General features: G+C 36.5%; 4 protein-coding genes across 6 annotated transcripts in view; 1 reads left to right on the top strand and 3 right to left on the bottom strand.

The window, feature by feature from the left end:
* Window positions 1-1,485: 1,485 nt before the first annotated feature.
* LOC110460183 lies at window positions 1,486-22,770 on the bottom strand. Of its 2 annotated transcripts, none has more exons than XM_021512951.1 (8): window positions 22,731-22,770; window positions 14,198-14,262; window positions 13,821-13,859; window positions 10,790-10,925; window positions 10,419-10,574; window positions 3,915-4,220; window positions 3,049-3,085; window positions 1,486-2,632 (listed from the first exon to the last, which is right to left on the bottom strand). In XM_021512951.1, the coding sequence occupies exons 1-8, from the start codon at window positions 22,756-22,758 to the stop codon at window positions 2,581-2,583; spliced, it is 819 nt and encodes a 272-aa protein (XP_021368626.1). In that variant the 5' UTR covers window positions 22,759-22,770; the 3' UTR covers window positions 1,486-2,580. The 2 variants fall into 2 exon arrangements, with proteins under 2 accessions (XP_021368626.1, XP_021368637.1); XM_021512962.1 differs by lacking the exon at window positions 22,731-22,770 and adding an exon at window positions 15,563-16,194.
* A 23,313-nt stretch (window positions 22,771-46,083) lies between these two features.
* Window positions 46,084-59,763, bottom strand: LOC110460204 (putative E3 ubiquitin-protein ligase UBR7). Its single transcript, XM_021513001.1, has 11 exons — window positions 59,568-59,763; window positions 57,407-57,528; window positions 56,436-56,496; window positions 55,732-55,827; window positions 54,668-54,721; window positions 54,356-54,458; window positions 52,236-52,372; window positions 51,841-52,032; window positions 51,409-51,574; window positions 46,934-46,995; window positions 46,084-46,753 (listed from the first exon to the last, which is right to left on the bottom strand). Exons 1-11 carry the CDS (start codon window positions 59,718-59,720, stop codon window positions 46,658-46,660), a joined length of 1,242 nt encoding a protein of 413 aa, XP_021368676.1. The 5' UTR covers window positions 59,721-59,763; the 3' UTR covers window positions 46,084-46,657.
* Window positions 59,764-61,882: 2,119 nt separating this feature from the next.
* LOC110460213 (bifunctional protein GlmU-like) lies at window positions 61,883-68,816 on the top strand. Its single transcript, XM_021513014.1, has 3 exons — window positions 61,883-61,925; window positions 62,053-62,235; window positions 67,364-68,816. Exons 1-3 carry the CDS (start codon window positions 61,917-61,919, stop codon window positions 67,607-67,609), a joined length of 438 nt encoding a protein of 145 aa, XP_021368689.1. The 5' UTR covers window positions 61,883-61,916; the 3' UTR covers window positions 67,610-68,816.
* Window positions 68,817-70,426: 1,610 nt separating this feature from the next.
* Window positions 70,427-72,089, bottom strand: part of LOC110460219 (cofilin-like) — an 18,580-nt gene continuing 16,917 nt past the window's right edge. For both annotated transcript variants that reach the window (XM_021513030.1, XM_021513025.1), the window contains exon 4: window positions 70,427-71,621. In XM_021513030.1, coding sequence (XP_021368705.1) covers window positions 71,459-71,621 — 163 coding nt within the window. In that variant the 3' untranslated portion in view covers window positions 70,427-71,458. The remainder of the gene's footprint in view (window positions 71,622-72,089) is intronic.

Below are 72,089 nucleotides of genomic sequence, written 5' to 3' on the forward strand. Positions count from 1 at the left end.
GATCGCTTTACTATGTGTTGGACCTCGTGGTGACCAAGGTCGATTTACAGCAAGATTTGGAACTAAAACCAATCATTGTCGTCACCTCATCAATACGTATCACAGAAACACGAATATCGTCATACCTATCACAGCGCTGTAATATATAGACAAAACCAGACATAATCCCTATCGTAAAACGGGTTGAAATTATTCGGAACAGAATTTTGTTCCAGTTCATTGATTAAAACATTTCATAAACACATTAACTTGACTTTTGATTTACTACTTTTTTTCCTTTTTATTCATGTATTTATTTCGTATTGATTTATTAATTACAGTTTTGACATATTTATTACTTTTTGCGGTATACGCTCATATGGCATACTGTTGAAGGTTTGTGCATTGCAGGCGTACATTTTCGCATACAGTATCTAATGACTTATGACCATTTGAGTCTAATGATTATTGTCTATTGAGTAGTGCTAAATGACAACTGTTCGTTGATTAGTGCAAACTGACTACTATTGATTGACTAGTGTAAACTGACTACTATTGATTGACTAGTGCCAAATGACTACTGTTGAATGACTAGTGACAAATGACTACCATTGACTAGTGCCAAATGTCTGGTGTTTGTTTCTTTTCTTTACATGACCTCTGTATTCATAGAATCCATTGGAATACATTTTTAAATTGCTTGGTCTATCTTTCGTGATTCATGGGATAAAACTTTTTTACCTCGCAATACACAAACTGCCAAACGTAGTAAATAGGTCAGAACTTTAAATCATAAGTCAAATTGTCCTTAATGGCCAACGTAAAACTGTACGTAGTACACGGTTAGAACATGGCGACCATGTTCAGTAGAACGACACCACACGTAAAACATTTTAGCGGAACACAATCATTGATAAACGATATTTCTATTATTTTTCTCTTTGTTTCCTCCAATTTGAAAATTAAATTTAAACAGAATAATGCGCACATATTTACATTACAAAAAAAATATCATTAATAAGTGTATATATGATGAGGTAATACATACATATTATATTAGACATTCATATCTTTTTAATTTTCTTATTTGATTTATATTAATCTTTATCAGGATGTGAGATTATATCTACACACTACCGGTAGTATAATTTGGGCATCTTTTCGACAGCTGCTACTGATTTCAATCTAAATTCATTCATGTCTAATACATTTAATTCGTAAGTCATTAGTCCCCCAATTAAAATATGAATTAATTCGTGATCTGTCAGAGAGTGTATGTACGCACTCAGCAGTATACCAGTATCACTAATGTTTGCGATAGAGCACCACAGCTTGTCCCTTAGGTGTTCAGTATAGCTACACTTAAATATAATATGAGAAAATACATCCTGGTAAATAATACCACATCTATGACATAGCTCTTTGACTTTACCAGTACGAATATTTACTATTAATTTCGTAAAATATAATATCAAATCTTTAAACTCCGGGAATTTCATTGCCAGTTTCCATAGTATATGTGGTTGCAATATATTATGAACAATTACAAATCTGTTAAAATCACAATCATTTGACATTCGTTCTTTCCAATCATGTTCCTCTTTCAACAACACAGATTTATTAATAATTCTCAAAATATCATTTAAAAGACCAAAATGGTCACCAGATCTGTTCAGCATTGATGCGTATAGTCTTCTAAACAATATACGCGATGACAATGTATTTTCATCTAAATAACACAACCTTCCAAAAAACAACAATTTTATTATATCTATATAACTTTCTATGGATGTCCATCCAATCAATCCATAGCACATATCAGTACGTGTTCTGTTGCTAAAACTTTAAATTGATTTTAAAATAAATTTTTGCGCCCTTTCCAACAAAAGTAACTCTTTCATTGATAAAATCCATAGTTCACAACCATATAGTGCTGACGTATATACAACTTGTTTGATAAGTTTTCCGGCAGTAACTGGAATTAACGCACAAGGATGTGCACCACTCTTAATTAAACTCATTGTACACGGTTAGAACATGGCGACCATGTTCAGTAGAACGACACCACACGTAAAACATTTTAGCGGAACACAATCATTGATAAACGTTTTTGTACTATCTATGATCATTGTATCCGACGTCTGTGTCCAAGCCATACTTATTTTTATATAATTAAACAACCAGGAGTCTGAAATGATCGAATTCCAACCATTAATACTATCTTTTTAAGGAGAATAATAGAATCTTCCCCTACTTAGAGGTTGTGACAGAGAAATTTCTAACCCGAGGGGTGATGTTTTTTGGGTGTATAACCTGAGGCTTGCTGACAACTACCGGCGACACATTTTAATGACGTTACGATTAAATACGTGCTAATTGGCATTCATCCCAAATATACTTCGTTAGCTAGCCAACTGTATACTATTGTCATTAGTCCTTCATTGTAGACACACTCGCTCATATTCGCACAGAATGAAAGCAATCATGGCATAATAGTGGTTCACGTTCCTTACCACAGTCAATTAAAGACGATCACATATACTAGAAGGAAGGAAGTAATACCACACAGGCCATGCAGGCGACGAAAGACATGCAGCTCCTTCAATGAAGAAATATCACACAGGCCATGCAGATGATGAGGATCATGCAGCTCCTATAATAAAACGTAATACATTTTACATGAAATAACGCATACAATTAACAAGGAAAGGTGCGTTTATTAAAACGAAGCTGTTATTACTTTTGTAGTTTTGGTAATTTTAAAACAATGGTCCTGACAAGATAACTGCAAGGGGCTGAATTACTACTTTGTCATTTATTGTTGTCCTTATGTAAGTATACATAACGCCGACTGCCTTATTTAAGTTATTGATGCGTACGCATTGACAACTATCACTGAAGGTATTTCTGGAACTATATATTTTTCTATTTTGGCCGGGTGTTTGTGGTGTTATTTCAAGTTGAGAACGTGTAAATTGAATAGATGTTAATTAACTATATCACACATGCACGTATACTTCATGTAAAGCTAAAAAAAAATAACTGTATACACATATCTACGGTACATACCTGATACGGGGGGAGCCTGAGGTGGTTCCTTCAGTTCCTTAAATTTGATTAAGAAATTAATTATGTATCTACAACTATGATGTTGCCCCCTACTTACACTATCAATATAAAATTTGTTTTTCTTATATGAACTTGATTGACCATATGATACTAATGTTTTGGACTAACTGCTACAGCTGACCAGAACTACCTATGGTATATAACATAAGGAAGCTGGTCGGTATTGCATCATTACAAACATTCCTCATATTGACGTCAAAATGAACAATGCACTGTTATCACAGACTTTCTCAAACCTAAACATTTTCTTTCTTTCAGCTTGGAATCCTTTCATGTCACATATAATAAAAAGAACTTAAAAAGCATTCCATTTCCACGATTTTTATCAAATCCGCTAAAATCTGTTTCATATATACTATATGACATTTTTTAAGAACTTTTATATCTATTTGAAAAAAAAATATCATGATATTGATATCAAATTTTTCATATTGGCATTGTGTATTAGGAAATGTTAAAGGTTACAACACTGAAACTTTGGGCTTCGTGAAGAAATATACGAATATGATCATTCTGACTACATTTTGCATTGCTATCATATTTTCTGGTAATTTTTTATACCTGTTTTGTACTAGTACAATGATGTTTAATAACAATAAAAACAATAAGTTATAGACGTACATAATGTAATACATCGGAATCAATATGAGCAAGCGATTTGGTTTAGTGATAAATTCTCTAAGCAAGTGAACGCATATATATAATATAAAAGGTTAAAAAAAAATGAAACCTATTTTTGCGTCACTTCGATAATTTCTTAGATTTTATTGTTTGAATCCTCACAATTAAAAAACTGACCTACATACCTTTAAGAACCGTCAGGAGAGTTATACCACTCCATCCACTAGCCAGTTTGTTTGTGGCCACAAAGTAGTACCGGCCACTGTCTGATGTCGTGACGTTGCTGAACGTGAAGTGCACGGCGAATCTGTGATGGTAGTGCGGAAAGATTTCACTTTTCGGTTTAAACAGGGGGAATTGCACATTTTCGTCGAGTATAGCAACCCTGACTAGCTCTGTGGACGAGTGAACTTCAGCCAAAAGTGTGATGGACTGACCCTTTCTAATAATGAACTCCTGCTGCTTCCACATCACATGTGGAATGTCAGAATCTGTAATAAAATTATTATAAAATTATGTATTATGATTATATTATAAGGAGTTCATATGATATGTATATTGTATGGGTGAAACAACAAGATGACTTGAAAATTAGTCGTCTTGTGATTTTTCGTATATGCCATGTTTCTACCAGAGAAGAAGTTGACCTGTTATAATAAAACCTATAGTATATACAAAGGGTATGATGTGTACACCGGATATAGGTACCACTGTATCAAAAGCTGGACACATATATCACAGCCACTTGTACATAGTCTTTCAAATTACATATTTTAATGTAAAGAAAGAAGCTGATATTTAAATAGCTATCATGAATGTACATGTAAAACATTTTATTTCATCAAATGAAATTTCACTGTTACACAAAAGGTAAACAAAACGTACGCTCTGTACTTTGGGATGTTTTCAATTCATAATAGATTATTGGGAGAATAACTTTCGAAACATGGCCGTTGTACCGTATTCAGTCAGGCAGGTGTATGCACGTACACAACCAATTTTGACCAGGAATTAGTTACCGATCTACTTTAAAATATCATGTTCCATCGCTTTGTATAGATGTTTGAAAAAAGTCCCGGCATCTAAGGTTAAATAAGTTTTGCTGTAAATTATGGATCAAGTAAATAAGGAATACATGAAGGATAACGATATAGCTAGCAATTAATATTTTGATTTTATATTCGGGCGTGTCACTTTCATCCATTTTCTAACAGTTCGTAATATAGTTGGAAAGAAGCAGTAGATACAAGCGGCAACTCAATTGTTACAATAAAAGACTTTGAGAGTGCACCTCACAGAAGATTTACAAGCGAATCGACAATGTATAACATCGATTGACATAATGATCCTACTGTCTGAGGCTGTCGTCTATGTACAGTACGAAGTAATATTTTGATACATACCTTTAAAGGTGGTTTATACTCTCGAAAGAGGTAGTGTTCTCTAAGTACCACCTGTCTACATGACAATAAGCGACAATACGTTTGTAACGTACCTCTAAAGATGGTTTTATACACTAGAAAGAGGTAGTGTTAGCTAAGTACCGCCAGTCTACATGACAATAAGCGAAAACACGTTTGTAACGTTCCAGGTTAGGGGTTTTATATACTAGACAGTAGTAGTGTTTGTTAAGTACTGCCTGTCTACATGACAATAAGCGACAATATATTTGTTACGTTCCTTTAAAGGTGCTTTTATACACTATAAAGTAGTAGGGCAGCTAGGTATCACCTGTCTACATGACAATAAGCGACAATACGTTTGTAACATACCTCTAAAGATGGTTTTATACACTAGAAAGAGGGAGTGTTAGCTAAGTACCGCCAGTCTTCATGACAATAAGCGAAAACACGTTTGTAACGTACCGGGTTAGGGGTTTTATACAATAGACAGTAGTAGTGTTTGTTAAGTACTGCCTGTCTACATGACATTAAGCGACAATACATTTGTTACGTTCCTTTAAAGGTGCTTTTATACACTATAAAGTAGTAGGGCAAGCTAGGTACCGCCTGTCTACATGACAATAAGCGACAATACGTTTGTAACGTACCTCTAAAGATGGTTTTATACACTAGAAAGAGGTAGTGTTAGCTAAGTACCGCCTGTATACATGACAATAAGCGACAATACGTTTGTTATGTACCTGGTAAGTGGTTTTATACATTAGACAGTAGCAGTGTCAGCTAAATACCGCCTGTCTACATGACAATAAGCGACAATACGTTTGTTACGTACCTCTAAAGGTGATTTTATACACTATAAAGTAGTAGTGCTAGTTAAGTACCGCCTGTCTACATGACAATAAGCGACAATACGTTTGCGACGTTACGGGTTAGGGGTTTTATACCCTAGACCGTAGTAGTGCTATTTAAGTACCGCCTGTCTACATGACAATAAGCGACAATACGTTTGTAACGTACCTCTAAAGGTGGTTTTAAACACTACACAGTAGTAGTGTTCGTTAAGTACCGCCTGTCTACATGACAATAAGCGACAATACGTTTGTTACGTACCTATAAAGGTGATTTTATACACTATAAAGTAGTAGTGCTAGCTAAGTACCGCCTGTCTACATGACAATAAGCGACAATACGTTTGTTATGTATCTCTAAAGGTGGTTGTATACACTAGACAGTAGTAGTGTTTGTTTAGTACCGCATTCCTACATGACAATAAGCGACAATACATTTGTTACGTACCGGGTAAGTGGTTTTATACACTAGACAGTAGTAGTGTTTGTTAAGTACCGCCTTTCTACATGACAATAAGCGACAATACGTTTGTTACGTACCTCTAAAGGTGGTTGTATACACTAGACAGTAGTAGTGTTTGTTAAGTACCGCCTTTCTACATGACAATAAGCGACAATACGTTTGTTACGTACCTCTAAAGGTGGTTGTATACACTAGACAGTAGTAGTGTTTGTTAAGTACCGCCTTTCTACATGACAATAAGCGGCAATACGTTTGTTACGTACCTCAAAAGGTAGTTTTATACACTAGACAGTAGTAGTTTTTGTTAAGTACCGCCCGTCTACATGACAATAAGCGACAAAACATTTGTTACGGACCTCTAAAGGTGGTTTTATACACTAGATTGTAGTAATGCTAGCTAAGTTCCGCCTTTGTACATGACAATAAGCGACAATACGTTTGTTACGTACCTCTAAAGGTAGTTGTATACACTAGACAGTAGTAGTACTAGGTAAGTTCCGCCTGTGTACATGACAATAAGCGACAATACGTTTGTTACGTACCTCTAAAGGTAGTTTTAAACACTACACAGTAGTAGTGTTGGTTAAGTACCGCCTGTCTACATGACAATAAGCGACAATACGTTTGTTACGTACCGGGTAAGTGGTTTTATACACTAGATTGTAGTAATGCTAGCTAAGTCCCGCCTTTTTACCTGACAATAAGCGACAATGCGTTTGTTAACTACCTCTAAAGGTGGTTGTATACACTAGACAGTAGTAGTGTTTGTTTAGTACCGCATTCCTACATGACAATAAGCGACAATACGTTTGTTACGTACCGGGTTAGTGGTTTTATACACTAGACAGTAGTAGTGTTTGTTAAGTTCCGCCTGTCTACATGACAATAAGCGACAATACGTTTGTTACGTACCTCTAAAGGTGGTTTTATACACTAGATTGTAGTTATGCTAGCTAAGTTCCGCCTGTGTACCTGACAATAAGCGACAATACGTTTGTTACGTACCTCTAAAGGTGGTTTTATACACTAGATTGTAGTTATGCTAGCTAAGTTCCGCCTGTGTACCTGACAATAAGCGACAATACGTTTGTTACGTACCGGGTTAGTGGTTTTATACAATAGACAGTAGTAGTGTTTGTTAAGTACCGCCTTTCTACATGACAATAAGCGACAATACGTTTGTTAACTACCTCTAAAGGTGGTTTTATACACTAGATTGTAGTTATGCTAGCTAAGTTCCGCCTGTGTACCTGACAATAAGCGACAATACGTTTGTTACGTACCGGGTAAATGGTTTCATACACAAGACAGTAGTAGTTTTTGTTAAGTACCGCCTTTCTACATGACAATAAGCGACAATACGATTGTTACGTACCTCTAAAGGTGGTTGTATACACTAGACAGTAGTAGTATTTGTTTAGTACCGCATTCCTACATGACAATAAGCGACAATACGTTTGTTACGTACCACTAAAGGTGGTTTTATACACTAGATTGTAATTATGCTAGCTAAGTTCCTCCTGTGTACATGACAATAAGCGACAATACGTTTGTTACGTACTTCTAAAGGTAGTTTTAAACACTACACAGTAGTAGTGTTGGTTAAGTACCGCCTGTCTACATGACAATAAGCGACAATGCGTTTGTTAACTACCTCTAAAGGTGGTTTTATACACTAGATTGTAGTTATGCTAGCTAAGTTCCGCCTGTGTACCTGACAATAAGCGACAATACGTTTGTTACGTACCTCTAAAGGTGGTTGTATACACTAGACAGTAGTAGTGTTTGTTTAGTACCGCATTCCTACATGACAATAAGCGACAATACGTTTGTTACGTACTTCTAAAGGTAGTTTTAAACACTACACAGTAGTAGTGTTGGTTAAGTACCGCCTGTCTACATGACAATAAGCGACAATGCGTTTGTTAACTACCTCTAAAGGTGGTTTTATACACTAGATTGTAGTTATGCTAGCTAAGTTCCGCCTGTGTACCTGACAATAAGCGACAATACGTTTGTTACGTACCTCTAAAGGTGGTTTTATACACTAGAAAGTAGTAGTGCTAGCTACGTACCGCCTGTCTACATGACAATAAGCGACAATGCGTTTGTTAACTACCTCTAAAGGTGGTTTTATACACTAGATTGTAGTTATGCTAGCTAAGTTCCGCCTGTGTACCTGACAATAAGCGACAATACGTTTGTTACGTACCTCTAAAGGTAGTTTTAAACACTACACAGTAGTAGTGTTGGTTAAGTACCGCCTGTCTACATGACAATAAGCGACAATGCGTTTGTTAACTACCTCTAAAGGTGGTTTTATACACTAGATTGTAGTTATGCTAGCTAAGTTCCGCCTGTGTACCTGACAATAAGCGACAATACGTTTGTTACGTACCTCTAAAGGTGGTTTTATACACTAGATTGTAGTTATGCTAGCTAAGTTCCGCCTGTGTACCTGACAATAAGCGACAATACGTTTGTTACGTACCTCTAAAGGTGGTTTTATACACTAGATTGTAGTTATGCTAGCTAAGTTCCGCCTGTGTACCTGACAATAAGCGACAATACGTTTGTTACGTACCTCTAAAGGTAGTTTTAAACACTACACAGTAGTAGTGTTGGTTAAGTACCGCCTGTCTACATGACAATAATCGACAATACGTTTGTTAACTACCTCTAAAGGTGGTTTTATACACTAGATTGTAATTATGCTAGCTAAGTTCCTCCTGTGTACATGACAATAAGCGACAATACGTTTGTTACGTACCTCTAAAGGTGGTTTTATACACTAGAAAGTAGTAGTGCTAGCTACGTACCGCCTGTCTACATGACAATAAGCGACAATGCGTTTGTTAACTACCTCTAAAGGTGGTTTTATACACTAGATTGTAGTTATGCTAGCTAAGTTCCGCCTGTGTACCTGACAATAAGCGACAATACGTTTGTTACGTACCACTAAAGGTGGTTTTATACACTAGATTGTAATTATGCTAGCTGAGTTCCGCCTGTGTACATGACAATAAGCGACAATACGTTTGTTACGTACCGGGTGAATGGTTTTATACACAAGACAGTAGTAGTTTTTGTTAAGTACCGCCTTTCTACATGACAATAAGCGACAATACGATTGTTACGTACCTCTAAAGGTGGTTGTATACACTAGAAAGTAGTAGTGCTAGCTACGTACCGCCTGTCTACATGACAATAAGCGACAATGCGTTTGTTAACTACCTCTAAAGGTGGTTTTATACACTAGATTGTAGTTATGCTAGCTAAGTTCCGCCTGTGTACCTGACAATAAGCGACAATACGTTTGTTACGTACCTCTAAAGGTGGTTTTATACACTAGATTGTAATTATGCTAGCTAAGTTCCGCCTGTGTACATGACAATAAGCGACAATACGTTTGTTACGTACTTCTAAAGGTAGTTTTAAACACTACACAGTAGTAGTGTTCGTTAAGTACCGTCTCTCTACATGACAATAAGCGATAATACGTTTGTTACGTACCTCTAAAGGTGGTTTTATACACTAGACAGTAGTAGTGTTTGTAAAGTACCGCCTTTCTACATGACAATAAGCGACAATATCATTGTTACGTACCTCTAAATGTGGTTTTATACACTAGAAAGAAGTAGTGCTAGCTTAGTACCGCCTGCCTACATGACAATAAGCGACAATACGTTTGTTACGTACATCTAAAGGTGGTTGTATACACTAGACAGTAGTAGCGTTTGTGAAGTACCGCCTGCTACATGACAATAAGCGACAATACGTTTGTTACGTACCGGGTAAGTGGTTTTATACACTAGACAGTAGTAGTGTTCGTTAAGTACCACCTGTCTACATGACAATAAGCGGCAATACGTTTGTTACGTACCGGGTAAGTGGTTTTATGCACTAGGCAGTAGTAGTGTTCGTTAAGTACCGCCTGTCTACATGACAATAGGCGAAAACACGTTTGTTACGTACCGGATAAGGGGTTTTGTTTATGGCACACCCAGTCAGCGTGTTCAGAGACTTCGACATACTCCGCGGATGAGAAGGGACTGTTTAAGTTGTGAAATCCGTCACCACAAGCAGTCAGTTGATCTGACTTTCCATTACTTTCACAAATTGTGAATGTTCCTATCAAAATCAAAATGTAGATTACAATAACAAAATTTAGGAAACAATATCAGAGATGTTACGTGTATAAATTATCTGAGGCAAACCAAGATTATTATTCAGAAAGAAACCTGACTGAAACCCGTGTATTGTGTAAGATTCATTTTATAAACCAATAACATCTTGAATTTGGTTTTTACAGGTTGAGATAATGTGTAGATAAGTTAAAGTTTTACCGTTCCATCCGTACACTGGTTGACAGCATCGACCCAAGCTGATGGCTCCTTGTAGAAGGTGCCAGGTGGTTTCCGGAATAGCAATGGAACAATTCCACTTAAAAGCTGTCGGCGAGCAATAGGTCTTAGGCTGAGTCTAAAGTAAATGTATCACATATATATCAATGTAACCTAACAAGGTCACCCCTAAGAACGTGCAAAGATTGTATACATGACGTTTGAATCAACAACATATGTAGTATCTTTGTTGAAATGGTATCACACCTCATGAATGCTTAAGGTAATAGACGTATATTTAGCATATTTTCTGAATCCTTCACTTAAAACGGGACAGGGGGTATTCTTATCAGAAGCCAGTATTCGGGGATAGCAATACAGAAACATGGCTAAGTTGTAGTTTGTCTTTTGTAATGTAATCTAATGTAAATGTAATAATGTTTGTATACATATAAATTGTGTGCACAGCCTACCCTCGTTATGTATCATTTGATTAATCCATGAAAAAATTGGAATTTAATGTAGATTTCTGAATATCCACGTTGTTTGATTGTATGTTTATATAACCTTTCTATTCCTGTACATCGTATCATAGGAGTTTTTCCCTACACATTGTGTCACCGTTGACGGCTCATTTCCTACACAGTTCCTTTTGATTTTCTATTTGTTTTATATTGTATTATCATAATCTTTCTATGGTTTTTCATTTCTGTACATTATCTCTTTAGAGACTTTTTATTCCTGAACATTTTGTCACTATACATTTTCTTCGATTTCGTTACTAGTACCATGGCAGACTTTTTGTTTCCGTCCCTGTATAACTAATGATTTGAAAGTTCTATCTATCGTATTATTGGAGACTTTTAATTGATGTACGTTGTCACAGAAGATACTTTTGTTTTACATTGTATGTAATGTAACCAATATAACACTTATTCTAACACAGAAAACAAGTTGTACAACAGGATTACAAAGCAAACAGGAAAACGTATATCAGTTGTAACGATTTGCTGACAATTGTTTTGATCAAGGTACCCGCCAACAAAATGACAACATAGGAACACAGGTGGCAATAAAACATGAGGAAAACAGTTTGAAAAGCCAACAATAAAATGAAACTAGGTGTTTTGACACATTTCTGTATCGTTTACATATGGAATTGTTTTCAAGAATTACTGGAAATAACTGTTTTATGGTGAACTAGGTAGACTTCCTACCAAACCAGAAAAAAAGGATTATAGAATTCTGAAGTATTGGTTAAACAAAGTTTTGTACAACTGACATGACTTATGGTACTTTTTGTTAAATCGGTATTAAGTTCCACGACTAATAGAGGGATCTCGCTCAGAAGGAATCTAATGGGCATGATGGAGTACAGCCTCTGGTTGTAATTTTATATATTCTTCAATTTATAAAATATGACGAGATAGAGATGAGAAAAAACAAGCTTTCTGTTAGTATATCATGGCAGTATTTGGAAGATTTTTTAAGGTGGTAAGGTAATGCACTGGTAAATTTCCTCTTATCAGTTTATCTTCGACAACACACGAGATCCCTCTATTCGGCATGTCTGGCAAACACCTTATATAGTCCTTAATATGGGTACATATTATCCGATATCTTGACATGGTCAAATTACAAAATATCATTTTCGGATTAACAAATGTATTGTTACACAATTTGAGTGACGAGGTTGACGAAAGTCATTAACACTATTTACTACCATTTAAAAATAGAATTTGCACTGTTTGTTTCTTCATGGATGATCATATGTCATGAAATACATCTCGAATTCGAATATAAGAACTTGTATCTAAATAGAAAGTATATAAACCAGTCTTGCAAGCCAAAGTTCAAATAACTAATTTTCTCAACAAACAATCATCCAAAAATACCAACATATGTACACAAAGCAAATTTACCATCAATATTCACAAAATAAAATATTTATACATGTTCTTATTGAAATTAAACACAGGGAGTATCTATTCTGAAGATATTCGAATAGTTCAGAAATACAACAAAAAATTCCTTTAAAACTTTTCTACTCCTAAACCAGAGTAGTTGGTTCACAAAAAGGGCTTACCCTCTCCCAATAGTAAGCAGTGGCATTACAGATTAATTGATAGATAAATTGTACTTAACCTGTCCCAATAGAAAGTAGTGGCATTACAGATTATTTGATAGATAAATTGTACTTACTCTGTCCCAATAGTAAGTAGTGGCGTTACATATTAATTGATAGATAAATTGTACTTACCCTGTAAAAATAGTAAGTAGTGGCATTACAGATTAATTGTTAGATAAATTGTACTTACCCTGTCCCGATAGTATGCATGAGAAGTGTATAAACATATTTTGAAATGGGAACACTTAAGATCACCATAAGGCACATTCTTAAAAATATGTATATCATAAAGATTGCGTAATTGTTAACGATGTATATTGGATAATCTATCACACTAACTTAGCGGCGACAATATTGGTAATACCAGATATCTCTTATATAATCTGGTATTTTTTATAATGGAGATATTTGCTTACACCGTACATAAATTTCACACTTCTTTAATATATAACCCTCTATGTATACCAATAAATGTCATGACATTGTGTGACAATTTCGTTACAAAACAATGAGAGTTATAAATAAACAGTTTAACAGGTACACAATTATTTAATGTTAATCCTATCTATTCGGAGACCAATTCCATGAGGTGAAGATCAATGACCTCTAGGATCAATTTAAAGCAATTGCAGTGTTCGTGTTTTTCGAACAATTCGTGTTGCAGGCCAAACTGTCTACGTCAAGTATTAGTAGCATAGACAAAGCTTGTTAAATCAACTAATAGAAAATGATATCCAGTGGTCATTTGGCCTGTTATGAATTGTTTTTACGAATAAAAGTAATCAACTTTTATGTATAGTATTCCTGATGGGATTTCCTCATTAATGTGATCCTATGATACATTCAGAGCAATATATCATTTCGTGAGTATACTAAAGAATACCTTAATATTTATTCTTTACTTACCGAGGGATCACTCCCAGGGACGTAGTGGCTACAGTTCTTCTTTAAAACAAAACATATAATTTATATCAAATGTAGAATCATTGTTTAGTACATATCACAGAGCAGATCATCGTTTTATAAATATTGTTTACAATTTATACAAAGAAGTTAAAGAAACGTGTTTGAGTTGCAATGGTTGTGGAATAAATTATATTGCAAATGCGGTTTTTTTAGTTGCTGAAAACAATATTACTATTTTTCCTACATCGTCCGACCTCATTCACTTTGAAACCTAAATGAAGGAATAACCCTATTGCTGCAGATCAAAAGATCATGACATGAGGATGGGCTAAACGTTATTGTCATCTATTATCTTCAATTCGGTACATGCAACTCACCTTGTCTTTCCATGAGCCGATGGCTGGTATCATGCAGAACAATACAAAAATAAGCATCGCCACGGCTAAAGCAGAAAATCATAATCAGCTAAATAAATATACTTAAATCATGTGAATAACATTTACTGATACTTAATTACAAGATCAAATGTCAATCTGGCTGGAAACAACAGCATATACTCTATTGAACAGAATATAAACATTTGTAACAAAACCTTGTCGTTAAGATGATTTGATTATCTCATTTCGTCACTTTTTCGGCATTCAATATAGATAAGATGTTGGTTTTACCCTATCGATGTCCCTTTGGATTTTACTTACAAAATAGTATTTATTGAAAACTAGGAAGAATTAAAAAGATTACATTATAACATAGCAACAGCATACACACCATAATTTTGCACTAAATTTACAAAAAAAAAGAGAGAACATTTTAAATTATATTTGCCGGTCATAACTATCACTTCTCTATATTTGCAAGTCAAGTCTCACAATAAAACCCGTCACTATACTATATCTGTCAGTCAAGTATGACACTAAAACCCATCACTTTACTATAACTGTCAGTCCTGTATCACACTAGACTTCATCACTATACTATAACTGTCAGTCCTGTATCACACTAAACTTCATCACTATACTATAATTGTCAGTCCTGTATCACACTAGAACTCGTCACTATACTATACCTATCAGTCCTGTTTCTCAATAGCACTCATCACTATACTACACCTGGCAGTCCTGTCTCACACTAAAACTCATCTCTATACTGCTGTTATTTTCAATGAATAATTTCAAATCTTTAACAATCACAAACTAATTACGTATTGCGAAAAAAAACACCAGATAACTTGTTTATGATTGAAAAGGTTTTTTGATTTGACATTAATATTACAAAATAATTCAGGTAAAATTATGGTTGTATAAAAACAATAGTTATATAATCTATACATGAAAATGACATCAGATATATTGATTCAGGTGAAACATCTAGGTAATACATGGGGACAATCCCAAGTCAGAAACAAAGTTATGCCCCTAACCCACCCTTCCCATATTAAATGTGATGAAGAGATGCATCATTAATGCCATGAACTAGGTCGCATTAGCTGTAGTTGAGGTATAAGATGAAACAACAAAATTACCATTATTAAATTATTACATTTTGTTTTTATAGTTCCATTTAATAAAACATTTAGTTTACTTTTAAAGTTGAGCAATGATATGGAATCATATGTAACCCTTCTTCTTGGTATCAGTATCTATCAAAGACTAGAACCGAACATATCATACAATATATAAACACAGAAATAACAAATGTGATAAAGGAGGTATTTGTAGCTCCAACAATGTTTAAATACATACCTGTATACATAAACAGCTAACTAAGTGTCCACGATATACATATATAGTGAAACATGTGTGTATATTCTATATCAAGCGCTTGGGATTCCCATTTACCTATTTTTAGAGATAGGCAAGACTCACGTATGCTGTTTACATACAGTTAAACAACTGGACTTATTATGAGAATAAACCAACGGGTCAATGTCGAATATTTATTCCGCCCATCCCTTCTGTATTGGCTCTGTCCATGTGGCGTGAGTTGTATCCGGCTGATGTCACAGGGGTATGGTACACTTACCCACCTTGCGGTTTATAAATAGGTATTATGACACAAAATATCTACAATGTTCGTACCACGGGATGAGGATCTGTGACAGGCCTCAATGGTATTTACTTTGTAAAGGTGCTGATGCAGAAAAAAAACAGTGTGTGACATCACCATGGCAAAATTCAAGACACCACGTTTAGCAGTCGGGGAATCAATCACCATACTTGTGTAGTAAACTACCCGTGATTGTGTGACAACGTTTTAAATAATCCTGTCGAGTCATTGTGACAAACATTAATTCGCCAATGGTTGGTCACATCGGTCCTTTGTAACATATGGTGTATGTATGTATTCTTAACAGTCGTCGTGTGTCGATTACAGCATTGCTCTGAAATCAAAACCTGATCATAGCACGATATCAACATATGGGCCCGTTTTTATGAAACCGGTTTCGTGCTCAAGCATGGATTTTGTACTCAATGCCAATTTCTTGTTTTCTTTTTACATGTAAGAGTATACAAAAAAAAAAATTATTTTGTCAATGATTTAAACACACTGTTTTCAATGTTTACATGTGACTTTTTGATCGTTTGGCATGATTTAAGGGAGTTACAAGAAGACGGATTGAGCACAGAATCCATGCTTGAGCATGAGAACAGTTTCATGAATACGGGCCCTGGTGATCACATGTATATTGCTGTCTTATCTATTTCTATATTTCCACTGCAACTCCCCCCTCCCCCCTCCCTTAACCCATCCCACACCCAGATATTTGTTCTTTTGTTTATTTTGATTCATTCCTGTAGTGATGGTGTAGTGACGAATTACGTAAGTGTCATGACACTTGTATTCATTGTCTTTTCAATTTCATGTAATGTAAAATTCAATGTTTTGTCATATTTATGAATAAATTAAGCAACCAAAAAATTGCAACCAAAGGAGTATCTCGAAAATGTTTACACATAGGCTCTGTAGAATCTGTTCCTGAGGCGTCAGAAAAGGTTCTACAGAGCCTCTGTGTAAACATTTTTGAGATACTCATTTGGTTGCAATTTTCTGTGTCATTCTGCGAGCAGAGTACCAAGAAAAAGGTTAGCAGGGAAAGTACATTTCATGATTTTAATTTCAATATACAATAGTATAGTCTTTGAAGTAACGTTTTACATGTTTGTCAAGCGAAAAGCACATGTTTCATGCACTCCTCATTTCCACGTACACACGTATGTAATATACAGTACAGAGATTACAGAGATTCCCGGGGGTAACTGACGTGAGGTATAGGTTCCTCACGCCCACTGCACATACACGTATTAGCAACATTTTAGCTTGCTGTTCATAGTCTTGTTGTACAGGATCAAGGCTTCACTTTTGCGAGTATCGTACGCTTCAAATGGATATTGTTTTATCAGCATATTACCATTTTATGATGACCTTTAGAATTTATAAGACATAAAGCATTTCTAAAGTGTGAATTTATTCCTATAGTCCAAAACAGAATGCATAGTCGTCGCTCGCGTCATTTTTTAAAAACGTAATCAAAACATTGACTTTTGAGGTTGAATTACGTTTTCTTGCGCTATTTGAACTTAAAAACTAATTATCTGTAGACAAAAAAAATGTACATGGCTATCTATTCTAAGACTATCTCATTATTAAAACTGATTTGTTGACACATTTATTCATTTATAAGTATTTTTGCAAAAAGTGATCCGATTTGGGTACCGATCCGATTTGGGTACTGCCACCTTACATGATATCCATAGTGGTGGAGGTCCTCCATCAGACGCAACACATGGTGTAAACAAAGCTCGCTGTTATACGGAAGCTTTTTATATTATAATACAACCAAACTTAATACAAACATTTCTATGATAAGGATTTGGCACAATATCTCTGTGGCTTTAACATTATACGCCTAAAGTAGTATGTGAATAAGTTACCGAGAACATTTTCCTGGTAATGAGCTTAGATTTGTGCAAGAATATTGCACCAGGCTCATATAGTCTATAACACAATGTTAGCTGTTTTCTTACATATGTTCAAATAGATAGGTAATATTAAGGACAACGTGTAATCACGCGTGGTTGCGCGCGACACATAAAATACGTACGTGGGCCAGTGAATAAATGACTTTTCAGTTTGGGCAGCAGACCATGAATTGTTTATAAACATTGAGGATTTTCTTTAAAAAACAATGGATTTAACCACGAGGGAAAACTGATAAAATGCATGATAAATATTGAGAGAGGTTAGGTAACCTTACTAATATTATTGTTTAATAAGGTAAGATTGACACTAAAAGTAGTTGTTGTACAAGACTTGATCTAGTATTGTTGCAAGGGTGGCAGGACATATGTGCTAGTCAAAACAGAAGAATGTCAGGTTCACTTATACAAGGGATATGTCAGCTCTTATATAGTGATTATGAAAGAGTTTGCTACTACTATTGGTCGACAATCAGGATTAGCATTGATTACGATTCGGTAGCCTAAATAGGAAATGTATCTAATTAAGTAGATACTAAGGAGAATTGGACAGATAAAGGAGCACACCACATGTACAATGGTATTCTAAAGTTAAGTACCGTAGCATACGTTGAAACTAATATATAGGCATTGGGGTTGCCGATAGTCGTCTGGCATTGTCAAAACATCCATTTAGTATACAGATGATATTGCATTACACTTAGGAGGGGGGAGTACATTCTTTTGGGCTGTGGTTTATCATACAAGTGCTTGAGATCTATGGATTGATATGATCAAGGATGTAGACTTTGCATAAATTCAGGTATATTAATTTTAGCAAGATTGGTTTGGTAAACTTCTCATAAACATAATATACACACTCATCATGCCATGGGCATGGACAGTGTCATGCATGTTTGGATATATGAGAAAGAAAAAAATGGATACAGACTAGAAATTTCAACTCATGCATATCTTTCAGACCCAATCAAGTTACACAAAATATACTTGTATTTCATATAAATATATATATACATATGGTTGATGCTGATGCTGATGATTCTGATGTTGTTGATGATGATGATGATATTATGATGACAATGATAATGATTGTGATAATGCTAGATCCATGTCCGTGTGTGTATGTGTGAGAATGCGTGAATGTCCTGTTTATGTATATGTATATGTAATGAAAAACTTGGATAAATAAAACCATTACAAAAAAAAAGGTTACTGCTATTATATTAGTTTTATATCATGTATCTTTGTGCATGTGTGCATTTTTTTGAACATGATTGATTTGATAAACCAGTGCTTAGTATTCCATGTGTACGTGTAATTAATTTTGTTTTATTTATTTTCATTTCCAGCTTTGCATCTGTTTTTGCATATTTAATTATGTAATACATGATCTCTGTCTTTACTGATTATATTTGTCATAAATTGCTTGCTAAACTTAGTTATATTCTATGAAATATATATATAACATACATGTAAATTTATAGTAAAATGTAAAAAAAATGATTTAATATGAAATTAATAAAAGCAGGTTTTCAGTTAATGTATTTTGATGTGTTTTTATTAAGTAATAACTGGAATCTTGTATATATTTATTCATAATTCCAGAAAATATTACGAAAATCAGGAAATATATTTGTTAAATATTCCTATAACTAACACAGTATTTCCTATTGGTGAATAGGTAAATACAGGTAAATAATATACCTGTACTATACCAGAACAGACTACTCATGCTGTTCTTATTAGTAAGAAAAAGGAATATAAAACAATGGAAGCTAAGTCTTAAAGGCAATACTTAAGTACTGAAGGTGACATGCTGGAACATATGAAAAAACACAATCCTAGGTATTTTTTACAGAAAGTTTTCTAAGAAAAAAGGTAATTCGCCATTATTGACAGGCGAGCAACCATATGATCATTTTAAAAATTTGTCAAATGTACAAAACGATGATGACTCAATTCAATAGGACAACATTTTCATTGATAAAGATATTATGTATGACGAACTAGATGCACCGATTCTTTTTAATGAAGTAAAATCTGCTATTCGAAATTTGAAATGTGGCAAAGCGCATGGACTTGATGGTTTGTTAAATGAATGCTTTATTAACTGTGAAGAATTACTCATTCCCAATTTGTGTATGTTGTTTAACAATATTTTAGAAGCCGGGTGTTTTCCTGCAAATTGGTAATCTGCTATTATTATTCCTGTTCATAAAAAAGGTACACGTAATGACCCTAATAACTTTCGAGGCATCAGTTTAATAAGCTGTCTTAGTAAACGTTTTACTTCTATACTTAATAAACGTATTTTAGATGTTTGTACAAAATATGATATTTTAACAGATGCTCAATTCGGATTTCGTCCGGAAGTGAGTACGATAGATGCTATATTTGCATTACATACTATTATAACAAAAACATTGTCATCTAGAAAAAGATTGTATTGTTGTTTTGTAGATTTACGCAAAGCGTTTGATTTTGTCGACAGGTTAAGCTTATGGCGCAGGTTGACTTGGCTTGGTATTCGAGGGAAAATGTTGTCTGTTATTAAGTCGCTTTATAAATCAGTCAAATCCTGTGTTTCAATTAATGGGAAATGCTCTTTTTTGAAAACAATGTCGGTTTATTGCAAGGGGAAATTTTGTCACCATTGTTGTTTTCACTTTTTATCAATGATTTTGAAATGTCCTTTATTGAAAAAGGTGCAACTTATTATGACTTCGGTGAGTTAAGTTTGTTTCTGTTAATGTACGCAGATGATTTGGTTATTTTTTCGGAATCTGTACAGGGTCTGCAGACTCTTCTTGATAGCCTTTTTGAATACTCTACAAAATGGAGTTTAACTGTAAATACGGAAAAAACAAAAATTGTAGTATTTAGAAAAGATGGAAGATTACATAATGATGAAAAATGGTATTACAAAGGAAGTAAAGTCGAATGTGTGGATCAATTTCCTTACCTAGGTGTTATTCTAAATTACAATAATAAATTCACTTCTATCCAAAAACAATTAGCTATCCAAGGACGAAAAGCTATGTTTGCACTATTTTCAAAGTGTTCATCATTAAACTTAAATGTAAAAACTATGCTACACCTTTTTTTATGCAAGTGAAATTTGGTGTATGCACAAAGCTCCAGAGATTGAACATGTACATTTACATTTTTGTAAGAAATTACTAAAAGTGAAGAAATCGGCCAATAACAACATGGTATATCTTGAATTGGGACGATTACCTCTAGTTTGTATGAGAAAAATTAGATTGATAAAATATTGGTTTAAGATCTTAAAATCTGAAAATTGTATCATTTCCACTTCCTATAGATTCTTATTAAAATGTTGTAGTAAAAATGATTTCAACTGGGCTAAAGCAGTAAAAGATGAATTGAATAATCTAGGTCTTAATGATGTTTGGTTAAATCCATGTATTTCTCAGCAAAATGTGTTATTACCATTGATAAAACAAAGAATTTTTGATCAAGGCATACAATCCCTTAGGGCCTCAATGGAAAACTCTTCAAAATGTTTATTGTATGAAAATATCATTGATTTCGGAGAATCATTACAATTTTACCTCACAAAATATATACCAATGAAATATCTCATTTGTTTAACTCGAATCCGTACATCTAAACATTATTTGGCTGTAAAAGTTGGAAGGTATAAAAATATACCTAGAGAACGTAGATATTGTAAACAGTGTAACTCCCCCTCTGAAGTAGAGGACGAATTTCATTTTTTATTAGTCTGTTCTAAATTCCAAAATATCAGATCACGTTTTATCAAAAGTTATTATTGGAAAAAACCATCTGTGTTTAAAGCCGTTCAGTTATTGAGTGTTCATAATATTAAAGAATTGTGTATACTAGGAAAATTCATCTATGAGGCAAACAAATTAAGGGTATTATAATGGAATATGATTGCCTTCATTATCTGTACATTGTCCATGATTTGTGTATAATATGTATTGTATACTGATGGGCCAATGGCCTAAAGTTCGAATACAACTTGAAACTTGACACCTCTATTGTTTTCCAGTGTTTATATAATTCCTTTGATCAGAAAAAAAGGGGGAGAAAGGAGAACAAACTATCAAAAGTTGCAAATAAAATCTTCACTGGTTGTTTTACATATATCTGTATATACAAGCCAAACAAACCGACACGCAAAACATAACCAAACATACCTTTTCCAAATGTTGATAAGTCCCATTACTAAGAAAGTCCTTACAGGAAAAGATACAAACAGGAAAAGATACATGTAAAAATCCAGACCTCAAACAGGTCCACAGCACATGGACCTAGGACCGATGATTAGTACATGTGATCTGTGTGTGTCTAGTAACTGTTACCTTTGAACTTATGTGCATTAATATTAGACGTTTTTTTTTTATTAAGATCAACTTGGTAAAAACGAAGTATAGAATGAATCGCAACAAGCTCGAGATAAGTTGGGTTTTGTTTATTAGGAAAACATCTATATACCGGTTTCGCCCTAACAGTGGGCTTCTTAGGGTAAAAACAAAATATAGTACGAGAGTGGGGCGGGCTCTTGGTAAAACAAAAAGCCCAACCCAATTCAATGACGATATAATACGAGGTACGGGCCTGCATTTTCATTAACTGCCTGCGTGGCCCACATGTGCTCATATTCTGGAATATATGTGATGTATTATTGCACCCCATTAGATATCGCGCAGTAGATATCTAGTGGGGTGCAATAATATATCACCTATAATATATTTTCCAGAACCCGAGCACATGTGGCGTGGCCAGGTATGTGTGGCCTGACCCGCCAGGCGACGCGCATTGTCCTACTTGTCGCTTACTGTACACTATCTGTTGTATTTTTAAACTAAACTACTAATACTTATGGGGATATGAGTAAAATAATAAGTTAGTAGACTAAACGAAGAAGAAGAAGAATACTTACGTCTGCCTTCTAGATTCATCTTGTACATTCTATAAATAAATGTCTGAATTTCAACATCTAATATTAAAAAACTACTATTTTTAGAACAAATTGGAAATACCCCACCGTGATTACAACTCAATCGGGAACCGTCGCCACTTTCCGTAAACGAGAAAATATTCGTTAATAATAGAGGTATTTCTCGTTTACGGAAAGTGACAACCCATTTACAATAGGATAAAATAGGATATATAATGGACGCAGGCATTGTTATGCCTCTATATCCATATCAATAATTATACATAAATGAAATAAAACTAATAGTCACTTCCGGTAATGGATTTGAAGCTAGCAAGATGGTTAAATTTTAGTTCCTAGCATTTCCAATAGTTGTCAAAATTAATTTCAAAGTCTTTAATGGTTGTTGCCTGTACGACAGCATCCGGTAGGCTGTTCCATATATCGATGATTCCAAAGGAGTATTTGCGAATATCCAATCTCAGAGACATATAAAGCCAGATATATACGTCTCTGCCCATCTACAGTATTTTTCTGTAGTTTTTGACACATGCGTTAGGTAATTGGGAATTGCCTCTCGTTCTGGCTCCTATATGATGGTCAAATATCCCAGTGGTAACTTTGTTATCACGAAAATTGTTCATAAGTTTGTAAACGTTTATTATATCTCCTCTCAGTCTGTTATAATTCCCATCTTCTTCAGACGGTCGCTATATGGTAGATCTTTTAGGCCAGGATCCGGAATTAGCTTTGTCGCCCTTCTTTGCACTCTCTCGATTTGTTCAATGTCTTTCACCTTGTATGGGTTCCACACTTGTGGCGTATTCCAAATGCGGGCGGACTAGTGCCGTAAATAGTTGTATAAAAGTTGTTTTATCCGAGTATACGAAAGATCTTCGAATTAGGCCAACGATATTGTTTGCCTTACTTATCGCTTGCTGTATGTGTGATAAAAAGTTCAATTTCTTATCAACCAAAACTCCTATGTCCTTCTAGGATGTAATGTTTTCTAATCTCACTTTTTTCCTTCTGTTTCTGCCGTGTGATAACTTCTTGTTTCTGTTCCCTTACCCTTTATTGTTAAAACTTTACACTTAAGAGGATGGAATATTAACAGCCAGGTGTTGGACCATTCCTGTAAATTATCCAAGTCATTTCAACAAATTTTATTGACATAGAAAAATGTTACACTGTCAGAAGAATTTGACAACAGGCTTATAGCCTATATAAGTCCTCTCCATTGATGGTAGATATATGGACATAATGGATTGATATTATAATTATAAAGATTTTGCTTACTGTCAATAATTAATCATTGTAAACGAGTAACATATTTGGCGTGAGAACCTTTTTCTTTTTCTTTTTTTTCTTAGACAATATGTCACTACAAAAATAAATGTACAGTACTGTTCATTTCTAAGACCTCATGCATCTGATGTTAAATAAAATGATATATACATAACTGTTTAGAAACGGATACAATATGAATATGTACGAATTGGCCCGATGATTTAATTTCTGGTACATATAAAATTTAATCAACGTACATTTTATTTTGTAGTAATATATTTGTGTATCCATTATACTTGGTAATTAGTGTCTGCACATTTTGGTATAGAGAAAAATTGCAGGTAAATAAGGTCCTTAGAAAGTAGAATGATATGATCACAAAATAAATTGCTTAAAATTCTGATTATATTTCTTCTACATATTGTCTTTAGTGCTACTGCCAATTATGTACTTAAATCTAATTAGATATTTACATAATTAAGAGGTTATTATACAAAATATGGTGTGGGTGGGGGAAGGGGGAAAACTCCCATAGAATAGTGTATTTATTAGATTTAGTCTGCAATATACAATGTGGGTAAAATATATATATTTATATATTGGTTATAGAACGCATATACATGTAGTATACAAGCTATAATATCAGATTGAAGACCGCACAGTCCTTGTGTTACGTTTAGGTCTTCAACTGAACACTGTTCAGGATCCAGAGTAAATATTATTGCATTATAATTCACAGAAATGCATATTAAGTATAAAGTACATATTTGGAAAAATTGTAGATCTTTAGTATGTACACTAAAAATTAAAGATATAAGTAGTATGGGAGAATATAAGAGGAAAGCATAACAATATCAGGATAACCAGCCAGAGATGCACTCCTGTACGAATGGATGTTGTTTTTATAAATAAGTGTTATTATCTACAAATATATATATACATGTGTATATATATTAACTCAAAGTGTGTCAAATTGCCTGGTATTATACTCGATATTCAACAAATCTTTTAGTTTTAACTATATATTTTAGGATAGAGCTAAGAATTTCCATATTTACACATTCGTTACATATTTGACAGCCATATAGTAAGTTGGTGAGATGAAAATGGTTATGGTTTCCAATTAGTTAAAGTTCATTTTTTAGTAATGCTCTTTGGACTGAAAACAGGGGACAGTGAAGAAAAAAATGTGAGACAGTTTCATGGTTTAAATCACAAGAATACATAGGATTTCTTTTAAATGATCAATAAATAGGTCAAAATTTAAGTTCCTACATCCATTTATAAGCTGACAAAGTATAATATTACCCTTCATTGATCCTTTATTTTTTAATACATTTGAAACGCTCACATCTTCCTCTTCACTGACATTTGACATGTTTATAAGTTTCTTTAAAATATTAAGGGAGATTGCTTGTACTGTAGTAGGTGAGAGTTTATTAAACTCTCGGAGCATTGAAGGAAAAAACCTATGATAGTAGTTGTTTGATCTACATAGTGGAGGGCTTAATATTCTATTTCTACGCAATGAATGTATATTTGCTTCATTATTGTTAATAAATGGGATAATTGTTTCTTGCAAGTATAAAGGTGCATGGCCATGTAGTATTTGATGATTTTTCCGACGAATTTCTAATGGTTCCCACCCTAATTCCCTATAAAGTAAGTGATGTGATGTTCCTCATCTCAGCCCTGTTATAATTCTTGCTGCTTCCAGGTGGATAGATTCTAGTAAAACATTTAGTTGGGTTGCACAATTATTCCAAATTATATCAGCATATTCAAGTAAAGGTCTTATGGATGCAAAATATATTTTTATAAGAGTTTCTCTGCTAAGTTTATATTTCAAACAGCGTAGTATATTTATTCTAGTATATGCTTTTTCATAAATAGTTTGTATATGGGATTACCAGGTACCATTTTCATTAAGAGTCACACCTAAGTGTTTATGAGTGGATTCATTATAAATTACATCATTTTGAAATAAAATTGGTGGTATAGCATTTTTTTTCCTGGAGAATAATACAGATTTTGTTTTTGTTGGATTGAAATTTACATCCCATAGTTCAGCCCATTCACTAATATTTTTTAAATCATCTGTAAGAAGTTGTGCAGACTGATCAGGATTGTTATCAACAATGACATATAGGGAGGTATCATCAGCAAAGAGTTTTACTTTACCTGAAACAAGATCAGTAATGCCATTTATATATAATAAAAATAATAACGGACCCAGAGCTGATCCCTGGGGGGGGCTCCTGCATTAACAGTTAAGTATGGGGAATAAATACCTTCGGTACTTACTCGTTGATTCCTATCAGAAAGGTAATTATATATCCAAGATAATAATTTACCTTTGATTCCATAATTACTTAATTTTTTAACATGACCTGTATGCCAAACCCTATCAAAGGCCTTGCTTATATCACAAAATACAAACCTAACTACTTTGCCTGTGTCTAATTATTTTGATATTTCATGATAAATAGATAATAGTTGGTTTACAGTTGAGTCACCTGGTCTAAAGCCGAACTGATTGTTCGATAAAATGCTATTAGACATAAGATAGTTGTATGGGTATTTAAATAAAATCTTTTCAATTAGTTTACAAATACAAGAGGTAATAGTAATTGGTCTATAGTTAGCAGTATTACTCCTAGAGCCACTGCCTTTGAAAAAAGCATTAACATTAGCCATTTTCCAAGAATTTGGCAGAAAACTAGCGTCTAGAGTTTTGATAAATAATAGTTTAAGTGGCAGAATAAGAGATGGTGCTAATTTTTTAATAACTTGAGAACTACGCCATCAGGTCCAGATGGGTTTTTTCATTCATGTTTTCTAACTGATCTTTGACATCCTGACTAGTTATTTGAATATTTGATATGGAGTAAGGAAGTTCCACAATTACATCATCAGGAAGTTCAAGGTTGTAAGATGAAGACGAGATAGAAGTGAAGTATATATTTAGACAGGCAGCTTTTTCACTCGGGTGATAAAAAAAATCACCATTTGATTCAAGGGGGGCTATTTTGCACCATTTATCAGGGGGTATATTTTTATCATCAAGAGAATTTTGAAGTTTAACAATGAAATTAGATTTTGCTTCTCGAATAAGGCTGATTACTTCATTCCTAATTATTCTAAAGCGCTTCCAGTGATCAGGGTTATTGGCTACTTTTGCCTTTTTATGAATTATATTTCTCATTTTAGTTCTGATGTTATGGTTCATCCAAGATTTATCATTTGGTCTTAATGTAATAGTTTTACATGGTGTATATCTTTCCATCTGCTCAGTGATTGCATTATTTATGATGACACTAAATTCATTCGAATTGGACTGGTTAGCTAGTTGTTGCCAATCCATATTTAGTCGACATTCATTCATTTGATTAAAATCAGCAGCGTCATATTGCCAGATTTTCTTTTTATAAGAGTTTTGCTTAAATACACAATATGATATACTAATAGGTACTGGAGAATGATCACTACAAAATGGATCGCGTACTTGTGTACCTCTTATAATATTTCTATTGTTTGTAAATACAAAGTCGATGCAACTAGAGCTTTTTGGTGTAATACGTGTGGGTTCATTTATTAATTTGAATAAGTTAAATTTAGAAAGAAATCTTGATAGGTGAGAAGTTGGTTGAAGAGAAAGAAGATTAACATTAATGTCCCCTACTAATAAAATATCTAGAGAAAGGTCTGATGCTTTTTCAAATAAGTTATCAAGTTTCGTCCAAAATTCAATATATGAATCAGGAGGCCTGTATAGACAGCCTAATAAAAATGTATGTTTGTTGATAGTTACTTCCGACCATAGTAGCTCAATATCATCTATTTCAAGATCATGTCTCCTTTTGGTTTAAACAGAATCTTTATAATAAACCAATACACCACCTCCCTGTCTATTAAGTCTGTCTTTTCTATGAAGATTTATCGAATGAGAATCAATAATAATATCACTGTTTGGGATTTCAGGTTTAAGATGCGATTCAGTGATACAGATAATGTCATTGTTATTTAGTTCAGCTTCGATTAAGTCAGTTTTATTACGTATAGATCGAGAATTGAAATGAACAATATCGAGATTTCCTAAGGGGCCAGGGTTTTCCTCTATATCAGACGATATTGTCAATAACATGAGCATGATAATGTATATAAATGAAAGGTTATTCCAATCTGCATAACTACTTACCAAAGTCAATAGGCTGTTGTTTAGGTAAGAAGGATGGCATTGTTTTGGCAGCATAAATACCTGGCGATATAAATATAGGGATGAAACACTCGATGAAAATAAATGAACAGACTCAAGCGCCCTTAATATAGAAACAAGAGAAAACTTACGCATTGTCAAAAATGACAAAGATTAAGATCTGAAGCTGTTTTAAAAGGCACTCGAGTCTGTGAACCGGCAAGAATACATCCATGGCTGGCATATGATTGTTAAGCAGGTGTTTGGGAAGGGGATATAGGATTTCTAAGAAGGGATACACACACAGTTGGTAACAAAAATACATACATGATATCTATAGTGGTGGAGGAATCGTAAGGTTCCTCCATCAGACGCAACACATGGTGTAAACAAAGTTCGCTGTTATACGGAAGCTTTTTATACTATAATACAACCAAACTTAATACAAACATTTCATTATGTACAATATCTTTGTGGCTTAAACATTATACGCCTAAAGTAGTATGTGAATAAGTTATCGAGTACATTTTCCTGGTAATGAGCTTAATTAGATTTGTGCAAGAATATTACACCAGGCTCATATAGTCTATAACACAATGTTAGCTATGGTATATTCTTACATGTATTCAATTAAGTAGGTAATATTAGGACACCGTGCGTGTAATCACGCGTGGTTGCGCACGACGCATAAAATACGCACGTGGGCCGATGAATAAATGACTTTTCAGTTTGGGCAGCAGACCATGAATTGTTTATAAACGTTAAGGATTTTCTTTAAAAAACAATGGATTTAACCACGAGGGAAAACTGAGAAAATGCATGATAAATATTGAGAGAGGTAAGGTAACCTTACTAATATTAATGTTTAATAAGGTAAGATTGACACTAAAAATAGTTGTTGTACAAGACTTGATCTAGTATTGTTGCAAGGGTGGCAGGACATATGTGTTAGTCAAAACAGAAGAATGTCAGTTTCACTAATACAAGGGATATGTCAGCTCTTAAACGGTGATTATGAAAGAGTTTGCTACTACTATTGGTCGACAATCAGGATTAGCATTGATTACGATTCGGTAGCCTGAATAGGAAATGTATCTAATAAGTAGATACTAAGGAGAATTGGACAGATAAAAGAGCACACCACATGTACAATGGTATTCTAAAGTAAGGTTGACATATATGGTTGTCAGTACTATACCGTAGTATACGTTGAAACTACTATATAGGCCTTTGGGTTGCCGATAGTCATCTGGCATTGACAAAACATTCATTTAGTATACAGATAATATTGCATTACACTTAGGAAGGGGGGGGGTATATTCTTATGGGTTGTGGTTTATCATACAAGTGATCGAGATATATCGATTGATATGATCAAGTATGTAGACTTAGCATATAATAAACATATAATATACACACTCATCAAGCCATGGGCATGGACATATGTGTCATGCATGTTTGGATACATCTGTAGACAAAATATATTTGTTTTTCATATAAATATATATATATACATGATACACATGGAGGGGAGTTGGATGGTATGTCTCTGGCTGTGTATATCAATATAAGATAATGAAGTACAATAAAAAGTGCTGATATCAAAAATACTCATTTCTCCCTAACTCCAGTGAATATCAATTAATATATGTATAAATTGGGAGATATTGGAATAACATAGTTAAAGACTACTTATGAAACTCTATAAACGACATGATGAAAATATATGGTAATCACATGGTAAACACTTCATTCCTTTGGTAGAGGGGTGAACAGGTTGGAAACAGCTGTACTGGCGGTGGACAGGTTTCTGAATTTGCTGTAAGTACGTCTAGGAGTGAGGAATTCTGCAGATGAGGGTTTGGAGCCAGTTCGATTTTGGCGAATAGGAGGATCGGGGTATGAGGATAATTCAGACAGGGTAGTGACTGTAGCTTTTTCTCCGGTGATACTACGAATTACAATCCTGCCGTCTGTGGTCCAGGTGCTAATGATGAGTTTCCTGCTCTTGAGAAAACGTGCCTTAGCGTAAACCTTGGCACGCTGACTGGTGAGGGCCTCATTAAGAAAACGTTTCGGTAGAGCAGGTTATCGACAGATTTGGGCGAGGTGGTAGATGGGTTCACGACCGAGGAGGGCTGTGTCTCAGCTGGAGGCTGATCATCAGGTTGCTTGTCTTGGCTCTGATTCTGTAGGAGAGGAACCGGACGATGATATCGTGGGGGTGTAGTGACGATCTGGGGCCGACCCAATGCGACCTACTTATATCGTTTAGGTCGATATAAACTCCAAGTCGTTCAATACATGTATTGATAACAAGCGAATCGGTGTTCTCGTGGTTGGACTTGGGGATGCCTCGGAATTTGAAACAGTTACGGCGGGAATACTGTTAAATTATCAAAGTCCTGTGACATTATTATCCTGTCCTCTTCGCTCTTAATCTCTCTATGAATTTTTGTGTCATCTGCAAAAAGGTATGTGTTTGATACAGTATTTTCTGGCAAATCGTATATCACAAACAGCATTGAACCCAGCACACTACCCTGTGGAATTCCACTCAATACGGGGTGGTCTTCTCTCTGCTTTTTTCTGGTAATGGAAGTTTTCTACCCAGTTGACGATCTTGTTATTAATTCCATAGCTTCGTAGTTTTCCCAGTAGTCTGCGGTGGGGAACCGTGTCAAAGGCCTTCATAAAGTCCATGTAGATGCCATCGATTTCACCACCGTTATCTATTGTATTGGTTCAATCTTCAAGAACCTTTGGCAATACATCCAAATTGTTTCTTGCTTAAAAAGTTATCATTTTCCATATGACTAGCGATAGCACTACGCAGTATCTTTTCCATTGTTTTTCCTACTATGCTGGTGAGGCTTACCGGTCGGTAATTTCCCGGATCCGATTTTGTTCCTTTCTTGAATATAGCTGTAATATTGACTTGAGATCGGTTCAAGAAATTCTTATTCTTTCTTCTTTGATGTAAGAACAGCTTATATGTCATGCTCGGTAAAAAATGCGTTTTGAATAAAAATATTTACAAACAACAAATTTAGGGAGCTGAGGTAAAGTATTCCATTGTACGAAAGCCTATGAGGGTCACTTGTGAGAAATGAATACCAGAAAGACGAAACTACACGAAAAAACACAATATTACGAGAAAACACACGTAATAACGCGAACAAACACGTAATTACGCAAACAAACACGATAAAAGGCGAAAAAACACGTAATAACGTGAAATAAATACGTAATAACGCGAAAGTAAAAGTCGTAATCAGAGAACAAAACACGTAATAACGCTAAAGAAAAAGTCGTAATAACGCGCAAAAAAACACGTAATAACGCACAATTAACACGTAATAACGCGAAAGTAAAAGTCCTAATAATGCAAAATTAACACGTTATAACGCATTTTAAATGACATATAAAGAAGCCAAATGCATGTCATATTGAAATTTTAACGCTTGAATTGGAATTTTCATCATGAATGAAGGACACAGATAGACGCCGAATAATATTCAACTGTTTTTACTGCTCGCTTATTTCAAATGTTATATATATATAGTGAGTGATTAAAATTTCAGTAGACAGATATAGTATGGATTGCTGCGGAACATTGTAAAGTTGAAGAATAAGAGAAATTTCGAATAAAAAAATCGACGTGGGAGGTTGGAGAGGGGAGGTGAAGCTAGGTGTCTGGCCGGAACAGAATTCCTTGATTCCTTGAGGTATTGCCATAGTTATAACACAACCAATGCTTCTCACCTCAACAACTTCTTACCTTTTAAGGAGCTCCTGAGGTGTCACAGCTTCAGGTAACATGCAATTATGAGCGTATTGGTCGAGTGGTAAACACTCCGGCCATCCACGCAGGCGGCCGGATCTCGATCCCCGAAGTCGCCGTACGCATGGATATGCCCACACAAGGCGGAGAATAAATTGGTCTGGAGTGGATGAAGTCCGAATTATTCTGACGTTTTATCGACTTTTTTTTATATCGGTCTGTTGTCGATTATCGTCAGATCTCCGGCCCTCTTTAATATGCGGGAAATACGCGACCCGCGCCTGGTCGCTCTTCAAACTGATATTTTAGAAACAAATCGTCACGTTCACACACATGTCGCACATGGATTGAAAGATCTATTCTTTATGCACTAGGTGGTATCAATAACATGTTTCAAAGATCATTACGAACAGTATTTTCCAACGTTTTCTATATCATGTTTTTAATGGAAATTAGGGCATGAACAATGTCACATGACTTGACGAGATCGAGGTATTTCCCAACGTTATCACGTAGGCCGTCGAGATTTTAGTCACGTGGCATTAGAAGGCGGGGCTATCTAAAAACGTATTTGTTTCTCAAAAGTATATAACACTATATGGCATTTGACGGGCGTATATTGTTCCGCCCCGCGGTACTCTTGTCGTAGTTATTTTTCATTTCTTAATTAAGCTCGGCTATGCGGACGATAACACATTGAGTCTGCAAGCACTTTCCACTCAAACAACACCATTTTTCATTGCCATTATTACTATTAGTATATTGGAACACATAATGCGTTATTAATATATATGTATATCTACCTTATTTATTGTATTTGCAATCACTCGTGGGACCCACTCACTGGCCATGGCTCTATTGATTCTCTTAACCTTCTTATTTGATAATGGCTGATTATAAACATAAACCCATTTCCAGCCAAGGGTGGGGTCCATGAGTGATGCACAGTTATACTCTGATCTCTTTCTATCTCTGAATACGTCATTTCTAAGTATTAACTTTCAGTGTTTGGTTAAGGGAGCACTAGCTGCTACTGTTGTGTATGGATGTACACCTAAACCCAGGCCCAAATACAAGTAGTGACCAGTACCTATCTGACAACATAAAAATTGGTCACATAAAAATTTGTTCATTATCAAATAAAACTGATCTAATTGACACTGAATGTGGCGACTGTGACATTCTCTGTGTTAGTGAGACCCATCTGAATCCTTCAGTTGCTGATGATGACATCCATACTGAAACTTTTTCCACGGTCTTTCGCAGACAGCATAGACGAGGTGGTGGTATTTATAAAGTATTTGAAACAAGTATCAATCCGCCGAGCCTTTTCACTGTGTATGTACTACACTGAAGAAGGGAGAAATGTAATATACGATTATAATCATAGCGTAACCGTACGCGTATTTTTGTATTTCATATCTGGGGAAACCTTCGTACATTGTAGGTAGGGTTCCCCCAATCACTTGGAATTCTTTGGTAGCCACTCGCGTCAGTACTGGTATTTGCCGCAGTCATAATGATATATTATCATATAAGTACTTCTATATAAAATGAATGTTGTACTGCATGTTGGGGAAATCTATATTTGTAGTAAAAGAAGAATTTGAATCTAATCAAATTTAATCTAATGTTGTGTCGTCAGGGGGACGTCTCGACATCATTTGAACCGAATCGATGGTGATTTTAGTGCCAATTCGTACGTGTTTTACACCTTTTATGTACGTAAAGCTTGGCTTGTTCTCGGGGTAAGTTCAATCACACAGGTAAGTAACTAACCTGTGTGATTAGTGTGAAACTGACTTTAATTGGTTTCCCTTTGTCTTCATATATCAACACTTTTCTTTGTTCTCCAAAAAGTGGGGGGATCGAGAACACCTCGTAAGCTTTTACTCTTCCTTTGTCGGATAAAGGTGACAGAGTTATCTATCACACAAGTAATCAAATGTTGCAAATAAAAACTTCACTGGTTGTATTATATGTATCTACAATCCATACAAACCTACACGAAGTACATGTGAATATTAAGGAAAAACTCATATTTTAGTGTGAATCTATGAATTGTACTTCTGCATCTATTAACGTCACATTACCCAAATCGGGACACCTGAAGGAAAAAGTCACAAGAAATTTGCATGCTGTGCAAAGAAATATTTTTAAATTAAAAATATTGATTTTAATATGCTAATATACCAATAAAACATTATATGGACTTTATTTACTGGTTACAATCACATTTTTAGTTTGTAAATAATGACGAAAATGTAACGTTCTAAATTGATACGCCATGCGACGTTATTGATTTTCAATTTTTGTATGTGATTTTTTCACAATCCTACTATTTCACAACTAATGATAGTTTGGAAAAGAAATTCATTCAGAACGACCTTTGACTCTTAAATATTTCAAAGATATGCCATGTTCTGTTAAATAATATTTTCATCTCCAAATATAAGACAAAACTGGTAGGAGTGTCCCGATTCGGGTACAGCTACACCTGTTTCGCGATTACGTAACCATGACTATATTTCCGGTTGTATTTATAGAATCACGCGCCGGAAATATCAACTTGTTATCAAAATGAAAAGATAATGATATCTTTTTTAGGAAAACGGAACTGAAATTACTGGGATCGGTACTATGGTATGAAATACATCAATATTTCACTAAAAAGTGTCCCGATTTGGGTACTGTGACGTAATAGACATAACTATTAAAAAATGTTGGACCTCTGTTCCGCTTCTGAATATGACTGAGTTAATTGTGACAATATACTATAAACAATCATCAGAGTTTCCTGACATTATAGAGACAGACATCGATACTGCACACAGACTTGAACCATACCGACAAGGAAAGTACAGAATCCAGTGAATTGAATACGAAACAAAAAAGGAGAGATCTACTCAAAAAATATCTTATTGCCATTTGTTGTTAATAATTAAATATGTTATCAATGATCACTTGTAATTCAAGAGTCTGGTCAAACACAGCACTTTAGAACTACCATAACCAGAAGGCAGGGTTTTTATTTTCGTTTCCGGACGTTATGTCAATCTCATAGGTATCTCATAAGCAAAACATCAATGGAAAGCCTGTGGCTTGTAATGATGTTATTTATCTGCATTTCGTTAATTGATAGGTTGATGATGGAGTGCGCGAAGAATGGCATACTCGTATGACATTAAATACATCTAGACGTCTAGTGAAGTCTAATTGTCGCAATAGTATTAATTGATATTTACACATTGTAGATTAAAGGACGGATACAATTTGTGTGCATGATCTTTCCAGTGCACGTTTAACCTATTTTTAAAACTATTCAAACTTTCGGCATTAACCACTTCAGCTGATAGATTGTTCCTATTAGTAACTACACGATTGCTGACAATGTTCTTGGTGGTGTTTAAGCGGCATTGTTTCTTAAAGAGCTTTAGCTGGTGACCTCTAGTTGCCGGATAGGTGGATTCGGTAAATAATTTAGACTTCAATTCAATTCAATTCAACTTTTGTTCCTAAAGTTTGACAACTTATTGGATAACTATAATTTACAATAAATTACATTATTGTGCAATCAACACTCATTATCACTCCCACATCATTATTATGCATTCAACAATTATTAACGCTCTCACATCATCATCATCATCATCATCATCCTCATCATCATCCTCATCATCATCTGACATTAACAACAACAACAACATGTAATCCGTAATGATACAAATGCCAATAATACATACATAGACATTTACATAAATTATATTGATATGCATGTTTTACGTCACTCGTGCCTTATAAGCCTCAAATATATATCTAGCAAGTTTACGAAGATCGCTGATATTGTGAACACTTTAGGTCGGTGGAATAGGTCCGTTTCGGGGTGATCTAGGGGAAAAATTACTATGTTATCAAACTCTTCTGATTTCAACTCATCAATGTCTCTAATGTGATAGAAGAAAGTCCTGAAATATTCCCTTTGGGGAAAAAAATTGAGGCCTTTTTAAATTTGGTCTATTTTTCACCTTTTTTCGCCAAAAATGAAAACGAGAATATATCGGTTAGATGAAAGAAAATTCAGATTTTTGATATTTTCTTTGATATTAGATATGTTCATTTATTACACATAACTCTATATCCTACCTTGACAAAATTATTAGCTCTGGTATTTGGCATCATATTTTAAAATCCAAGATGGCTGACAATATCCGGATAAAAAAAAAACCATGGTACAAACCCACTTCGACCTGGTACAGGTATATTATGATAATAAAATATATTGTAATAATATAATATATTATAATGATAAACTAACACTAATATTGCATATATAACGTGTTATCTGATAGTGTGAAAAAGATAGTTGGGTACATACAGAGGATACAGTTATTAGCAGCAAGCATGCAATCCCCATGAACAAGATGGTTAAATAATACTTTCTCCGGAGTAGCTCCTAAGCCATGTATGCACTTTTCAATACGCATGACAATACATCATTTAATTTAACTGAAGATGTATGTTGTGTAATATTAAAAGCACATATAAACCTGTTGTAATTATTACGTGACATTCAGATAGTATGCAGTATAACCATTATCTGTTTATTCGTCGACTCCTGGAGCATGATTTGTTCTGATCGTCAGAAGCCTTTCTTCATCAGTAACACTTAGTAATTAAAAATGGATTCAATATGTGACTGTATACCGCCATATAAATTGTCGAGTGAAATAAAATCATCTGTATTACGGGTACGACTTTTTAATCACCTATAACCATTACATTTCTAGATTCAGAATATTCACTTAAAACGTTTTCTAGAATTGAAAAAATATCACAATTATATTGTTCATAGGCACAAGACGAACTAGGTGGAATATATGTAAATAACAATATTAGGTTGTCAGTACAACAGGTCAAACCCTGGTCAAGAGTAACCGGTATAATTGTATCAAACAAAACATTACCTCACTTGTCTGCCACTCAGAATTTTGTACGCTTGAATCATATCAGCCCGTAGTCTTCTATATTTAGTCGATCTGGGTAAGGTAAGTCTTGCAGTGTAATTAATTAGCCTTTTAGTTGCCCGTCGCTGTATGTTTTCCAGTTCAAGTTCTTTATTAACTTTAAGTCTTGCGACTTATCAGTGTAAACATATATTAAACAGGATATTTACATATGTACAAAACGCCACATTGGTCACAGGAGAATGAACAATACACACATACAAACTGTCATATATCTGATTGGCGCTTATTTGCCGCTATCAGATACTTTCCAAGATTACATAATCCTTTAATATTCGGTGTATTAAGTAATTGAACAAGCTTATATACACTAGGGTTATTTCTATAGTAACATTTTAAATACTTCCGTCTTAAATCTGTATATCTTGTGCAAACTAAAACAAAATGAAACTCGTCTTCTATGTCATTGAGATTACACTTTGTACATAATCTATTAGTTCTAACAGTGCCAACATAACGTCCAGATTCAATGATTAACTTGTGAGCTGACAGCCTAAGTCGAGCAATTTCTTTCATATAACCGATATTAACTGATTTTGTTAGATAAGATTGTAGTAAAATTGTTCTGTTTAATTCTCTGTAAAGCATACCTTTAGAATGTATGTCTTTTTTAAGAGGTGACCATATTGTGGAGCAGTACTCAATATGAGGTATGACAAGTGATTTATATAATAATAGGAATGTTGTTTGATTTAGAAATGTAAATGTTCTAAAAATAATTCCTAACATCCTGTTTCCTTTGAAGACGGCTGCAGACACATGTTCGCTAAATTTGAGCTGTTTGTCGAATGTCACTCCGAGGTCTCTCTCCTTGTCTGTGTTTACAATCATGGTTGTGACTCCGTCGTTTGTGAAGTTGTACTGGCTATTTCTGGATGTATTACCTATTTCCAAGTGTTTGCATCTCTCTAAATTTAATTTCATGAGCCACCTCTCAGTCCATTCACACACTGTGTTGATGTTAATTTGTAGCTCTAACCTATCCTGTGGTGTAGATATACATGAGTATATTTTTGTATCATCTGCAAATAGCTTCATTATACAGTAAACTGATTCTGGCATATCATTAACATAAATGAGAAACAAAATCGGCCCGATAGCACTTGTCACATTCTGTACTCTCGATAAGGTTCCATTGATAACAACTCTTTGTTTCAGATTTGTCAGGTATTTCCGTATACAGTTGATGACTTTACCTGTAATGCCATATGCTTGTAGTTTGTGTAGATGCAGCCTGTGCGAGACCTTATCAAAGGCTTTACAGAAGTCTAGGTAGATGACATCTGTATTGGCCCCCTCATTCATGGCAGTTGCCCAGTCTTCCAGAACCTCCAGGAGTTGGGTTGTACATGAATGTCCTGGTCTGAACCCGTGTTGACTTCTGGTGAACAAGTTATTATTGCTCATGCGATATGAATTTTGTCTCTAAAAATGCGCTGTAGCAATTTACACGGAAAAGAGGTCAAACTAATTGGTCGATAATTTTCTGCTTGTTTGGTCGAACCTTTTTTGTGTAGTGGACAAACATGTGCCATCTTCCACTCTAAAGGTAGTTCAGATTCCTGGATGGATTTGTTGAAGATAATTCTGAGAGGTTCTGAGAACTGGTTAGATGTTTCAAAGAAAAATTTAGGATGTAAACCATCTGGTCCAGCTGATTTATTAGGGTTTAGCCTCTTGATTGATTTTTCAACATCTTCCTTTGTAACATTGATGTCAGAGAGGGGTGTTGGCAATTCCTATTGGGATAGTAAGGTAATTCAATGTTTCCATCTTCTACAAAGACGCTCACAAAATATTCGTTTAGAACGTTTGCTGTTTCATCATCTGAAGTGGTAAGCTCATTGTTTGGTCCTACAATCCTGGTTATTGAAGTAACGCCGTTAAAACATTTAAAAGAATAAGTTAATGAAAAAAACTTACCTGTACATGCATTCCTGAGGTATCCGTGTATTCAGTATTACGAGTTTTTTTATATATATTTCCACAGAATAAATCATAACTGAGCACAAAGCCAACAAGGCCGACCGAGGTTGGAAAAAAGCATGCAAAGCAAGTGAGATGTAACCTGTATCCCATTTAAAACACTACAGGTTCTCACTCAGGTAATCTGGCTTGACTTCTACCATATAGTGACCACCTTCAATTAATTGAAGATTTTGTCACGAAGTTGGGTTTATGCAGCACAAATGACAGACCATATATATTGCATAAATAATTCATATTTATTCACTTAGTTAAAGTTCAGAGAAGGAAAATTTAGTTCGAGGAGAGTCCGAGAGAGAGGTCCGAGCAAGCCAGTGATTGGGCAGCCCCCACCTACAAAGCTTGTTCGGAAAAGGGGGGAAAGAAGAGAAGTGGTGAATTATTATGTAAAGTCTGTTGAAGTATATAGGTGTGCCTGGAAAGAGATGTTTTGAAAGAGTTGAAAGTGGGTGCATTAACGATGTAAGATGGTAATTTGTTCCAGTCTAGTATGGTACGAGGAACAAATGATTGTTGTCTACTTAGTGTTTTCGAGTATTGCTGTTGGTATTGGACCTGGTAGGAATTCTTCTGGCTCGGTGCATCCCGTCAGTCGTGGATATGGCCACCGAGCCCTAATGAAATTTATGGAACATCTTTAGGCGTGCATCTTTCCTATGATCTGACAGGCTACGCCAGCCAAGAGTACCAATCATATCTGTTACACTAGAGGTATTCCAAAAGCGATTTGACACATAACGGACTCCTCTCCTCTGGACCTTTTTTTATTTTGTTGATATTATTTTTTGTGTACGGATCCCAAACAGAGCAAGCATATTCTAAAGAGGGTCTTACCAAGGATTTGTAAGCCTGTTCTATAAATGTTGTTGAGCTAATTTTTAGGTTTCTTCTGAGAAATCCTAGAGTAGAATTTGCCTTGTTGCAAATCTGATCTACATGAGAGTCCCATTTCAAACCTGATCTGAGGGTTACTCCTAGGTGTTTCACAGAATCAATATGTTTTAGTATTTGGACATGAAGAGAATAATTAACAAGAGGTCCATTGGACCTGTATCGCTCACCTGGTTTTATATTCAAGTCATTACAACTGAATGCATTAGTACATCTGTATATGAAATTTCCTCAAATCCAGACAAGATCTATGTTCTAACCCGTCTGTGACCACAATATCTGACTTTCAAGTAATCATGGGCCTCCATTGAGTTGCCATGTTAACAGATTTTGAAATAAGTAATATGTCATGTTACAGGGTGTAATTAGACAATACTTTAATTTTTATTCAACTACAGTTGTATAAGCTTTTATAAACCTAGAAACCAATTTTTAACAATTTATGAAAACTACACCATAGAATATGATAATCTAGCTGTACCATTTCTTAGGACCGCAGGGGTCAAATCAGCCTCATTCAATTAAGAAATGTTTGCAGGCAATTAGTGGATATTAGCGTCTTAAAGCAAAATATTAGATAATTTTCCTCTTTGGGGCCCGGTCTTCCTAGCCCTAGGGGTCGAACGAGTCTCATTTATTTAGGAAATGATTGCCCTCCCCAAATGAAGTTTCAGAGCAAATTTGGTTGAAATCCTCTCTGGTGTTTAGGAGGAGTTGCGTTTTAAATCAAATTTAGCTAAGTTCCCCTTCAGGGCCACGCCCCCCTGGACTCAGGGGTTGAACCAACCTCATTTATTGAAGAAATGATTTTCCTCCCCTAGTGATGCCTCAGACTAAATTTGGTTGAAATCCTCTTTGGCGTTTAGGTGGAGATAGGTTTTAAAGAAAAAGTTGACGACGGGCAGGTGAGCTAAAAATGACGGGATTTTTTCTTAGAAATTTTGAGAGAATAACACTTATCTGGGTGGAAAGCCATTAACCATTTTTTCTCCCAAAGGGCTAGTTTGTCCAGGCCAGACTGTAGGGTCCTTGCATCTTTCTCTGACGTAATTGTCAGATATACGATGGTATCATCCGCAAACAGTCTGACCGTGGAGTTCAAGCCAATTTGCATGTCATTAATATAAAATAGGAACAGACTAGGTCCCAGTACAGATCCCTTGGGGACGCTGGATAAAACTGGTACATACTCAGATTTGATGCCTTCAACAAGCACTGACTGGGCTCTATTATTTAAGAAGTTTGAGATCCAGGAAGTACTTTTATCATCTATACCATAATGACTGAGTTTGTTGGTAAGAAGAGTTACTGACCTTATCAAATGCTTTGGAGATGATAAATAATAAGTACAAATTATAATTTTGTACAAAAAGGTGTTTGTAACGCTCAAACCATGCAATATTTCTGTAAGAAGCCAGAGCTCCCGAGAAAGACGTCTTGACGCTTGTACATGTGCACCCAACTCTGCTTGACTTGTATCAATAGCTTTGTTAGCTTCATGAATTATTGTAAAATATCCAATGAAAATAGACTACATGCAATCAATATTGAGATTTGAAGCATTTTCTTATATTTTTCTCGATAATAGTGAAATACAGGTATTTTTTTCATAAATTTAAATAAACAATGCAATTTTGCGCCCCTCAAATTCTGAATTCAACAATTGAAATAAGAGGTCCAACGGGCCTGAATCGCTCACCTGGTGTTAATCTCACACTTGTAATCTTAAAAGTGGACTAATCTACAGCTTCAGGCAAAATATCTGTGTTCGATCCATTTGAATCTATTAAATGATTTAAACATATGACGCCTCTGATCTTGAAAGTTTAAAGCCTTCTATCCCAGCATACTTCTGGCTAAATATCATTACCCTTAACCTTTTGAATATTCAGAACAAGTCATTTAAAGATTTAAACATATTTGATCCCTGTGACCTTGAATATGAGCAAAGGTCATTCATTTAAACAAACTTAGTAGCCCTTCATCCCGGCATACTACAGGCCCAATATCAGTATTCTGGGCTTTTTGGTTAATGAGAAAAGGTCGTTTGAAGATGTTTAACACATTTGACCCCTGTGACCTTGAAAGTGGGTCAAGGGCATTCATTTGAACAAACTTGGTAGCCCTTCATCCCAGCAAAATACTGACCAAATATCATTATCCAAGGCCTCTTGGTTATTCAGAAGTTGTTTAAGGTTTTAAACATATTTGACCCCTGTGACCTTGAAAGTGGGTCGAGGGCATTCATTTGAACAAACTTGGTAGCCCTTCATCCCAGCAAAATACTGACCAAATATCATTATCCAAGGCTTCTTGGTTATTCAGTAGAAGGTGTTTAAAGGTTTTAAACATATTTGACCCCTTTGACCTCGAATATAAGTAAAGGTCATTTGTTTGTACAAACTTGGTAGCCTTTTATCCCAGCATGTTACTGGCCAAATATCATTATCCAAGGCTTCTTGGTTATTCAGTAGAAGTTGTTTAAAGGTTTTAAACATATTTGACCCCTTTGACCTTGAATATAAGTAAAGGTCATTTGTTTGAACAAACTTGGTAGCCTTTTATCCCAGCATGTTACTGGCCAAATATCATTATCCAAGTCTTCTTGGTTATTCAGTAGAAGTTGTTTAAAGATTTTTTAAGACAATTGACCCCTGTGACCTTGAAAATGGATGAAGGTCATTTTTTTGAACTTACTTGGTAGCCCTTCATCCCAGCATGCTATTGGCCAAATATCATCACCCTGGGAATTTTGGTTGTTAAGAAGAAGTTGTTTAAAGTAAAGTATTGACGCTGGCAGACGGATGACAGATGCCGCACCACGGCATAACCTCACTTGGCACTTCGTGCCAGGTGAGCTAAAAAGGTGTCTTCCTTTGACCAATGAATTAATTTACCAGAATCCTGGTAAGCCTGGTTATGATGTCACAAAACGAAAGCACTGGGTTTGACCAGACTCTTGTTGTCTGTGCAAGCTACGCCGAACAGAGAGTCTGATCAAACCCAGTGCTTTCATTTTGTGACATCATAACCAGGCTTACCAGGTTGAACGAGACTACGAAAGTATGTACTCCAGTTATCATGGTATGCGTCCCATCGCCCCGTTGCAGATCAATACACCTATAGTGGCTCAATCGACCTAAAATGTATAGCTGTTAAAAATGTATAGCCGTATCATCTACTTCAAACATAAATGTTATACGTTATACGTCTTGAAAAAAAGATGCTCAAAATAACAATATCAGTTTAGCAACCTAAAGCATATTAAGAAAAAAGTATTTCTATTACATGTAATATTTATTCAATATCAATAGAAAAAAGGTGAGTGGGTGGTGGAGTCCAAGACAGAAACACATTTGTTACAACAAGAGGCCCAATGGGCCTGCATCGCTCACCTGGTATAAATCTCACCCTTGTAACCTTGGATCTAAAATAAAGCTACAGGCAAAATAAAATATCAGTATTTATGATTAAAATTCATTCAAAAGAACCTGTTATTTTTCTTTTTAAACGTTTCACCCCTGTGATTGAAAGTCGAACAAAGTCATTATGTTGAACAAATTTTATAGCCTTTCATCTCAGGATGCAACTTGCAAAGTATCAACATCCTGGGACCCATGGTTATTCAGAAGAGGTCGATTAAGGATTTTAAAACAAATTTGACCCCTGTGACCTTTAATATAAGTCAAAGTCATTCACTTTAACAAACATAGTAGTCCTTGATCCCAGCATGCTACTGACTAAATATCAACATCCTAACGCTTTTGGTTATTCAGAACAAGTTGTTATTTTTTTTTATATATTTTGACCATATTTGCTCCTTGTAACCTTGAATAAGATTCAAGGTCATACATTTAAACAAACTTTGTAGCCCTTCATCTCAGCATGCTACTGGCCAAATATCATCACCCTGGACATTTTGGTTATTCAGAAGAAGTTGTTAAAAGTTTTTAACATATTTGACCCCTGTGATCTTGAATAAGGGTGAAGGTCATTCATTTGAACAAACTTTGTGGCCCTTCATCTCAGCATGCTACTGGCCAAATATCATCACCCTGGGCATTTTGGTTATTCAGAAGAAGTTGTTAAAAGTTTTTAACATATTTGACCCCTGTGACCTTGAATATGGGTGAAGGTCATTCATTTGAACAAACTTTGTAGCCCTTCATCTCAGCATGCTACTGGCCAAATATCATCACCCTGGGCATTTTGGTTATTCAGAAGAAGTTGTTTAAAGGTTTTTTAAGACAATTGACTCATGTGACCTTGAATATAATTGAAGGTCATTTATTTGAACAAACTTGGTAGCCCTTCACCCAAGCATGCTACTGGCCAAATATCATCTCCCTGGACAGTTTGGTTATCGAGAAGAAGATGTTTAAAGTTTTTCACATATTTGACCCCTGTGACCTTGAAAATAGGTGAAGGTCATTAATTTTAACAAACTTTGTAGCCCTTCATCCTAGTTTGCTTCTGGCCAAATATCATCACCCTAGGCCTTTTGGTTATTAAGAAGAAGTCGTTTAAAGTAAAATATTGACGCCGGACGCTGGACGACAAGACGACGGACGGACGGACGACGGACGCCGCACCACTTCGTGCCAGGTGAGCTAATAAGGATAGTCATACAAAGTATGTGTATTGGAAATGTAGAGGGATAGAGCCACCACCGTTCATATGTGCTTGGGTGGATACAAGGGTCCCTTACCTTCAACTTGATACCTGGAAGTATGCAGGGTGATTGAGCAGTAGAGCAGAGTCAGGTTGATCTATCAGTCACAACAGCCTCACGGTAGGTTATATATAGATGTATATCCGAAAGTTACAATACATTATTACAATAAAAGAACTTTGAAATTGGTATTAACAAAACCTTTTAAAGTTGAGCGACATCACAAAATGTTTTGCATCAGAGATTCCTTGGGACCCTAAATATGAGAATGTGGTTCAGCATATTGCTTACTCTCCATACAAATGCCTCAACCTTATAAAAGTCAACAGCCTCTTGACTGTGGTGATCCAACATTGCATAAAAAAAACTTGCTCAAAAACTTTAACCTTTAGTGGGATGTCAACACAGATGATGGGGTGACTACATTAGCCCCCATTCTCTGAATAGGTGAGATAATAAGAGAAAAGCAAATATGCATATTTGTTGACAAGGGGTTCATCCTGAATATTGTAAATCTCAATTCTGTTATGTCAATGGCAAATAATGAATCGTAACATATCATTGAATGTAACGCAAGCTTAATATTAGTTTGAGGATCTGTTAATACATCCCTTTGACAGATGTGTGTATATACCAGTACTATTTCTTGTATATTTTGTTTTCACAGTGAGCCAATGTAAGCACACACTTGACTAATGGCATCTCAGTGGAGAGGCTGGGCTAACCCTACTTCATATCAAAAGCTTTTATTTCAATGTCACCTAATTGTATGTATAACATAACACATATAGTATTGCTTTACTTTGTAGGTGAATGGGTCAGGATGGGTGTGTCAATTTGTATCAACAAGGAGTGTTTTTTTGTGCCGCCTGTCCCTTCAGAAGGTGTTTGAACTGAGATAATGGATTCAGGATACATAGATGCAAAGCCAAATTTCACAGAATGTAACTTATCAATTAATTAATGAACCAGATTCTGATGTACCGACGTTTAGTGGTCAATACCATATTAAATCAGTCTCTGATCCATGAGAAAATACCAAAATTACAAAAATCAGTATAGACAAAAGAAATTCAATGAGCATTTTTAGAAAGATCATGTTTTCTTATTTGTAGACATTGCTATCTCTTGTCATATGTGTATCATTCTACACATATATAAAGGCTTTGGCTATAGACAAGAACCACAATAGGAAGCAGTGACTGTTCAGTTGTTTAAGTGTACTACCAGTAGTAAGCAGACATGTACATATACGGTTTACAATGTGCACAAGTGTACGACCAAGAGGAAAGAGACAGATCTATACAGTATAAGTATTGATTCAGGACGGACAACAGACCAAAGCTTACCAAAGTAAAGATATAAAATATACCATTTCTTTATGTCACAAGTGCATATAGTTCATAACAAATTTTATATCACCCTTGTAAAGATAATACTTTATATCACATGTATTATAAAGATATAGCTTTATATATCTTTACTTTGTCAAAGGTATAATCAGGCAGCTTGTCTTCACCTAGATTAAAATTGATTTTATTTAATGATGTTTAAAAACAGTTCAGCTGTTGACAACACAATATGAGTTCCACAATAACTTTTGATGTTAAACAAAACGCTACAATCTAGAAACTTGAGGGAGTATAGAAAGTTGTTCAAATGAAATCCTCCGAAGCCATTTTTACACTGTAAACAGAAACTAAAGCTGTACAGCATGTATGATTTAAAACAAGTTTAAAAAGTTTAAATAAATATGAGAAGATATTCAGAACAACATTTCAGTAATAAATCACCACCATATTTGCTGCTCCACAACATTAACTGTATGGTCCGGTGAAGAATCCTAAACCACTGCCTTCAAATCCATTATGTGCCAGCAGTCCACATCACTTCACAGAATATCAATATCAAGCATTTCCACATGTCTAACAGAATCCATGATAAAAGAATGTTTTATATACACAATCAAAATATTTTCTTAACCACAAAATTCCACAATGTTTCTTATGTATGCGATTCCTGTCCAACTCTGGTGTCTTATTCCGTCTATGGAACACCAGCTGGTTCTATGGCAATAATTGTCTCCCCTCACTTACAAAAGTACTGGAATGGTGCAGCTGTCCGTTGTCGTTTTCTGGCTTCCATTTGTGAAAAAAACTCTCTTATATCTTCTTCCTTTACAACCTACATAAACAAAAGAAAACTTCTACAATCACATCACATCATAATCACCCACCAACAGGTCAATCTTTCAGACATTATGATTACCCATTATGAAAGGAAACCCCATTTGTAAGTCAATTCATTTTTTTTAAAGTAAAGAATAGCAGAGTATTGCATTATTATTGACAACAAGATTGATACCTTTCCATCATCTGCAAACTTCTTGAGATAGGTACTCAGTTCACTCTTCATGTCATTGAACCCTGCAAAACAGACACATTTACTTAAATGGAGTGCTAAGTACAACTTTCACGTAGCTGTGGAAATATTCCGCATTGGGGGCATATTCCTATAATGAGATAATATCCCATAGCTTTTCCTGATTGGGTTGATCCCCATTTATTGTTGTTGTTGTTCCCCATTTATTGTTGATTTACATTTCTTGTCAATCAAAATTATCAATGTCGTTCCCCATTTATTGTTGCTGTAGAGCCCCATTTATTGTTGCTGTTGAGCCCCATTTGCAGGCTTAGTGTAATAGATCCAGTCATAAGTACTGCAACCACACCATCAGACAACACATCATCATGCATCTGACCGACCAACATCAGACAACACATATATCTGACCAGACCTCATCAGACAACACATGTAACTGACTAGACCTACATCAGACAACACCTGTAACTGACCAGACCTACATCAGACAACACATATAACTGACCAAACTTTCATCTGACAACACATATAACTGACTACACCTACATCAGACAACACATATAACTGACCAAACTTTCATCTGACAACACATATAACTGACTACACCTACATCAGACAACACATATAACTGACCAAACTTTCATCTGACAACACATATAGCTGACTAGACCTACATCAGACAACACATATAACTGACCAAACTTTCATCTGACAATACATATAACTGACTAGACCTACATCAGACAACACATGTTACTGACCAAACCTTCATTAGACAACACATGTAACTGACCAAACCATCATCGGACAACATATAACTGACCAAACCTTCATCAGACAATGCATGTAACTGACCAAACCTTCACCAGACAACACATGTAACTGACCAGACCTACATCAGATAACACATGTAACTGACCAGACCTACATCAGACAACATATGTAACTGACTAGACCTACATCAGACAACACACGTAACTGACCAGACCTACATCAGACAACACATGGAACTGACCAAACCTACATCAGACAACACATGTAACTGACTAGATCTACATCAGACAACACATGTAACTGACCAGACCCACATCAGACAACACATGTAACTGACTAGACCTACATCAGAAAGCACATGTAACTGACCAGACCTACATCAGACAACACCTGTAACTGACCAGACCTACATCAGACAACACCTGTAACTGACCAGACCTACATCAGACAACACATATAACTGACCAAACTTTCATCTGACAACACATACAACTGACTAGACCTACATCAGACAACACATATAACTGACCAAACTTTCATCTGATAACACATATAACTGACTAGACCTACATCAGACAACACATTAACTGACCAAACCTTCATCAGACAACACATATATCTGACTAGACCTACATCAGACAACACATGTAACTGACTAGGCCTTCATCAGACAACACATGTAACTGACTAGACCTACATCACACAACACATGTAACTGACCAGACCTACATCAGACAACTCATGTAACTGACCAGACCTACATCAGACAACACATATAACTGACCAAACTTTCATCTGACAACACATATAACTGGCTAGACCTACATCAGACAACACATATAACTGACCAAACTTTCATCTGACAACACATATAACTGACTACACCTACATCAGACAACACATATAACTGACCAAACTTTCATCTGACAACACATATAACTGACTACACCTACATCAGACAACACATATAACTGACCAAACTTTCATCTGACAACACATATAACTGGCTAGACCTACATCAGACAACACATATAACTGACCAAACTTTCATCTGACAACACATGTAACTGACTAGACCTACATCAGAAAGCACATGTAACTGACCAGACCTACATCAGACAACATATGTAACTGACTAGACCTACATCAGACAACACATTTAACTGACCAGACCTACATCAGACAACACATGTAGCTGACTAGACCTACATCAGACAACACATGTAACTGGCCAGACCTACATCAGACAACACATGTAACTGACTGGACCTACATCAGACAACACATGTAACTGACCAGGCCTACATCAGACAACACATGTAACTGACCAGACCGACATCAGACAACACATGTAACTGACTAGACCTCATCAGACAACACATGTAACTGACTAGACCAACATCAGACAACACATGTAACTGACTAGACCTATATCAGACAACACATGTAACGGACTAGACCTACATCAGACAACACATATAACTGACCAAACTTTCATCTGACAACACATATAACTGACTACACCTACATCAGACAACACATATAACTGACCAAACTTTCATCTGACAACACATATAACTGGCTAGACCTACATCAGACAACACATATAACTGACCAAACTTTCATCTGACAACACATATAACTGGCTAGACCTACATCAGACAACACATATAACTGACCATCAGACAACACATGTAACGGACCAGACCAACATCAGACAACACATGTAACTGACTAGACCTATATCAGACAACACATGTAACGGACTAGACCTACATCAGACAACACATATAACTGACCAAACTTTCATCTGACAACACATATAACTGACTACACCTACATCAGACAACACATATAACTGACCAAACTTTCATCTGACAACACATATAACTGACTACACCTACATCAGACAACACATATAACTGACCAAACTTTCATCTGATAACACATATAACTGACTAGACCTACATCAGACAACGCATGTAACTGACCAAACCTACATCAGACAACACATGTAACTGACTAGATCTACATCAGACAACACATGTAACTGACCAGACCTCCATCAGACAACACATGTAACTGACTAGACCTACATCACACAACACATGTAACTGACCAGACCTACATCAGACAACACATGTAGCTGACTAGACCTACATCAGACAACACATGTAACTGACCAGCCCAACATCAGACAACACATGTAACTGACTAGACCTATATCAGACAACACATGTAACGGACTAGACCTACATCAGACAACACATATAACTGACCATCAGACAACACATGTAACGGACCAGACCAACATCAGACAACACATGTAACTGACTAGACCTATATCAGACAACACATGTAACGGACTAGACCTACATCAGACAACACATATAACTGACCAAACTTTCATCTGACAACACATATAACTGACTACACCTACATCAGACAACACATATAACTGACCAAACTTTCATCTGACAACACATATAACTGACTACACCTACATCAGACAACACATATAACTGACCAAACTTTCATCTGACAACACATATAACTGGCTAGACCTACATCAGACAACACATATAACTGACCATCAGACAACACATGTAACTGACCAGACCAACATCAGACACCACATGTAACTGACTAGACCTCATCAGACAACACATATAACTGACTAGACCTACATCAGACAACGCATGTAACTGACCAAACCTACATCAGACAACACATGTAACTAACCAAACCTTCATCAGACAACACATATAACTGACTAGACCTACATCAGACAACACATGTAACTGACTAAACCTACATCAGACAACACATGTAACTGACTAAACCTACATCAGACAACACATGTAACTAACCAAACCTTCATCAGACAACACATGTAACTGAACAAACCTTCATCAGACAACACATGTAACTGACTAGACCTCCATCAGACAACACATGTAACTGACCAAACCTTCATCAGACAACACATGTAACTGACTAGACCTCCATCAGACAACACATTTAACTGACCAAACCTTCATCATACAACACATTTAACTGACCAAACCTTCATCAGACAACACATATTACTGACCAAACCTTCATCAGACAACACATGTAACTGAACAAACCTTCATCAGACAACACATGTAACTGACTAGACCAACATCAGACAACACATGTAACTGACTAGACCTCCATCAGACAACACATGTAACTGACCAAACCTACATCAGACAACACATGTAACTGACTAAACCTACATCAGACAACGCATGTAACTGACCAAACCTACGTCAGACAACACATGTAACTAACCAAACCTTCATCAGACAACACATGTAACTGACCAGACCTACATCAGACAACACATGTAACTGACTAGACCTACATCAGACAACACATTTAACTGACCAAACCTTCATCATACAACACATGTAAGACAACACATGTAACTGACCAGACCTACATAACTGACTAGACCTACATCAGACAACACATGTAACTGACTAGACCTACATCAGACAACACATATATCTGACTAGACCTACATCAGACAACACATGTAACTGACCAGATCTACATCAGACAACACATGTAACTGACTAGACCTACATCAGACAACACATATAACTGACCAAACCTTCATCAGACAACACATATAACTGACTAGACCTACATACCTTGTATGACCTCCACTTGCTGTACACGGTCCATGCTGGACAGAGCCTGTAGTCCCTTGTCATACTGAGAGGAAGGGGTTTGTTTATCCTGTCCCCTCTTCTCATACGCCATCACAGTGTCGGACTCGTCCACAACAAAGGTTATCCCTCTGTCTTTGTACATTTCCTGTCATTAAGAAGATTGAATATACAGACATCATCAATCACCAGAAAATATCTTTATAGACAGTGTTAATCAAAGGAAGTGTAGAAATGATGTCATGTTATTTTTTCGTTCAATTTATTTTTTGGTAACATGTCCTAACTTGTTCCAGGTTTTTTTGTAGCAACTTTAGATTTTGAAAAAACTCTACCAAAAAAATACCTAAAAAATACACCATTATTGATACAAAGGTCTATAAACATGTCAGCTGTTTCATTAGGTTTCATTACCATGCAGTTTGGACACACACAAAGCTTGCTTCTCCAGCCAGCCTTCCAAAATGTGGCACAATCGCGGTCTAATACATCCCTGTTCAGTAGCTGCTTCAGAAGACAAGAATTGGCAGCCTCTTGCTGAGTGGAATCCTCAGACTTTTCCACTTTGGGTTTCTTTGCCGCAGGTTCTGTATCACAGTTATTGGTCTAAAACAAGGACAAGCACACACCTCGTAGTCACCTTGTAACATAGGTTTCACACATGTCTAGTCGTGATCTAACAGTGATTTTTGCTGTGTATCAGCTGTCATAAGATGCTCTGGGGTATCTGATATCATTAGATATTGCTGGTAATTAAACGTCACTAGATATCGTATAGCAGATATTCTAGCGTCAAATCTTACACTCACCTTTGCATCCCCCTTACATGTTGGTAGCGATGTCTCTTGGCTCTTCTCATCCCCTCCCTCGGGACCATTACTGCTTTTCCGTTTTCCTCCCACATCAACAACAGCTGTACTCTCCTCAGACTTAATTGTCTTTGTGTCTGTAAAAGATAAAGGAATACAACAATACACAAGACCAGGTCATGAGAGCTAAGTTTGTTGTGCTTATTTGAAAGATAACTTCCATCTGGGTACCAAGTCAATACTGTTTTTATTGATACAGTGACTTGATCATTACAGACGGTGTCTGTATGATAAGTGGGAGGTCTCACATGGACCATTGAGTGAGCAATTCACATACTCATCACACAAGGAATGACTCAGGCAAGTAATGTTAACACTTTTTGTCCATTTTTCCTACAGTAAATAGACAAATAAATACAATATATAAATATGACATTCATTAGCAGGTGACAGTGAATATTGTCAACCCGAGAAAAACCATTGTCACCCAAGGCGAAGGCGAGGGTGACAATGGGTCTTTGAGTACTGCTAAAAACCATGTGCTATCAGGTGTAGCACCTGATAAAGCACCTTATCTACTTATAAGTCACTCTAAGGCACTTTACGGTACACAGATATACATTTCATACGATCAATATAATATCTGAGGAGTCTTCCCCAGCACTTACTACTAACCCTAAACCGACTAGCTAAGGTCTCCGCATATATATGGGTTGGAGATGTAGTTTGTTTTACCTTGAAATTGGACTATGATACCGCAATGGGCAGGAGGAAAACACTTTCTCTGAATATTTCTTGCAACAACTTTGGAGATTGATCTCTGGCTGTTTGCATGGAAATAGCAGAAGAGACAACCGCTCAGCCTAATCTGCACATTGATGTAGATGTCCTTTCCAATATATAAATTACTACCCCGAATGCCTTCAAATAACTTCAATATAAAATTCTGATCCATAATTGAGATGAGGTCATTTAAAGGGGCTGGTCGGGGAAAAAATGTCATATTTGCTAAAATGGCATACACATGTTTAAAATACCTTCATATGAAATATACCGATTCAAATTTTGCTGCAATTCACTCCCTAAAGGTAAAAAATCATAATTATATTAAAGAAATCCTAAATCGTCACCTGACAGTCTAAAACTCTCAATTGACCCAGATCAGTGATGTAATTTTACCGCACGCGCGTCATCAACAAGGCCAAATATAAACATTGCGGTGAAAGATAAAGATGCATGCAAAAGTCATGACAGGCACGAGGTATCAATACCGTTATATATAACAACATATAGGTAGGAATACTACACTTGCATCATACATGACCTTTGAAAACAATTATTTACGTATAGTATTGCTGTCTTGTCCGCTAGTTGAGTCTGAGATGGCACATGACGGCGTGCTTTTGTTGTTATCTTCACTGCCTCACTTTCGAAACAACCACGTGACATATATAAATAGATCTGCGCTAAATTTACGCGGGACTTCCCCAAGATTTCAGTGGTCAAAACTGGACATTGCAAGCAGAACTCGACCATCATATTGCTGTGGTATAACTTTTGGAAGGCCAGAGAACGCATTTAGACCCATTTATTTTGTAATTTTTTCCCCGACCAGCCCCTTTAAAGGTTTGCACACATTTGACTATGTAACCTTAAAAGTGTGTAAAGGTCATTCACATAAAAAACTTGATCGTTCTTCATCTGAGCATGCTGATGGCCAACTATCACCACCCTATGCGTTTGGTTATTCAGAAAAAGTTGTTTAAATGTTTTCAACACATTTAACCCCTATGAATTTGAATATGGGTGAAAGTCATTCATTTGTAAAAACCCTGTAGCTCTTATCTAAGTACATAACTGGCCATATATCATCATCCTAGGCCTCTTGGTTATACAGAAGTTTTTAAATCAAGAAACAGATGCAGGTGGGACGGACAGACAGCAATGCCGCACCACAGCATAAGCTCAAGGTAAGCTAAAAACAAAATAAATCTGTAGACGGCAATGATTCACTCGGACCTAGTGCAGATGACTGAATTTTGTTGCTGTTTGAAATAGCCGAAGCTGTCTTCTCGACAGAAAAAATAAACACATGTAGGGAAGACTAAAGAGAAATGTACCTTGACTGTAGAGGTTGTAGGCCCAAAGGAAATCAAACTTCTGCATACACCCTGTGCACACCATTTCCTCATAGTCTATTGGTAGATCTTTGCTTCCAAGATGCTGTAAGGTAAAGCATTTTCAAATGGTTGCTGATGCCTACACAAGTAGTTATAAACATTTCTAGTCTGAATGGTCTAAAAAATATCTGTTGTGAAATGCCAAATTCAATAGTAGACAACATGTCTTGAAAGACCTACATTAATATGGGAAAATAAGGCATGTCAAACATAGACCAAATTTCATTAGATATCTGACTGGTCTATACTTACCCTTCCATGATACCAGTCCTCACACATAACACACTGTATCATCTCATCTTCAATCTGAAAACAACACATTCAGATGAGTCAAATTATTTATCAACTATAATTTTGGCTACATTAGAAAAATGGCTTCAGGAAATATTCAAAATGTTTTTTCCCTACCTGTGCAAGATAAATATGTGTGGCTCAACCTAAACCAAGGGCTATAACTCTTTGAAAATCCATGGAAAATATATGGTGGTCACACATACAAAGTTTAAGTGACCGATAGGATGTGGCACTGTGTGTTAAGTTTCAGATCGTCATTTCAGTATGTTAGGGGTAGTCCACAAAGGGTTGTATCTTCAGACAGAAGGACAGGCAACTTGATTTCAGTGCAGACAAAAGGACAGACAAACCAATCTTAGTAGCCCTCTCCTCCCCACAATAATTGACATCAGAACAGACTTAGGATACAGAAATGTAGTATCAATGGTAACAGCATTAGTAATACACTCAAATACAGTTAATATAGCCAATAGGAGTGTATGGATCACAAGGGGAACTAAAACAGTCAACATTCTAAGATCACAAATGAGTTTTTCAGCATACAATTTTAAAACAGCTGCAACTCAAAACTTCTTTTCAAAGAACGCTTTGATTAGATTTGAAACTTTCGGTCTGACTTTAGGACAAGAGTAAAACAAAATATAGTCATACCATAACCATATAGAGATGATGTGAATTTGTTTTACCGTTATCGTCAGTACTTATACATACAAGACACACTGTCTAACATGTAATAGACAAAATGATGTGAACATATTTTTAAAACACATTCAGTTCTTAAACATGTTATACTTTCGGAGATCATGAGATCAACAAATATGTGATGTCATTAAGTCATATTTGTTTTTCATAAAAAATAAGAGATTTTTTAATGGTTGTGTTATCTGTATACAACAGTAAACATAATAGTTTCCTCTTACTTTGATTTGCCCTGTAGTGTTTCTGGCCCCTAAGAATATATACAGCAGTGTTGATACTGCTGTGCTGTCCCCAATTCTCTATAAAGAGGCTAAACTACATACCTCATCTTCAGGGTCTGGGTAGGGCCGCACACACACACAATAAAGTCCCTTGAAATTCTGGTTGTAAATGTTCTGTGCATTAAATGGATCCTTGGTCTGAAATTTTAAATTGGTAAGAATAAGTAGCTAGCACTTTATTTTCCATCTTAATTTGAATAAAATATATGCACATCTCAAAAGTCTGAATTTCATATTCATCATCAGCTGCTTCTGATAAGTTTTATTAATAAAGAAAATAAAACTGAAATATTATCACTATTGTGACATTATTGATAATGACATTGTTCTTATCCCTCAATTTTGCTATTGTTATGGCACTTTTAGGAAAAATTCAATTGTGGTGAGATATGCTTGTAAATGCTTTATATATTCAGACATATTTTCTGAAAGCAATGAACACTTTGATTTCTGATATCAACACCGGTACCGCTGCCATACTAAGCCACAAGTACATTGTTTTAACCTACTTGTGTACATATGCCATGTCTTGTTAGGAGGACTAACTTACAGAAATCACATTAACATGACCTTAAGTACATTTGCCTCGAAGTTTGAGGAAGTCTACTTTATGTTTGAACTCACTTTGGAATGGTACCACACAAGTTTTAGTGTGGACTTTGAAACTGTGATAATAATCTTTAGAATTATTCAGCATAAATACATGATTTAAAGACTCCAGAAACAGCCTAGTATGTACAACTTACTGGATATAGCTTGCATTTGTTGTCTGGAAACTTGTCATTACCGCAATCACATCGAAAATTCCTGAAATAACACAAAAATATTTACATATGCCCTTCTTATTTTCCATTACCTCTATGGAAAGTCAGCCTGTAGTTACTGGACAGTAACTGCAGTCTGCATTATCTGGTCACATGACCAAAGTTTCTGTGACATCAGTGTTAGCAACCACTCCCATCGTAACAGCGAAGTCATCAATTTGTATGATAGCCGCCATCTTGTTGTCGTTTGGTTCATACAAGTCGCATTTTGACGGGTTTTGCAGACTATGAAGACATCCAGAACAGGGAGGCAAGTTCTTCCTTTTGTATTAGAATGTTCTGCACATATAATTAGAGCATTTATCTGCATTTAACCGTTGTCGCCTGGTTACATTTTTTTAAGGGCAACTGTTGTCTGGAAAGTTTTCGGTCCGATAATGGCAGTCTGCGGCTGTTTCAAGAATTGGACCAGTGAGGTTTTGCAGCAGCAAGAAATATTAATCAAGCTCATACGACTAATTAATAAAAGACAGGTTGTGTGAGGAAATGTAAATATAACGATTGAACGTCTGTCAGATTGTAGTTACAGCCAATATGAATGCAATTTGACAGATGTTCAATCCTTAATTAACAAGTGTGATATGGTCTATGTTATATCACAAAATGTTGGTATTAGTGTGATAAACTTGGGTGGATTACCATTGTTATATCTCAAAGAAATCATCCAATACAATAAAGCTCTCAATATCAGTTCTAGGTACACATGGCAAACCATTGGAATATTCCTGCAGTTTGAGCTTTTGAGTTTCACAGGGAAAGGAAAATTGGCAATATTTTTTCTGTTTTTGTACTCTGAACTACTCCTGTGATAAAAAAAATAATATTATAACTTAACATGCTGAGTTTGATCTATTTTAAGTATCTTTAATTTCCAATACTATCAAACATTTTACCTTTTGGTATAGAGTTCACAGAGGTCGTGACCTTCATGACACTCATAGCTGCAGGCCAGACACACTCCAGCTTGTCCATTACATGTTAGGCAGGAATAAAGGGCCTGTCTAGGAATATAACTCTGCAATATAAAATACAATACATCAGAATGTGAATACTGGTAAGAGCTTAGAATTCCCTACACATACCAGTATTCAATGTCTACTTGTAGAGTCAGGATTACAATGTGTAACACCTGGAAGGAACCGAGACAATCAATTTCTCATGTTCAGATTGTACTGGTAGTAACTAGCTATGGGACAATGAAATTTAATATGTTTTTACTCTATTGTGTAACCAGCTGGACACTAACTTCTCTGCAAATAACCAACCTTTAACAGTATACAATTGTTTCATTGGTACTGGGGGAACAGTCAAATCATTGACCCGAGGTAGCAGGGAAGACCTAGGGAACTGGTGCCCAAGGCCGAATTCTACGTAAAATCTACACAAAAACTCGTTCAGTTCTTCATTACTGCAGGTTTCGTCGATCATAACACATTTGTCTGCACACTATTTATTCAAAATATTCACAGCTCCCTAAATGACGTTTTTTGTACTAAGAGAGTCACTATTTTCCATAAGCAATTCAAAATCTTGCTCAGAAACATCCTTAAATCTGCCGTTATTCACCATTTTCACCAGACGACAACAAACAAATCTGTATCCAAAAGATGCTGGAGTGGGGCCGCCGACGGGGAAATTGTCTGCGCACGATTGTCGCGCATGCAACAGTCAACTGTTGCACCCTGACATTATTTTAAGGGTCTTCAGTCTTTTCCAGGGATTTTTTTTTTATTAAAACAGTCAAAAATACTTCATATACATTTAAATAGAGAGTCAAGTAATAAAATAAATTGTTCTATTAAGTATGATAAATTGTACTACACTGTATATATGTAGCAGATTTTAATTGTACCACAGACTTAGATTCTAATTCTGTGATTGTACACAGGACTATAGTCACCTTCTAGCTTTGCGCTAGAGGGCTTTCCCTTAAGCTCAGTGGTAGAGCGGCGGACTGGGAAGCCAGTATTGTTACTGTACATATATATATGGACACTCAGACAGATAGAATTAGCTATAATAGTGCATACATTCGGCTATAGCACATTTTATAATGCTAAGATTATGCTTTCCTTTATTCAAATGTTTAATTTTTCCTTTCCTTAAAACTCAAATTAAAATATGAAAAAGGTAACTAGGTTTGTGCTGTTTTGAAAGTTGACAGCATTTTAGCAAAGAAATAATTGGAATTGGGATGATCCCTTATCACATGGACTGTGTTAACGTTTCACCAAGGCTCACCAATATGGCCGCCAAGTTTGATTCCCCAATTAGACCAAAGGGGGTTCCTTACAAATGTCTAGTAAACATGAAATGCTATTCTGCTATGGGTCACAACACACCTAATAATACACTGTATGTGAAGGTGTGCTGTGACCCATATATTTGTGTGGCAATTGTGTACTAGACATCTGTAACAGCCCCTGTAATTAGAAATGAAAACATATTGGGTCACCTGCCCAAACATGTCAGTTAGCTCCAAGTACTCAGGTTTACTCTCACATTAAGACCCCTCTGCAGTTCCATCAAGGCCAATACGTGTGATTTATATAAGTTGAAAAAAAACATGTTTCATAACAATTGAAAAAAAAATCATATATTAATATTTGTTTCTCAGTCTGAATTTGTAGAGGCGGCAAATCGTTTTTACAGAAACAGAGGACACTAGTTTTATCTAACCAATAGGGCTTATAACAACGACATAAAATGAAACGAATAAGAATAATAAGCAAAGAATTATGCAATTACATAAATGCACAATCGACCATTGTGTGTAATTACGTCTTTATTTTTATCGTTGCTAGCCCTTGCAGGGGTCGTGATCTACACTACAGCTGATCTATGCTGGACCGCCCACATTAGATGCATTGTTTTCATCATATACACCTGCTACGTTGAAAAATGACACTAATTTATCTATTTTAAAACACAGAATTGGTGATTCAGATGAAGGACAAACTGATGGTCACTATGGACTCCAAGAAATGAAAATGTGTTTACAAAACCATTGGAAATTCTGCTGATTCATGAGATAGCTGTGGTGATGTTGCATACCGCTGGATATGTACAGTTGTGGATGTCACTATCTCCTAGGACGGCGGTGGCGTCTGCTTCAAGTTTCTCCTCTTCCCTTAGCACATCCACCATCGACACGCAGCTGGCTTCGGAGTCATTACTCGTAGATGGCGCCAAACTTTCAGAAGCCATGTTTACGTTCGTGCCGGAAGTGAGCTTGGGCCGATTTCCGTTGCGAGGTTGGACCTACTGCTTATTATCGACTAGAGTGGTATTAAATACAAAACTATTACAGAGAGGAATTATTGACGACTTTTGATAAAAATATGAACATACATATCATACATTTTATCTTATCTAAGTTATACTGTTCCGCTTACTATTATGATACCACATATTGTTACTACACAGTTCATTCATTTGATCCGGATATTCTGCTCGCTTAGTTTCGTCGTTTAGTTGGAACCACAAACATGCAGAACAACCGGTTTGACCGTTTATAAATGTAACAATTTCGGGTTTAAACTCTGGCAGACCTGCAAATGTGTATGCAGGCCTTGCAAGGCTTTGTCAAGGCTCGCCTGAAAGCAGCATTAAATTACTAGGTCCGGCCTTATTTAATAAACGAACAACAGTGGTCCGACCGGTTTGACCGTTAAAACGAAAAACGGCCCGGCCTATTCATGAAAGAGAAGAACATTCACTTCTTTAAATTTCAAATTTAAGTATGCTGGGGATCGACTTTTTATTACTTAATTGGAACATTATTTACGGGTATGTCTCTGATTGAAACAGCAAACATGTTTTCAGTTGGTTCCGTCAATATTGCACAATACATGGCAATTTGGAAAATAAAATCGATCAACCGACACACCGTACAAAGTGACATCTAAATTTACATTCACTGCGAGTTCCCAAGGAAGCATTACCAGAAGAACTTGTGTTCATGGAGCTGTGAACGCAATTTGATCAGCGTCATTTCGAACCTTCTTCTCCCTCCTCCAATAACACGAGACAACTGTTAGAAGCAAACATTTTAGTGACGTACGGCTGTTCCATGAAACTCGTTTGCACTGACGACACCGACATTTCAATATCTTAAATATCAGGGACTTTCTGTATTTAGTTCAATGATAAATACAAATTTAGAATGTTAACATAATCATGCAGAGACGTATAATTCTGTAGTGTATACGTCTCTGATGTAAAGATTGTAGTGCACTTTTTAAAATGTTCTTGACGGTTTCGATTTGCGTTGACACCAGCATGAAAATGGGGGGCGGGGGGGGGGTCAATCTTATTTGATACTGCGTAATTTCATACTCAAATAGATCGAAAATGAGTACAGAATTAAACAAATATAAGATATTTATTTATAGTTTCCATCGCCCCTGTGTAGTTTCAAGTAGTCCGAAATAATTAAAAGCCGCTATACATGTATCTCTTTTGTAATGGGTTTTGTATGTGGCGGAGATAGACAGAACGGGTCCAAAAGGGTATGTTTGAGAGAGAAAAAAACGTAACGATTGCCAACATGTTGGCAGTGTCAGAGATTGAAGAAATACATTTTCCACTCGCGTATGAAAAGTAGGTAGACATGCTCCAGTATACAAGAAAACATGTATTGATATACACACCAAATCAAGTGCGCAAAACTTTCAAAGAACCCTTATGTAGGACGTTGTGACTATCTCCGCCCCATCATCTAAGGAGATTGTCAATTACTTCAGACTGAGTGTCATGTACTAGATTACTCGTATTTACCTTTTTTTACTTTAATTTAATCGCGTATATATACAACAAAAGCATATGTGATTTTTTTTTGATTTTTTTAATCATTTATTTTATTAATTGTAAATGTCATTACTGTTACCGTAATAAGAGTGTTAAAGTATATCATTTGTATATTAGATATCAATTTATTAAAAGTATTTTTGTTCATTTCGGAAATAGAGCAAAGTTTGAACATTTTGTTTGGATTCTACAAAAATTACGGCATTAAATAGTAATTAGCGTAATGTTAACATCGTTATACCATTAACACGGCATTTATTTCATCTTTTACTTTCATATAAATGTAACATTTCTAAGTAATGTTATGTTCCCGTTTATTATTTGCTGTGGTAAACATCTGCCTAGATCATTAGTGAAGTATAATAGGTAAAATCTGTTAATTGTTTTTTCAAATATATCACACAACCTTGGACATATATTTCCAGAATAAATTGCATCCTTAATATCAAATACAATTTGAGTATCGTGTACATTTTGGCCATACCCTTTACGTCTGTAAATAAACCAGAAAATATGTTCCATCAGCTCCAACCATCTAAATTAAAGTGTTCCATGAATCTAATTTACAGAGCAAACTGAATCCGGACATCTATTATGGCGGAGGTACAATTAATTGCGATTCTTTATCCCTTAATACCAACGCTCCTACCAATAACTCGTCCTAACAAAATAACCTATTGGATTAGCTATATTTAACATGAATGTCTGCCTAAATTGTCACGTTTTTCAGATCCATACAACTAAGAGATTGGGCGGCCCAGTAACTTGTTACCCAGTCCGACTGAGGCCAGGGGAGGAAATCAAAAGTGAGCTGCTGAAACTGGTACAAGAACATGGTCTACAGGGGGCGTTTGTAATGTCGTGTGTGGGAAGCGTGACAAAGGCAAAACTGAGGATGTCAGATAGCACCACAGTGAGTAGCAGGGGTATCCATCATCTGGTGTTTGTCATAGGGAACGTATCACATGCTACATCAATCGGGAACCGTCGGTACTTTCCGTAGTGCCTAAATATATAGAGCATGTGACATGACCCTGTCGACCAGGTAACATAGACAGTTCTGCAGGTCACACATGATGTCATGGTTAAATGTTAAATGATATTTAAGTCATGGTCGGGTCCCACACTTACGTGAGGCTGTCATGGTCACGTGTTATATGATCGGGTCCCGAACATGACGTTATGATAAACATTGACATGATTTGGTCCCACACGTACGCGGGAATGTCAAGGTCACTGCTATGTAATCGGATTCCATGTTTGACAGACGCATATTACATTGTAATTGTCTTGTGACATATTTAACCCGCAAACGATGGCTCACAGTCATGACAAGGTATTTGTCAAAGTCGTGTCATATGGAGTTAAACGAAGCGTTTGTCATATAGTTATGTCATATGTCTTAAACGTGTCATATTATAGAAGTATGGATGCCGTTTGCCAGACGTACAGGGAGGCCTTTGTCACCGTTTGACATAATCAGGACATACGGGAGATGTTTGTTAGAGTTGTATTAGTTTGGTACAAGAGTTGTTTCCCCTGGTCCCTGTTGTGCGATGGTACGTGTACAAGTTTCGCCGTGTGGTCACAGGTGATTTAGAATTTCTAACAATATTGGAGAGTATTAATGAAAAATTGAATTTGTATTGTGTGATTATAAGGACAAGTCTTGGCATATCATGTCGCTTCTCTCTTGAAATTACACGCTTCTGTTTTCTAAGATGTAGGGACTCCCTTTGAAAAGAGACATCAGACTGATATTACCAAATTGGTTTGACTAAGTAATATTTCCTTTTCATCAAATCCTTGTGAAAGCCCAATGACCCTTTTCCAAAGCTTTCAGGGTAGAGATGGTCGTGACGGTGTTGACGGTGTCTTAACTGCTTTGAGGACCATCCAGGAGCATTCATTATGCAGCTTAATAGCCTTTTAGTTGATAGCAAATAAAATTGTATATACATTAAGTGATATTTAAGTGTATTTCACTGCTACCCACTATATGAGCATTACTAGAAAAGGCTTTGAAAACTTTCGTAACGTAACACGTTGTTTCCGTGTGACGTCATATGTTGATCTTGGTCGATGAGAGTAGTGTAGTTTCGCTTCGGATAACGTGGATACCGCCCCAACCTAAAGTATCTAATTAGCATTCAACTGTTTGATCAGAGTTACGGTCCTACAGTTCTGAACATGGTTCCAGACCATTTGATGGCATTCGTTAGCGACTTATAATTCCTGGTCAGAATCACAGGACTTATGATCCTAATCGAATGCAGTCTTACACATTTTCATTGATTTTGACAATAGATTTATTTTTAAGTTCGATACTTGTTGTCCTATTTTGAAAAAGATTTTTATTAAATGCAACTGGTGCCACTCACACACTCAGCAGTGTCACGTGTGTCTCACACATATATCAGTGTCACGTGTGTCTCACAATGCGACTGGTGTTTCACACACATAGCAGTGTCACTTGTGTCTCACAATGTCACCTGTGTCTTACACACATAGCAGTGTCACTTGTGCCTCACACACATAGCAGTGTCACTTGTGTCTTACACACATAGCAGTGTCACTTGTGTCTTACATACATAGCAGTGTCACTTGTGTCTCACACACATAGTAGTGTCACTTGTGTCTTACACACATAGCAGTGTCACTTTTGTCTCACACACATAGCAGTGTCACTTGTGTCTAACACACATAGCAGTGTCACTTGTGTCTCACACACATAGCAGTGTCAACTTGTGTCTCACACACATAGCAGTGTCACGTGTGTCTCACACACATAGCAGTGTCACTTGTGTCTCACACACATAGCAGTGTCACTTGTGTCTCACACACATATCAGTGTCACTTTTGTCTCACACACACAGCAGTGTCCAGTGTCACTTGTGTCTAACACACACACTTGTGTGTCACACACACAGCAGTGTCACTTGTGTCTCACACACACAGCAGTGTCACTTGTGTCTTACACACATAGCAACGTCACTTACATCTCACACACACAGCAGTGTCACTGGTGCCTCTCACACACAGCAACGTCACTTGTGTGTGACACACATGTGACACTGCTGTGTGTCACACACACAGCAGAGTCACTTGTGTCTCACACGCACAGCAGTGTCACTTGTGGCTCACAAACACAGCAGTGTCACTTGTGGCTTACACACATAGGAGTGTCACTTGTGCCTCTCACACACAGCCACGTCACTTGTGTCTCACACATAGCAACGTCACTTACATCCCACACACACAGCAGTGTCGCATGTGTGTCACACACAGCAGCGTCACTTGTGTGTCACAAACATAGCAGTGTCACTTGTGTCTCACACGCACAGCAGTGTCACTTTTGTCTCACACGCACAGCAGTGTCACATGTGTGTCACACACAGCAACGTCACTTGTGTGTCACACACACAGCAGTGTCACTTGTGTCTCACAAACACAGCAGTGTCACTTGTCTCACAATGTCACTTGTGTGTCAAACACATAGCAGTGTCACTTGTGTCTTACACACATAGCAGTGTCACTTGTGTCTTACACACATAGCAGTGTCACTTGTGTCTCAAACACATAGCAGTGTCACTTGTGTCTCACAATGCCACTGGTGCCATTCACACACAGCAACGTCACTTGTGTCTCACACACATAGCAGTGTCACTTGTGTCTCAAACACATAGCAGTGTCTCTTGTGTCTCACAATGTCACTTGTGTGTCACACACATAGCAGTGTCACTTGTGTCTTAGACACATAGCAGTGTCACACACATAGCAACGTCACTTGTGTGTCACACACACAGCAGTGTCACTTGTGTCTTAGACACATAGCAGTGTCACTTGTGTCTCACAATGCCACTGGTGCCTCTCACACACACAGCAGTGTCACTTGTGTCTCACACACATAGCAGTGTCACTTGTGTCTCACACACATAGCAGTGTCACTTGTGTCTCACACGCACAGCAGTGTCACTTGTGTCTCACACACATATCAATGTCACTTGTGTCTCACACACATATCAGTGTCACTTGTGTCTCACACGCACAGCAGTGTCACTTGTGTCTCACACACATCGCAGTGTCACTTGTGTCTCACACGCACAGCAGTGTCACATGTGTCTCACACACATATCAATGTCACTTGTGTCTCACAATGCCACTGGTGCCTCTCACACACATATCAGTGTCACTTGTGTCTCACACACATATCATATCAATGTCACTTGTGTCTCACACACATAGCAGTGTCACTTGTGTCTTACACACATAGCAGTGTCACTTGTGTCTCACACACATAGCAACGTCACTTGTGTCTCACACACACATATCAGTGTCACTTGTGTCTCACACACATATCAGTGTCACTTGTGTCTTACACACATATCAATGTCACTTGTGTCTTACACACATATCAGTGTCACTTTTGTCTTACACACATAGCAGTGTCACTTGTGTCTTACACACATAGCAGTGTCACTTGTGTCTCACAATGACACTTGTGTCTTACGCACACAGCAGTGTCACTTGTGTCTCACAATGACACTTGTGTCTTACGCACACAGCAGTGTCACTTGTGTCTTTAACACATATCAGTGTCACTTGTGTCTTACACACAGTGTCACTTGTGTCTTACACACACAGCAGTGTCACTTGTGTCTTTCACACATAGCAGTGTCACTTGTGTCTTACATACATAGCAGTGTCACTTGTGTCTTACACACACAGCAGTGTCACTTGTGTCTTTCACACATAGCAGTGTCACTTGTGTCTTACATACATAGCAGTGTCACTTGTGTCTTACACACATAGCAGAGTCACTTGTGTCTCACACACATAGCAGTGTCACTTGAGTCTTACACACATAGCAGTGTCACTTGTGTCTCACACACATAGCAGTGACACTTGTGTTTCACACACACAGCAGTGTCACTTGTGTCTCACAATGCCACTGGTGCCTCTCACACACACAGCAGTGTCACTTGTGTCTTACACACATATCAATGTCACTTGTGTCTCACACAGACAGCAGTGTTACTTGTGTGTCACACACACAGCAGTGTTACTTGTGTCTTACACACATAGCAACGTCACTTGTGTCTCACACACATAGCAGTGTCACTGATGCCTCTAACACACAGCAACGTCACTTGTGTCTCACACACATAGCAGTGTCACTTGTGTCTTACACACATATCAGTGTCACTTGTGTCTCACACACACAGCAGTGTCACCTGTGTGTCACACACAGCAACGTCACTTGTGTGTCACACACACAGCAGTGTCACTTGTGTCTTACACACATATCAATGTCACTTGTGTCTCACACAGACAGCAGTGTTACTTGTGTGTCACACACACAGCAGTGTTACTTGTGTCTTACACACATAACAACGTCACTTGTGTCTCACACACATAGCAGGGTCACTTGTGTCTCACAATGTCACTGGTGCCTCTCACACACACAGCAGTGTCTCTTGTGTCTTACACACATATCAGTGTCACTTGTGTCTCACAATGTAACTTGTGTGTCACACACATAGCTGTGTTACCTGTGTCTCACACACATATCAGTGTCACTTGTGTCTCACACACATAGCAACGTCACTTGTGTCTCACACGCACAGCAGTGTGACTTGTGTCTCACACACATAGCAGTGTCTCACATATCAGTGACACTTGTGTCTTACACACATAGCAGTGTCACTTGTGTCTAACGGTGACTCTCACACACAGCAACGTCACTTGTGTCTCACACACATAGCAGTGTCACTTGTGTCTTACACACTTGTGTCTTACACACATAGCAGTGTCACTTGTGTCTTACAATGCCACTGGTGTTTCACACATATACAATATCTCTGATGTCTCACAAACAATATAACTAGTGTCTCACACACAATGTCATTGTGTCTCACAGAGACACATACAATCAGTGGCGTCTCGCATACACGATGTTACTGGCGTTTCACAAAAAATGTGCCTCGCATCCGCATGTCGTATGGTAATAGCCACCTAATATATGTTCCACTACTTTTCAGGTGAAGAAGTTTGAGGGTCACTTTGAGATCGTGTCGCTGGTAGGTACACTGTCTGCAGGAGGCCACCTCCACATCAGCCTCAGTGACGTCGACGGGCGTGTATTCGGTGGTCACGTGATCGGTGATCTGGTCGTGTTCACTACGGCGGAAGTTGTCATTGGTAACGCAGGGGGCGTGGTTTTTACCAGGGAACCGGACACTCAAACAGGATACAACGAACTTGTCACCAATTCAAACCACGCATGATAAACATACAGCTTCTTTTCTACAAACTGAACTACAAACTGATAAACATACAGCTTCTTTACTACAAACTTAGCATTTCTTGCCAAGAGAATAATTAAAGTGCCTATTCACCTGTATAATACAATCAAATGACGTTCGTATAGTCAACGTAAGCATGATTAAACATCGTAAAAACAAGAAGTACCTATTGCCTCACTGTTTGAGAATATCCTTTAATCTATCACAAGAGTGTTGCTTAAAACTTGCAACAACCGGTTTATCCGTTGTCAGTATAATGTGACCGTTTTGAATATTTTGCCGGGTGCTTTCGGCATGGTATGTCAGTGAGGTAGCGCTCTAAAGTCGGCATTATAAACCAACATACCCTGTCCCCGGCACATATGCACACGTGCACGCATGCATAACACTCCTGACGGCACGTCCTTAAATGGCATCAGCTGTTAATATGACGTTAAACTCTATACAACCAACTCGACCAACCATCCAATCAACGTATCCCGGATTACCATCAGAGTCTGGACATTTCCCTTCGACAGGTCTCGTGTCATTGAGACTGCTACGGACGTAACCACGAGTACACACTATTATTGGGTAGCATTTTTGTTTGACCAAAAGTTGATATAAACCCCTTCAACATGTAATATTACTCCGAACACCTCATTGTAGGTCCAAATATAGCTATAACAAATTATCAGATTCCTGTGGACTAGATAAGGTTCGTCGGTGGTGACTGGTTAGCTCAGTATGTTTAGAGCGTCCGTCTGGTGGTGTAAGGTCTCGGGTTAGAATCTGGTCTCACCGTTACATTTTCTGCTCCTGATACATCTATATATGATAATTTATCAACATCAACAGGTTTACACGTTTTCATTTTTTTTGCTTGTAACAAGCATAAAGCTAAAGCTCGGTACAAGTGTCGTAATTTTTTTATGGAAAAGAAAAGAATTAAAGATATTTGCAAAAGGTTATGCAAATACAGCATTACAAGAAATTCACTTTTTGAAGGTAAACGCACTGAACCACTTTATTGCGCTAGAGGTTTTACACAAGTGCCTGAGGATTCATTACAATATCTATGTTTGGCCTTCTCCCGGTGTACCGTCTAATATTAGACGTGATAAAGGTTCATATTTCTGGTGGGTGTACAAAACAAGAGGCCCATGGGCCTTAACGCTCACATGAGTCATACAGTATTTATTTTTGTTGTTGAAATATGTACCAATTTGAATGAAAAATTGTTAAGTATAACGTTAACTTAAGTAAGTTTGTCAGGACCATGAGCTGATCATTCCTAGACCGATTTTCAGTTAGATCGGCCTATTAGAACTTGTTTTTAAGTTTGAAACAGGTATTTTCAAAATAGCGGCCATGGCAGCCAAATTGTATTTCTGATCGACCCGAAAAATAATAACACTTTGTCAGGACCAAGAGTCGATCACTCCTACAATGTTTCAGTTTAATCGGCCTAGCAGAACTTGACTTTAAGTTTGAAATAGTTTTTCAAAATGGCTGCCGTGGCGGCCATATTGGATTTCTGATCGACCCGAAAAATAATAACACTTTGTCAGGACCATGAGTCGATCATTCCTACCAAGTTTCAGTTCAATCGGCCCAGCAGAACTTCACTTCAAGTTTGAAATAGTTTTTTCAAAATGGCAGCCGTGGCGGCCATATTGGATTTCTGATCGACCCGAAAAATAATAACACTTTGTCAGGACCATGAGTCGATCATTCCTACCAAGTTTCAGTTCAATCGGCCCAGCAGAACTTTACTTAAAGTTTGAAATAGTTTTTCAAAATGGCAGCCGTGGCGGTCATATTGGATTTCTGATCGACCCGAAAAATAACAACACTTGGTCAGGGAGATGTCAGTAACCTTCCCATGAAATATTAATGAAATCTCTTTGCCAGTATTTCAGCTTAAGTTGAAAATGTAAAATGTTAACAGACGACGCACGACGGCTACGACGGACGAAGACGTATAGCAATAGGTCACTTGAGCTAAAGCTCAGGTGACCTAAAAAAATCTTGGTATAGTTTGAAAGATAGATAATTGTTCTTTCAATAGCACTCTATATTCACGTAAGATTTTAATCTCCATGCGCCGAAATGATCTCCGATTCCTCGAAGAACACACGTCATTTCGATATTTCTTTTTTATTGTGCCACGTCTAATATTACTTGCTTTACATCAAGTAGGTCCAAATAACATATTGTAGCAAACTCTCATGTCCCTGTGGTTTTTCATTGGTCATCACACTTTTCATATAACAAGATATTGTATCGACATTCTCACTACAGCCGGAAGTTGTGACAAAATTAGAGACATCAACCCTGTAGCCTTTATAGTTGGTCAAGGTCATTCATTTTAACAAACTTGCTCTGCTTACCAGCAAGCTACTACCCAAATTTTATTTCCCTGTGCCTCTTGGTTACTCGGGAGAATAAGTTTAAGAAGGAGTTGACACAGACGGATGACAGATGCCACACCATTACAGAAGCCAATTTGTTCTAGGTGAGCTAAAATCCGGATATCCACAACCAAGCGATATCTTAGTGACTAAGATGACCGGATATCAGTCACAAAGCCATGTCACAATGACCAAGATGACCGGATATCCGGAATCAAGTGACATCAATTATCTGGCCTTTTTGTGTAAAACCTCTCGCTTTTAGTCTTAGTTTTCTTCAACTTTGAAATATTTCATACAAATTGGACCAGATATCAGTGACGTCACAAGGACCGATGTTTCACAGAATGCAATCGTGGAAAACGTGTTGACATTACAGACAGAAACAAAACTCCGAAACATGAAGTATGGCTATGAATATTTTAATATGAAATTCGCTTGATGATAAGAGAATGTGCAATTCCCCGACGTCCTTCTCTCGAAGCTAACGCACATGGTATTTTGACAATCTTATTGAAAGAAAGGCGCTTTTACGAAAATCTAATAAACACGACAGTTAATGTAAAACGGCCTATTAACGTTACAGTTCCGTTTGTGCCTTGCCAGTTAAAGTACAAAGCTCACACACCTGAAGTCCAGACTTTACAGAGTGCGCCTCTCTATAAACTCGTGTGCAGGTAGCCGACTTCGTTCCCGCCTCGTTGCACGTTGTTCAGACGCTCCCCACTTTCGTCCCTGTGGCCGCACTGAGAGAACTCTCGCCTTATACACGGTAACATGTTTAAATCTGTGCTCTACATTTTCTATAATTCAATACACGTGCGCATTAACAAGCATGTGGTTTTCCGTCAGAAGTTAAGTAACAATTCATAGTTCTGTAAACCTAGTGTAAGTATTGTCAGCATTGTGTAGGTCTGGTTAGCTTGGAATGACAAGTTGGATATAGATGTATACATATAATTCAACCATGGCAAATAAATGCATGTGTGTCAGGCACTTTTTCGCTACATTATAAAATAAAATCTCGTCACTGCATCACGTATAAACTCTGTATATTTGTAACGCTGTTCAAACTAAAAAAATCTCGGAGAATATTGTGACCAATATTATCACTATAACAAATAAATAAATATATTATCTGTATAATAATCCCGTTGTCGTTAAGTACTGTTCTAGATGCTCTTAACTGCGGTCCTTCCACTGCGACATCCATATCAAACAAAGCTTTAATTTTGGACAGACGAACTATGCGAGAGACTTATAGATAGCTCGGACATATAGACATTAATATTTCGTTTATAAGTGTCTTCTAGACGTTTCTTTTTAAAAATATTGGTGAAATTGTCTGTCCAGTGCTGGTGTTCACAATGATTAAATAACGAGATGTGTCCTTCGTCCGTTGTATCGTTGTGATGTCTGTCTGCTGGTCACGTGATGGCTATGTATATTTGTCCGTACATCTGTCCAATACATTGGACAGCGCCAGATCGTCCTCGTCGTTAGCCTGAATTTCTGTGTGCACTCCTTTCAGCTTACTCTTCAGCTCCTTCAGACTGGAAGAGTAAAGCATCTTCTCCATGGTTTTACACGAGTCCGGACTCCTGGTGACGGAACAATAGTAAATTAGAGGTCACGAAACAAAACAGTCAATTACAGGTGATAAAACACAACAGTCAACTACAGGTGACAAACACAACAGTCAATTACAGGTGAACAAACACAACAGTCAATTACAGGTAACAAAACACAACAGTCAGTTACAGGTAACAAAACACAACAGTCCATTACAGGTAACAAAACACAACAGTCCATTACAGGTGACGAAACACAACAGGCAATAACAGTTGACAAAACACAACAGTCAATTACAGGTGACGAAATACACCAGTCAATTACAGGTGACAAAACATAACAGACAATAACAGGTGACAAACACAACAGTCAATTACAGTTACAGGTGAACAAACACAACAGACAATAACAGGTGACAAACACAGCAGTCAATTACAGGTGACAAACACAACAGTCAAGTACAGGTGAACAAACACAACAGTCAATTACAGGTAACA

This window comes from Mizuhopecten yessoensis, unplaced genomic scaffold (genome assembly GCF_002113885.1).
Source record: "Mizuhopecten yessoensis strain PY_sf001 unplaced genomic scaffold, ASM211388v2 scaffold1359, whole genome shotgun sequence".
NCBI classification, from domain to species: Eukaryota; Metazoa; Mollusca; class Bivalvia; order Pectinida; family Pectinidae; genus Mizuhopecten; species Mizuhopecten yessoensis.

Coding starts and splice junctions, on each gene's coding strand:
- LOC110460204 (XM_021513001.1), bottom strand. CDS start 59,720: ATGGCTTCTGAAAGTTTGGCGCCATCTACGAGTAATGACTCCGAAGCC. Junction 55,828..56,435: donor ACAAATGCAAGCTATATCCA/GTAAGTTGTACA, acceptor TTAAAATTTCAG/ACCAAGGATCCATTTAATGC. Junction 52,373..54,355: donor CTACAACCTCTACAGTCAAG/GTACATTTCTCT, acceptor TATCTTTTACAG/ACACAAAGACAATTAAGTCT.
- LOC110460213 (XM_021513014.1), top strand. Junction 62,236..67,363: donor GGATGTCAGATAGCACCACA/GTGAGTAGCAGG, acceptor ACTACTTTTCAG/GTGAAGAAGTTTGAGGGTCA.
- LOC110460183 (XM_021512951.1), bottom strand. CDS start 22,758: ATGTACAAGATGAATCTAGAAGGCAGAC. Junction 10,926..13,820: donor TCCCTGGGAGTGATCCCTCG/GTAAGTAAAGAA, acceptor CATTTACTTTAG/ACTCAGCCTAAGACCTATTG. Junction 10,575..10,789: donor ACCAGTGTACGGATGGAACG/GTAAAACTTTAA, acceptor TGATTTTGATAG/GAACATTCACAATTTGTGAA.